The sequence below is a fragment of the Equus asinus genome, chromosome 30, assembly GCF_041296235.1.
Source record: "Equus asinus isolate D_3611 breed Donkey chromosome 30, EquAss-T2T_v2, whole genome shotgun sequence".
Lineage (NCBI taxonomy): Eukaryota > Metazoa > Chordata > Mammalia > Perissodactyla > Equidae > Equus > Equus asinus.
Window position 1 is genome coordinate 8138693 of NC_091819.1, and position 72089 is coordinate 8210781.

At 40.5% G+C, this 72089-nt stretch overlaps 1 long non-coding RNA gene and 1 pseudogene across 1 annotated transcript; both read right to left on the reverse strand.

The window, feature by feature from the left end:
- Positions 1-21160: 21160 nt before the first annotated feature.
- Positions 21161-32938, reverse strand: LOC106848621 (small ribosomal subunit protein uS5 pseudogene; annotated as a pseudogene).
- A 2749-nt stretch (positions 32939-35687) lies between these two features.
- Positions 35688-41024, reverse strand: LOC106848625 (uncharacterized). The gene is made up of 3 exons (XR_001402490.3): positions 40493-41024; positions 39077-39205; positions 35688-38883 (listed from the first exon to the last, which is right to left on the reverse strand). It is a non-coding gene; the product is annotated as an uncharacterized lncRNA (long non-coding RNA).
- Positions 41025-72089: the final 31065 nt, after the last annotated feature.

The following is a 72089-nucleotide window of genomic DNA, read 5'->3' on the forward strand; positions in this document are numbered from 1 at the left end:
TCAAACCAGAGCTCTCAAATTTGCACAAAACCGTTAAGTTACACCTGGAATAAAGTGAAACCAGAAACACCACTAAATTTCACTTCGTTTGCTCGCAAAGTGGCTTAATAAACTTCAGCCTTACTTCCCAGAGACCCTTCCTCACCTGGACACATTGGCTCGAAGTTGTAGGAAGAAAATATGGCGAACTCCTGACTATCGTGTCATGTAATTGACACAACATCTTTAATCACATTCTCCAGATGTCAACCTGCTCACAATCTGCTTCTTGAATCACAAATTACTTAGGGTGAGGGGAAGCAGTGAAAAATTGGTATCATGTAAATTCAAAGAAAATTTCCTTTGACAACTTCCATCTGGCACATTGCATTTGACAGTGGCAATCCTCATTCTCTTCTGTGTGTATGATGTAAGTCATCATGACTGGCACGATCCAGATATATCACGTCAAAGGAGCACTCTGCCGAGAACACTCCATGGGAAGTAACTTTTTTCGTGGGTAATGAATATATTATAAATATATGTTATATTTCGTGTTCCTTGACATGACATAGCCTGGAGCTATGACATGCCAAGCATTTTTGTCAAATTATTTTATTTTTGTCATTTGGCTGGTGAGTAATTATGTATAAAGAAATATTCTAGGATCACAGTTTTTTCACCACATGTAAAGTAAGTAGATCATTGAAGCTCAGGCTGGGCGTGGAGTGGGAAGAGGAAGAATTATTAGAAAAATAATTTATGTTCAAAATATTGTATAATTCTTTTTAACTCTTCAGAGACATTTTATATAATATCTCAGATAATTGGAGTCAAATGAACAAAATTGTATGTCTCCACAAACCAAATTCATCAAGTAAATATTCAATCTACTCATTGTTTTAGTTATCTGCTGCTGTGTAACAAATTACCCCAGAGGGTTAGTGGTTTAAAACAACATTTATTATCTCCTGGTTTCTCTCGACCAGGAATCCAGGCACAGCAGAGCTGGATATTCCAGCTCGGAGCATCACTCAAGGCTCAGTCATCTCAACGTTCTCCTGGAAAGGATTCACTTTCAAGATGGTTTATGTGGTTGTCAGCAGGATTCAGATCCTAAGACGTTGTTGGACTCAGACCTCAGTTTCTCATGAGTTGTTCTCTGGAGGTCTCCCTGAGTTCCCGGCCACATGGGCCTCTCCACCGAGCATCCCACAACATGACAGTCAGCAAGAGAGCAAGAGGAAATGCAAGACAGAGAATGCTAGCAACCCAAAAACAGAAGGGATATCCCATGCCTTTTGCCTTTTCTGTTCATTAAAAGCAAGTCATTAGGTCCAGCTCATACTCAAGGGCAAGGGATTACACAAGAATGTGAACACCAAGAGAGGCGTTCATTGGGAGTTATGTCAGAGGCTGCCTACCATGTTCACTCACACCTTTGTCATGAAAATGAGTAGGCCAAATAACATTTTTTTATCCTTATACTTAATACATATGGAATCATGATCCCTTGCTAGAGAGTTAACCTCCAACCAAAAAAAATGATTTGTTTTACAATAAAGCCAACTGATGTAATCAGCAAAGGGTCTAAACTTATGCTAAAGGAGAAAGTGTAAGGTAGCAGTTGGTAATATAAAATGGATATCACTTTCCTAGGATCATTCTTTCTGGTTCTTCTACCTCAAATATTCATGTCACATTTCTTCCTTTCCCTGGCAAGATGGTGTCAAAATTAACATTTATGGGCTGGCCCGGTGGCTTAGCAGTTAGGTTCACACACTCCACTTAGGCGTCCCAGGGTTCACAGGTTCACATCCTGGGTGCAGACCTACACATTGCTCATCAAGCTACACTGTGGCAGCACCCCATATACAAAGTAGAGGAGGATTAGCTCAGGGACCATCTTCCTCAAGCAAAAAGAAGATTGGCAACAGATGTTAGCTCAAGGGACAATCTTCCTCACACACACACACACAAATTAACATTCAATGCTGAGAGAAGCATTGACCTTTTAGCATTTAATGGTTATCACCCACACACTGACTATTGAAATGGGTATTACCAGAGTCAAAAGTTCAGACTGACAAGCAACTACCTCCATTTATAACTAATACAGCAGGATTATCTCTGCTTACTTAATAAACATACCGTCAAATAATATAAAGATAGAACACTAATATGTCCAAATAATACTAACGAATTAACATTGAGTCCTTCACTGTGAGCCAAGCACTGTTCTAAAGCACTTCACCACCTAATACATGTATTCACATATATACTTATTCATGTATGGAAGTCTATGCACAAACTCAGGAAACTCCTATTAATTGATGGCTATTAACACTATTGGTGTATTTATAGTCTATTTATAGTGCAACTAGATGAATGGTACTCAACTGTTTCAAAGCCTACAATTTCTGCTTTTCCTCTTCCGTCAGCAATGAGACCCCCCCCCCCAAGTAATAAAAGATGTCAAGATAATTACAGAGTCAGTATAAAGTGACGCTGCCTACTTCATACTCAACTAGACTGGTTTACACACGTTTTGAATTTGATTCCTTGAAAAGAATAAAATACTATGCTTGGAGAGTCAGTTATTTTATTTCCGCTCAAGGAAATTATTTTCAAATTCCCACAATTGCTTTTTTAATCCTGAGGTGATTTGCTTTGCCTTCCTATCAGTGCATACATATTATTAGAGAAGGAATGTATGCTTTTGCATTTGCTCTTTCTGGTGCAAAATTTATATTGATATATAAAATAGACACTGAAGTGTATCATAATTTTTTTAAGTAAAATAAATGCTATATCATCAGCTCTAAATGTTGGTGGGATGTCTACTGCATTTAAAGTGCTCTACTAAAGCTGCTTGAAATTTTTCCATTTTTTAAAATTCCACACTTTATCAAAAACTTCAATACTAATAAATTCATGTGTTGATTTTTAAAAAATAGCAGCTAAATAAGAAAAACAGAAGTTCACCTCTTGTAGATTACTGTGATTTCTAAAAGGCAAGCTCAAAACCACACATCTTTCCCCTTGCCTTCAAGACTGGCTAGCTGGTGAGTTGCTTGGCAATCGATCACAGCCCCACCTTTTCCCTGCCATTCATAACCCGCTGTATTATGCATACATTCTTCTCTTCTCAAAAGGAGCCATTTTACTCTGAACACCATCTATGTTTATAAAGAAGACAATTTCTACCCCTACTTTCTTTTGCAAAAATAAAAAATATATATATTACTGTCTTCGACATTTCCAGTCATTTTCAGATTACTGACATAATGAATTCCTGTTTAGTAAAGGGATAATCCTGTTTTTTTCCTGCTCCCCTCCATGAAACCCTTGGAGATACACTCTAACAGATGTGACTGCTCATGTGACGTTGAAGAAGTACTTCCACATTAAAGGACAAAAGCAGAAAAGAACATTTCAGAGAATGAAAAGAAATGATTCTCTAGAGAAGTCAAAGTTGTTAGCAGAGAATGTAGAATTAGGAAGATAAAAGAAACAGCTTTCCAAGATCTTCTGGTGAATTTTATTGCAGAAATATTTCACTTAAACATAGTATCTGCTAAAATGAGTTACAGGGGCAGCCTGGTGGCACACTGGCTAAGTTCACAGGTTCTGCTTCAGCAGCCCCAGGTTCGCTGGTTGGGATCCCAGGCGCGGACCTATGCACCACTTATCAAGCCATGCTGTGGCAGTGTCTGACATACAAAGTAGAGGAAGATGGGCATGGATGTTAGCTCAAGGCCAGTCTTCCTCAGCAAAAAGAGGAGGAATGGCAGCAGATGTTAGCTCAGGGCTAATCTTCCTCAAAAAAATAAAGTGAGTTAGAGATCAAAGAAGTTAGCCTCTCTGGGTTCTGATTTAGTAGTGATGAAAAAATGTCATCGATTAAAAAATTGAACTAAAAGTATAAATTGACTATTGTGTTTGTTCACAAACTAACAGCACTAGAAATCAGAATCACTTAACTATTTACAAACTAGGTGATTTTAAAATAGCATAATTTTAATGAAAAACTCAGCCATTTAAAATCGCATCTTTATTCTTATTAACCATCCATTTCATATGCATTCATATCTTTTCCAAGGTATTTTTCTGTTCCCTTTTGCTGAATTTATGGTTTCCATGACTAGGTAAGGCACCATCACTCCTGTTTAGAGTTATATACAAAATTCTCCTGGGATTGATCCAAATTCTTACTCCCTTGATCCTTAATTGCTGAGATTTCTGGATCAAAGTGTGACCACATACTTACTTCCTTTAACTAATTTTCAGCAGTCCTAAAGCCCTTCTCTAAAAAATTAAGATTCAGAGAAAAAGAAAACTTTAACCCTGAATCTTGGATCAGACATAAACACAAACAATGTCCTCATAAACAAGCACCCAACAAATGTTGATGGTATCTTGAGGACACTTTATCACTTTTTTGAAAGGCAGCAAACAAACAAAATTGGCCAGACGAGAAATTCCTCTATTTTTTTTTCGAGGCATGCTTTTTGGTGAGGAAGATTGGCCCTGAGCTAACATCTGTTGCCAACCTTCTCTCACTTTTTTTTTCTCCCCAAAGCCCCTATACACAGTTGTATATCTTAGTTGTAAGTCCTTCTAGCTCTTCCATGTGGAATGCCGCCACAGCATGGCTTGATGAGCGGTGTGTAGGTCCACACCCAGGATCCGAACCTGCAAATTCTGGGCCACCACAGCGGAGAACATGAACTTAACCACTACGCCACTGGGCCAGCCCCCAATATTCCTCAATTTTATAGAGTGGGTGTCACATCTCTACCTGTATCTACCTACATCCGGTAATCAAAGGGTAGCAGCAATACCTGATATTCATTTGGCAGTTTGTAGTTTGACATACAATATTTCATTTGATCCTATAAATTCATTATTAAATAAACAAATTACACACATTTGCATACTAATAGTTCCTCTCCCTCCATGAAAGCCTATAAAACAAAATACCACCATACATAGTATATTTTATACATAGTATAATATATACAGTGTATATATTTTCTTTTTAACAAAGTATGCATCCCCTACTTACTAGTCTTTTGATATTGGCAGTAAAAGTTTGAAAATGGCCACTTTAAACCTAAAGCAATCTTTTTCTGTGCTGGTATATGGGGTCTTCCTGCTTCCAGCAGAGATGTGAATTGCTCTAAGCATCTTAAAAATATTCCCATTGGTAGAACCATCCATCTAACTAACACACAGAAGAACTTGTTCCAGAAATTGCTTACTCTGATTTTTAATGATCAATTCCAAATTTTCCACATTTAGTCTCTTTTTTATTTTCCTCACTTGCATTTTCTAATTGACTTCCCATCTGATTTACTGTTCAGAAAATATCCCATGAACTTTCAGCAGCTCCTAACTCAACTTCAGTGTTATTTATTTATTGTCAATTCACATGTTTGTGGGCGATAAGAAGAAATTCTCTATGTTCCTTAGTTTGATGGATGTGACAATTTCGGCACTGACTCTGACCTCTTCTTTTTTTAACCTTGCCCTAGCAATGAGCCTGTGGGTTCGAATGAGGTCCTTTTTCTTATAAAAATTCTCTTTTTGGGCCAGCCCCGTCGCCTAGTGGTTAAGTTCGGTGCACTCCACTTAGGCAGCCTGGGTTCATTTCCTGGGCACGGACCTGCACCACTTGTCTGTCAGTGGCCATGCTGTGGCAGCAGCCCACATACAAAAAGAGGAAGATTGACACAGATGTTAGCTCAGAGTGAATCTTCCTCAAGCAAAAAAATAAAATAAAAAAAGAGGAAGATTGGCAACAGATGTTAGTTTAGGGTGAATCTTCCTTAGAAAAAAATTTTAAAAAATAAATAAACCTAGACCTTGACGTTACACCGTACACAAAAATCAACCCACATGATCATAGACTTAAGTGGAAGAGGTAAAACTGTAAAACTTCCAGAAAAAAACATAAGAGAAAATCTTTGTGGCCTTGAGTGAGCAAAGATTTCTTACAAATGATACCAAAAGCATAACCCATAAAAGTTGATAAATTCAGCTTCATGAAAATTAAAAACTCTTATGGTTCAAAAGATATAATTAAGAAAATGAAATATAAACACAGACTGGGAGAACACTTCCAATGGGTGAATTATATGGTATGTAAATTGTAATTCAATAAAATTGTAAAAAAAAAAAAAGATCCTGTGATCCTTAAGTCAGTGCTTTTCAAACCGAGGCTTGTGAACACCCAGGGTACAGGATTAAACACAATACCACTCTAAAACATTCATTTTACTCACTGGTGATTTCACACATTAATGGTAAACAGTATTGTTTCATGAAAACAAACATACATGCTATAGGATGTGGTCATAAATGAAAACAACCCAAAAGAGAACAGAGGCAATTTATTCAGAGCTTGCTATAGCAAGGGAGTCACCCCATCTCTTGTGTTTGGCAGACTCAGAAGCAGGCAGGGGAGTGGGGAAGCGTTGCCATGAGAAAAATGGAACGCTTCAGGCGTGCTCTGATTGGTGGCTGTTGCCATGGGGACACGGGAGGCGGGCTAAATGGAAGCAGGGCAGCTTATGTGATACTTGGCTTTCTCTGGTTGGTCCTGAGTTGGAAGTTGGAGCAAAAAGCAGGGAAGCTGGAGGTCACCGGCCAAGTCCTCACCGTTCTGGCCTTTTGTTGCATGGGTTGTGGTTTGGCTTCAGGGAAAAGTTGCTAAAGAAATTGTGGTTTGGCACCCAGGCTTCTTGTGTAGGTCAGAGTTCTATTGTCAGGTGTGCTTTGGCCACTGTCTGTTTCTATATTCTGTCTCTCAAGAGTAACATGCAAAACCTGACCAGCAAAAAACAAACAAACGTTGCTGTCAGGACCATACTTTGCTCCTTTGTTCCTCCTTCTCTCTCAGATGCCCCTCACACCCCAAGCAAACAGACCGCCAACGGTCAGCTACGCTAGTTTTCTAGACGATCTGAAATTGTCTTAGGTTCAAGCCGATGTTATCATTTCTCCCAAATCTGCCACATATTTTTGATGAGGGGGACAACAGGTTACCTTTAGAGAAAGCCCTCCTTGTGCCCCTGGTCTCTTACATTCCCTCCCTTTACCCCACCGGCCAGATAGAATGAGGGGGTCCCACCTGTGTTTTGTGACTTCTCACATTTCAGTAGCTTTCTGTGATCCTGCATATCATTTTGGTCATTATCCATAATAACAAGAACAAAATGTGTTACCAGCAACATTGAAAGTACTAGTTTATTTAATCCTCATCTTACGAAAAATACATCATTATGCCATTTTAGACATAAGGGAAGTGAGACTTGGCAAGGCTAAATAATTTATCCAAGGTCACAAGGTGAGTGACGAGCTAGGAATTCAGCCCCAGGTCTGTGTGACCACAGAGCCAGATCTTTGGCCATAATATTGGTTTCCTAAAGGAGAAAGCAATGACATAACTAATAGAAGGGACGTTTTCTTCATTCAAATATAGGAAATATGCTCTCACCTCACTCCTTTGGCATGGTCCGTGAATGCTTCAAAGTTCAGTAGTTAGCTATTCTCTACCCTTCGAGGCACACCCTGACGTGGTAAAACAAGTCCTGGGCAATTTTTTCTCAGACTTTGAAGCAAAATTCATGCAAAGGTCTGGGATCCCTGTAAGTAATGCTAGTGGCTTGCAGTTTCTCAACATTTAGTCATTCCTTGAGAACAAGTGTTGATTTATAGATACAGATAAGAGTGTCACTACGCCTAATTTTATTGGATTGGTGATATGGATTTCTGCGTGTGCAACTGAATAATCGCACAAGCATGCTGGAAAAGTAGAAGGCAGCGGGACAAGAAGACCAAACCTGAGATGGGTTGACTCCATGAAGGAAGCCATAGGAATGAGTCCACAGAAGCTGAGTAGGGCTGTGAGAACAGGACATTGTGGACATCCCTCATTCACAGGGTCACCAGGAGTCGGGGCTGACTTGATGGCACATAACAACAGTTGAAAGTAGCAACTAAGAAGTTTCCAGAAATACTGGTTGTGAAGAAAGGAGGCCTAGAAGCATCTTCTCTCTTGAAGTTTTTCACCTCTTAACTGTTTACTTTAGAGGGCTTCTCCACACCCTCCCCCTGCCCAGCCCATTCACACCAATCCCCTGTTAAAATAAAGGGAGGTGGGTCAGATTATTGAAGGTCTCCTCCCCATGTCACTGTCCCTCTACATGTCATACCCCCAGGCCCAGCCCACACTCACTGCTGCCATAGCTAACTGGTACAGTTCATCTGTGACAGTTTTAGTTTAAGGAAGTTCCTCATGAACGTGAGCTATTCCTGAAGAGAAAATACACAGCACTACAGGCTCTTATCCTCTTGATCAGATTTCTGTCACAAATGCCACTTTTCTGCAGACCTGAATCTCTCACAAACCTCTACCTTCAGGATTATGTTCCTACACACTAGCCATTTGGTTTCGTTTCAGTCAATTTATTAATCACCTTCTTACCATGGAAAATCCTCAACCAGTGTGATGTCATTAATAATGAGGGGTAGTGAAATAATTTTAACAGCAATAATTAGAATGTCAATCATACAAATGGTTTACTTTCTCTCATAAATTAGAATAGAATCAAGGTTATCCCCAGAATAGCTCCACTGTCTCACTTACTTGTTTTCCTATCTGTTTTCTAAAATTGGAAGAAATTGTTGAAGCCGCAGGTAGAGAGAATTAGACGTAACCTGCAATTTATTTTTCCTCTGCCACATCCCTTAGCAAGCCATCGTTAACGATATGCTGTTAATAACTATAGCAATTATGAATCATCGTAGTGTTTTTGGTGCTGATATTGTATTTGCTTCCATTTTCATTTTAGTTTTACCCGTGGATGAATTTTTATTAAGAAAGAAGAGATAAAGAAAGCATGGCAGTGCATCTGTATCATGGGTTTTCAAATATCTTCTACGTAAAGGAAGAAGGAAAACTTTTTTCAAAGGAAGATTTTTGTAGAACCCCAACATATAAAACAGATACATGTGGAATTGCTCGAATTCAAAACTGGGAAGGGCACCAAGCTGCCCACTTAGCCTCTAGCTGCTCCCCTTTGGTGACACCTAAGGCCCAACCACAGAACCCCAGGATTCCACTGATGGTCATTTGAAAACCAGTGATCTCCATTGACCTGATACATGAGCCACAATGATGCTGTCGATGTTGAGTGACAGTCCAAATGGCTAAACAAAATGAAGACCAAGTGACGATGCTGGTGGTATTAGCCATGATGTTCTTCATGTGATGTGTAAACATTTTTAATTAGCAAGAGGGTTTATTTAATAATAGCACTTTCTTGAAGAGATATCGGCACTCCTCTGTTCTCCACAGTACCATTCACAAGAGCCAAGATATGGAAACCATCTAAATGTCCACCAACAGATAAATGAATAAAGACGTGAAAGACATATAATATACACACACACACACACATACACACACAACGGAATATTATTCAGTCTATTATTCAGCCTTAAATAAGAAGGAAATCCTACCATATGCAACAACGTGGATGAATCTGGAGGAGATTATGCTAAGTGAAATAAAACAGACACAGATAGACAAATAACGTCTGATCTGACTTATGTACACAATCTAAAAAAGTCAAACTCATTAAAGCAGAGAGTAGAAGGGTGACTGAAGGGCAAGAGGGAGGAGGAAATGGGGAGACGTTGGTCAAAGGTACAGTGGTATAATTGTCTGTAGTACTTGTTGCTCTATTTCTCCATAACATTTTCAGAGGGTCAACATCAGAATATGTCCGTTTGAGTGTGTTGTGGCAGGAACAGCACGTGTTGAAATAATTCATTTTCTCTGTTTGGAGTACTTATTCTTACCCTACCTCATCTTTATTACCCTTTTATTCAAGGTCTTGGTTCCATTGTTACGAAATTGATTCAATGAGTTACCAAAATAGAAACATGTTATATTTTAAGCAATTCATAAAATGAACCACATACCAAAATGTATCAGGAAAGAATATTTGTCAGAGAAGGATTTGTTCTAATATTAGAATCTTTTGCACTTAGAAGTCAGCAGATTAGAAAAAACAGTATTGGGTTTAGTATTCGTCATTATTTTTCTAAGATCATTTTTTCCTCCAAACTATAAGGTCAAAATCTTGGCAACAATATCAACAAGCTTCTCAGTGTGTTTTTTTCTTCCACAGCACATCCTCTCTATAGCTTCCTTCACTCCACTCTCTGGGATGCATAAGTAATCCCCAGAAAAAACAAAGATCCAGCTATGCTTTCGTACTTTTCAATTTTCTAATACAACTGTTTCAATATGCATAAGATAACAGAAAAGAGGAAGAAAAATATTTTCCTCTTAGTTTAAACCTTGCTTGGAAAGTGGGCAAGGTTAGCAATTATAAATTACAGATAAAATTTAAAATGCAGATGGTAATTCTGTCAAAGTACATCCAAATCTTCCTAAAGGTTATCTCACTCAAACTAGGGCTTGCTATCCTTTTTCCACATTCACTTTGTGAACAGCCAAAGCAAGAATTATTCATAGCGTGAAGGAAAATCTTTGAGATGTGCCTTATATTTTAATTTCAATCCAGCCTTGTTGGGGTTTATCTTCTTGACCCCAAAGAAAAATTCCATTTCAGAAGAAATAGACTATGTCTAGTTAGCAAGCACCTAAAAAGCGGATCCTGAATTTTGCTAGCAAAGTGATCATTGAATAGTAAGGGCTCAATGTATGCATTTGTTCAATCAACTAATTAATATATTGGACTCTCAAGGATTTCCCTCTCTCACTGGCTTCGTAATAATACATTAGATGGGAAAGAAGACACAAAACACATAAGCCTAAGCTTTTTCCCTCTTCCTTCTGAGAAGAAGGTAAAACTTCTCCCTCAAGCTTAGAGTTACTGGAGAGAATCATTTTTCCATTTTATTCATCTCTCACTCTCTTTGTGGGTCACTGCCCCCCCCCCCCCGCCCCACACTCCCCACAGGGAAAGATTCACCCTGAACTAACATCTATTGCCAATCTTCTTCTTTTTTTTCTTTTTCTCCCCAAAGCCCCAGTACATGGTTGTATATGTTAGTTGTAAGTCCTTCTACTTCTTCTCTGTGAGCCACCACCACAGCATGGCAACTGACAGATGGGTGGTGTGGTTCCACAACTGGGAAACAAACCCAAGCCACCGAAGCCGTGAGAGCACCAAACTTTAACCACTAGGCCATCAGGGCTGGCTCTCTTTGTGTATTCTTGCTGGTCCACATACACATTACTAAACTCTTCACAGGTACAGAGATAAATTTTAAATTAAGATGCAGAAGATTTGTCTTGCTGTAATATTGGACTGTTGGCCTTTTAAATATTGTTGTTTGTAATCATATATTTATTTATATCCCAATTCATCCAAAGAGAGTTTGAAATGTCTCACTTTCCTATGTCCTTTGTGCACCTGATTTAATTAATTGTATCCAATACTTACCCCAGCACTGTGGGGGTTTAAAAACATGAAGAACAGGATGTCCCCGCCTTCCAGGAACGACAGATCCAGTAGAATAAAGAGATATGAAGAGAAATTACTCTGAAGAGACTGACTCTGATAAGTGATATAATAGGGCTACAGACAAACTAACTACAAGAGTGCTAGGAAGAAAGGGTCACTCCCTCGGGAAGTCAGCTCCAATGCATGCCCATTCTACTTCTATAATCCTGAGGGCATTTGCTAGTACTGATTCATCTCGATGTCCCACATCTTCTGCATCAGAATATAAACATTCCTAAGGACAATTTTGAATCATCAGGAATATGGTTAAATTATTTAATTCCTTCTTTATACTAAAGTTAGAAGGTATATATTACATTTTCTAGGATTTCAATATAAGTAGGTTGAAATCAAATCATTTTTAGCTCAATTTTTGCTTTTCAGATATCCAGAAATGTCATTTATCCAGAATACTTAATTCCCCTAGAACTCTGGATGAGTTGAATGTGGCTGTATATTCCTATTCTTTCACTTTATGCTTTAATTCTTTTGAATGTTGTATCTTTAAATAAGCATTCTCAATAGGATTATACACATTGCCTAATACAATTCTGGCTGTATAATAGGCATTCAGTTTTGCTGATATGTATACAATTTTAAGTTTCTCAAAAAGTATTGATTGTGCAAAATTCAGTGCAATTCTGACAAAATTGAGAAAGATGTGCATTACATCTCAGTTCTAGAGAAAAAAACAATAACCTAAAAACCCTTCAATAAGAGAATAGTTAAACAAATTATGGCACATAAACACAAAATATAGTGCTTCCTTTAATAAAAATTGAGATATATTAATATATACTTAGATGAAGAAGTATCTCCAAGTTTTAGCTTCTGGTCAAGATGGGGTAACAGAAACCAGATTTACACTGCCCTTCCCCACCAAAAGAAAAAAACTCAAAAAACAGTCAAAATATACAAAACAATGGCTTTCAAGACATTGAACATCAGGCACGAAGGGCAATAATCCCTGAGGGACAAGTAATAATCCTATGACCTTACTGTAGAGCATTTCCAGGCCATGGTACAGAGTGGGGGAACCCAGATGGAGCCCATTAGCTCCCCCAGATACGAAGACAGATCTGGGAGTCTGGGAGGCCAAGGAAGCTAGAGTTTGTAGGGTAGAGTACCATAAAGTAGAATGATGCACAGAAAGAGGGCGCTGAAGACTGAAGAGAGTCCCCCTCAAGTCTTCAGCTGCATACTCATCAATACTGACATGATTGTCTACATGGAAAACCCAAGGATTCTACCAGAAGTCACTAGAACTAACAGATCAGTTTAGCAAGGCTACAGGATCAACATACAAGATCAGCATACAAGAATCAAATGTATTTCTATACACTAGCAACAAACAATTAGAAACTAAAAATGATCATTGAAAATAACATCATACCTCACTACTAAGTGGGATTTATGCCAGGCATGCAAGACTAGTTCAACATTCAAAAATCAATGAATGTATACAACACCAAAAGTACACTCAACAAAAGCGTAAAGTCAAGAAGCAGGACTACATCAAGCTAAAGAACTTCTGCACAGCGAAGAAAACAATCAGCAAAATATAAAAGCAACCTACATGATGGAAGAAAATATTTTCAAGCCAGATATCTGATAAGGGGTTAATATCCAAAATATATAAGGAACTCATACAACTCAACAGCAAAAACAAAAAACTAATATTCTGATTCAAAAAGAAGCAAATGACCTGACTAGACATTTTCCAAAGAAGACAAACAAATGGTCAGAGGGCATATGAAAAGGTGCTCAACATCACTAATCATCAGGGAAATGCAAATGAAAACCACAATGAGATATCAGTTTACACCTGTTAGATGGCTATTATCCAAAAGACAAGAGATAACAAGTGTGGGCCAGGGTGTGAGGAAGAGAGAATCCTAGTATACTGTTGGTGGGAATGTAAATTGGTACAGGCATTATGGAAACAGAATGGAGATTCCTCAAAAAATTAAAAATAGAACTACCATATGATAGAGCAATCCCATTTCTGGGAACATATCCAAAGGAAATGAAATCAGTATCTCAAAGAGATATCTGTACTCCATATTCACTGCAGCATTATTCACAATAGCCAAGATAAGGAAACAACCTAAGTGTTCATCCACAGATAAATGGATTTTTAAAATGCCATACACACACACACACACACACACACACACAGTGGAATATTATTATTCAGCCATAAAAAAGGAAGGAAATTCTGCAATTTTCAACAACCTGGATGAACCTGGAGGACATTATGCTAAGTGAAATAAGCCAGATACAGAAAGACAAATACTATATGAACTGACTTATATGCAGAATCTAAAAAAAAAAAAAAATCCAAACTCATAGACCACAGAGTAGAATGTGGTTCCCAGGGGTTGCAGGGTGAGGGAAATGGGGAGGTGTTGGTCAAAAGGTACAAAATTTCAGTTATGCAAACTAAATAAGTGCTGGAGATCTAATGTACAGTATGGTGACTATAGCTAATGATACTGTATTATATACTTGAAATTTGCCAAGAGAGTAGATCTTAAGTGTTCTCACCACAAAAAAAAAAGGTAACCGTGTGAGGTGATGGATCTGTTAATTAACTTGATCATAGTAATCATTTCAAAATGCATATATATATTAAATCATCACATTGAACATCTTTAAAAAATATGTACAATGTAAATTAAATATGTACATTTTTTTTTTGGTGAGGAAGATTGGCCCTGAGCTAACATCTGTTGCCAATCTTCCTCTTTTTGCTTGGGGAAGATTGTTGCTGAGCTAACATCTGTGCCAATTTTCCTCTATTTTATGTGGGATGCCACCACAGCGTGGCGTGGCTTGATGAGTGGTGCTAGGTCCACACCTGGGATCCAAACCTGTGAACCCCAGGCCACCAAAGCAGAGCATGCAAACTTAACCACTGCACCACAGGGTGAGCCCCAAATATGTACAATTTTTATTTGTCAGTCACACCTCAATAAAGCTGGGGAGAAAAAAAGAAAAGAAAATCAGTTAATGTAATCCATCACGTCAACAGGCTAAAGAAGACAGACGACATGATCATATCAAGAGACGCAAAAAAAGCATGTGACAAATCCAACAGCCATTTATGGTAAAAAAAAAAAAAAAAAAAAAAAAAAAAAAAAAACCTCACATCAAACTATGAATAGAGGGGAACTTCCTCAACTTGTTAAAGAACATCTACAGAGAACCTACAGCTAATATCAGATTTAATGGTAAGAAACTAGAAGCTTTCCCACTAAAATCAGGAACAAAACAAAGATTTCCCCCCTCACTGCTCCTTTTCAACATCATACTGGAAATGCTGGCTAATGCAATAAGACAAGAAAAGGAAAGAAAATGTATACAGATTAGGAAGGAAGAAATAAAACGGTCTTTGTTTAAAGATGACATGATTATCTATGTTGAAAAGCCAAAAGAACTGACCAAAAAATTCCTGTAACTAATAAGCAATTATAGCAAGGTTGCAGGATACAAGGTTAATTTACAAAAGTTAATTACTTTCCTATATACCAGCAATAAACAAATGGACCCAGAACAGTCAACACATTATTGAAGAAGAACAAAGTCAGGGCACTGATACTAGCCCGTTTCAAGACTTACTATAGAAAGCTACAGTAATCAAGACAGTGTGGTACTGGCAAAAGAACAGACAAATAGATCAATGGAACAAAACAGAGATGTCAGAAACAGATCCACACAAATATAGTCAACTGATTTTTGACAAAGGAGCAAAGGCAATACAGCAGAGAAAAGGGAGTGTTTTCAACAAATGATAACAGCTGGATATCCATATGCACAACATAATATTGACACAGACTTTACACCCTTCACAACAATTAATTCAAAATGGATCACAGATCTAAATGTAAAGTGCAAAACTCTAAAACTCCTAGAAGAAAACATAGGAGGAAATCTAAATGACCTTGGGTTTGACAATGACTCTTTTTAGATACAATACTAAGAGCATAACTCATGAAAGAAGGAGTTAATAAGCTTCTCATTCAAGAGAATGAGAAGACAAGCCATAGACTCAGAGAAAATATTTGCAAGACATATATCGGATAAAGAACTCTTACAAAATATACAAAGAACTCTTAAAACTCAAGAAAATTAACAACTCAATTAAAAACTGGGCAAAAGATCTGAACAGACACCTCACCAAAGAAGATATACAGGTGTAAATTAGCATACGAAAACACAGTCCACATCTTATGCTATTAGGGCATTGCAAAATAAAACAACAATGAGATAAAACTACACACCTATCAGAATGGCAAAAATCCAGAACATTGACAACAATAAATGCTGACAAGGATGTGGAGCAACAGGAACTCTCATTCATTGCTCGTAGGAATTCAAAATGGTACCACCACTTTGGAAGACAGTCTGGTGGTTTCTTACAAAACTAAACATACTCTGACAGTATTATCCAGCAATCGTGCTCCTTGGTATTTACCCAAAGGAGTTGAAAACTTATGTCTACGCAAAAACCTGCACAAGGATGTTGATAATTGTTAAAACTTGGAAGCAACCAAAATCTCCTTTGGTAAGTGAATGGATAAATAAACTGTGGTACATCCACACAATGGAATGTTATTCAACATTAAAAAGAAATGAGCTATCAAGCCATGAAAAGATACGGAGAAATCTTAAATGCATATTACTAAGTGCAAGAAGTCAATCTGAAAAGGCTACATACCATGTGATTCCAACTATATGGCATTTTGGAAAAGGCCAAACTATGGAGACAGTAAAAAGATTAACATTTGCCAGGGACTGGAGGGATAAATAGGAAAAGCACAGGGGATTTTTAGGGCAATGAAACTTTCTCCATGAAACTATAATGGTGAATAAACGTCATTATACATTTGCCACAATCCATAGGATGTACAACACCAAGAGTGAACCCTAATGTGAACTATGGACTGCGGGTGATAATGAGGTGTCAGTTAGGTTCATCAACTGTAACACACGTACTCCTCTGGTGGGGATGTCGACAGTGGGATAGGCTCTGCGAATGTGGGAGCAAAGGGCATATGGGAACTGCTTGCACTTTCAGCTTAATTTTGCTTTGAACTTCAAATAGTCTTTAAAAAATTCTATTTTTTAAAAAATATGGAATCAAGAAACATGAAATGCTGAAGGATAAACCAAGCTGCCAAAACATGAGAAAGACCTGTACACTTAAAACTACAAAACACTGCTAGCGGAATTAAAGAAGACTGAAGTAAACGGAGAGACGCACCATGTAATGAGGTGGAACGCTCAGGGTTGGGAAGATTTCAGTTCTCCCAAATTGATTTCTAGCCCATCACAATCACACCAAAATCTCAGCAGACTTTTTTGTAGATATTGACAAACTGCTTCAGAATTCATATGAAAATGCAAAGGACCTGGAATAGCCAAAAAAACTTCTAAAAAGAACAAAGTTGGAAAGTTAATGTTATCTGATTTCAAGACTTATTTTAAAGCTACAGTAATCAAGATACTATGATATTGGCTTAAACATAGACAAATAAATCGATGCAACATGTTATAATATCCAGAAATAAATCCACGCATATATGGACAACTGAGTCTTAGCAAATGCGCAAAGGCAATTTAAGTGGAGAAAGGATAGCTTTTTCAATAAATAGTGCTGGAACAATTGAATATCTAATGAAAAAAATTCAATCCATGCCTCACCAAACATAAAAATTAACTCAAAATGGATCACAAATCTGAATTCAAAACCTGAAACTTTAAAACTCCTAGAAGAAAACACAGGAGAAAGTTTCTGTAATCCTGGCTTAGGCAAAGCTTTTGTATATACACAAAGAGCACCATCCAGAAAAGAACAAACTTGAAGCAGATACGGAAAACAATATGGAAATTCCTCAAAAAATTAAAAATTGAACTTCCATATGATCCAGCAATTCCATGTCTTGATATACACCCAAAAGAATTGAAATCAGGATCTCAAAGAGATATCAGCATTCCCATGTTCACTATAACACTATTCACAATAGCCAAGACATGGAAACAACCCAAGTGTCCATTGACAAATGAATGGATACAGAAATGTGGTATATACATACAATGGTATATTATCCAGCCTTAAAAAAGAAGGGGATCCTGCCATTTGTGACAACATGGATAAAACTGAAGGACATTATGCTAAGTGAAATAAGCGAGTTGCAGAAGGACAAATACTGCACGATTCCATTTATATAAGGCATCTAAGATAGTCAAACCCATAGAAGCAGAGAATGCAATGGTTTGCCAGAGGCTGGAAGGAGGGGGAAAGAGGGAGTTGTTAATGGGTATAAAGTTTCAGTTATGCTCGAGGAATAAGTTGCAGAGATCTGCTATACGGCACGATGCCTATACTTTACAATACAGTGCTGTGTGCTTCAAAATGTGTTAAAAGGGTAAATCTCACATTAAGTGTTGTTACTAAAAAAAGAAAAAAAGACACAAGGAAACTCTGGGAGGTGGTGGAAATGTCTATTACCTTGATTGTGGTGATGGTATCAAAGAAGTTTGCATAATGTCCAAATTCATCAAATTGTATTTATTAAGTATGTGCAACTCCTTGTATATCAATTATACTTCAATAAAGCTGTTTTAAAAAAGAACAAATTGATAAATTAAAATGATCAAAATTACAACCTTCTGTTCTTTGAAAGACACAGCTAAGACTGAAAAGTCACAAATAAGGAAAAACTATTTGCGAATCATATGTCTGATAAAAGACATACCCAGAATATATAAAGATCTCTTAAAACTCGATGCTAAGAAACAATCTAATTTTTTTAACAGGCAAAACTTTGAATAGACACTTCGCCAAAGAAGATATACAAATGGCTCTTAGCACATGAAAAGATGTTCAACACCATTAGACATCAAGGAAATGCAAGATAGAATCACATGAGATACCAATATGCATCTGTCAGAATGGTTATAGTTTTTAAAAAGACTAACCATAACAAGTGTTGGCAAGGATATGGAGGAACTGAAACTTCTCATACAATGCTAGTGGGAACGTAAAATGTACAACCACTTCAGGAAACAACTTGGTGGTTTCTTTAAAAATTAAGCCTTTAGGGGCCAGCCCAGTGGCATAGTGGTTAAGTACGCATGTTCCGCTTTTGCGGCCTGGGGTCCGCCTGTTCGAATCCCAGGTGCGGACGTAGCACCACTCATCAAGCCATGCTGTGGCAGGCGTCCCACATATAAAAAGTAGAGGAAGATGGGCACGGATGTTAGCTCAGGGCCAGTCTTCCTCAGCAAAAAGAGGAGGATTGGCAGATGTTAGCTCAGGGCTGATCTGCCTCAAAAAAAAAAAAAATTAAGCCTTCAATCCACTTCTTTCTACCCAAGAGAAATGAAAATGTATGCCCTTATAAAAGCTTGCACAGGAATATTCACAACTTTAGGTTCAATAGCCCAAAACTGGAAACAACCTAAATGTCCATCAACAGGTAAATGGATAAACAAAGTGTGGCATATTCATACAATGCAACACTACTAAGCAAAAAAAAGAAACAAGAAGGGCTGGCCCAGTGGCATAACAGTTAAGTTCACACCCTCCGCTTCAATGGCCCAGGGTTCACTGGTTCGGATCCCAGGCACGGACCTACCTACTGCTCATGAAGCCATGCTGTGGCAGGCATGCCAAATATAAATAGAGGAAGATGGGCACAGATGTTAGCCCAGGGTCGATCTTCCTCGACAAAAACAGGATTAGCAGTAGATGTTAGCTCAGAGCTAATCTTCCTCAGAAACAAAAAAGAAAAAAAGAAATGAAATATTGATACACATGGTGACATGGATGAATATGAAAATAATTTTGGTGTGTGAAAGAAGCCAGATGAAAACTGAGTGCAGACTGTATGATTCCACTTACCTGAAATTCTAGAAAACGCAAACTAATCTAAAGTGCCAGAAAGCAGATCTGTGGTTACTTCAGAGAGGGAGAAAAAAGGGACAAAAGGACAGATTACCAAAGGACACAGGAAATGTTTTGGGTGGTGGGTATGTTCATTATCTTGCTTGTGGTGATGATTTGACAGGTACAGAAATAGGTCAAAATATATCTAGATATGTGCCGTTGATTATATGTCAATTTTACCCCAATCAAGCTGTAGAAAAAAAATTAAAGATTAAAGCCAAAAACAAAATTTAAAAGTCCTCCTGGTCACACTGTCCTTCTGGGCCCCCCACTTACCCAACTTATTAAAAGTCCTCCATCCCGCAAGCCATGTGTGAGACCTGAGATTCTGCTGTTTAATCCTCTCAACTCACCACTGGCCATGTCTGCTCCCCTACACGGTTTCCATGGCTCTCCTTTATACCATCTCTAGATTTTACACACATCTTTGCCATAGCATTTATCATTCTGAACTGGAATTATTCTCCTATATGCCAAAGTTCATTGGGAACAACATAACGTCTTGTTCATTTTTTTTTCCTTCTTCTCCCCAAAGCACCCCCAGTACATAGTTGTAGGTCCTTCTGGCTCTGCTACGTGGGACGCCGCCTCAGCATGGCTAGATGAGCGGTGCCATGTCCGTGCCCAGGATTCTAACTGACAAAACCCTGGGCCGCGAAAGTGGAGCATGCGAACCCAACCACTCACTCGGACATTGGGGCCGGCCCCTGTCTTGTTCATCTCTGTCTCCCCAGGTCTAGCATGCTGCCTGGTTGAGGAATGAATCCAAGAGTTTACAATTCTTTGAAAATATCTTTTTTTTTTCCCCTTGGCCCCGCATAATATACACAGTGCCAAAAATAAATTCAAAAGCTGAAGTGTAAACTAAATCAGAATTTAAGGGCTTATATTTAACGTCCTCAGGCTCCAGAAGAGCTTTCACAGTCCCTCTGCTTAAAATAAAAAATTTAACTTTTGACACTGTTGATACTACAGTGTTCAAAACACAACATGGTTTGAAAAAGCCACATTTGACTCTAGATTTCTCAACAGTGTTTTTTTCCTCCTTGTGTAAATGGGCCTTAAGAGGGGATCATTTTACTGCAGTGGAAACAAAGAGCAGGCAGCTTTTTCAGTCAGAGAATTGCTGAAAGGTATGGTTCAACGGTGTGAGATGAAGAACACCGAAGTGACAGGCTGCACAGGAGTTGGTAGGTAATGAAAACAAGAACCAAGTTAGCATGTCCGAAGAGAGCTGAGAAGGGTCCTGAGCTTGCAAACAGGAGCGGGTGACGCGCCTTGTAATCTAAAAGTGCATTTGCCATGTTAGTGCTGGATCAATTCAACTCGGATCAATAATCACTTCCCCAAAGTCAGGCTTGCCCTTCATAAACAGTCCAAGAAAATTTTCATAGCCTCGGCCATCAAGGTAGGTGTCTGGGATATGGCAAAACCATCCTCTGAAAAGATGGCTTTATACTTATTTTGTATGATAACATACGCTATCCTTTTCAAGGTGTTTTATAGGCTTTATTTCAAACGATCTTCGCCCCAAAGTCATGAAGACGAGGCAGAGATTAGCAGCTCCATTTCACCAGGACTCGGAGAGGCTGAAGATGATGCCCAAGGTTACACTGGAAATTAGTGACTAAGCCTGAACTTGAAACAGATCTGATTTCATACCTGTACCTGTACTCTCTCCACTGTCTTCCTCTTTATTCTTGTTGACCTTCAAGAAATTTAAGGATATTGTCTTCTCCCAATCTGGAAAAACAAAATCCCTTGCTTAGTACCCTTCAGTCTTCTGCCCTGTCTCTCCTCTCCTTCTCCTCCCAGCTTCTTAAAGGAATTCCTTGTTGATACTCACATCCTGCAATCTGGCCTCTACCCTCACCACTCATGAAGTCGCTCTCTTCAAAATCACCAATAATCGCTAAATCCGGTTCCTTCTCAGACCTCATCCTCCCACCATCCTTCAGTGTTTGGCCCTGTTAACCACAGTTCACATTTTTAAAAACTCAAAACCTGCTGGATCATCAACAGATAAAGGCTTAGGAAAATTAAATGATTCAGGCACTTTCTAGATTTTGAATAACAACAGTAAATTTTTTTTTACTGGATTTTCAGGGGTTTTTTTTTTTTTTTGGTGAGAAGGATTGGCCTTGAGCTAACATCTGTTACCAATCTTCCTCTTTTTTTTCTCCTTCCAAAGCCCCAGTACATAGCTGCACATCCCAGTTGCAAGTCTTTCTAGTTCTTCTGTGTGGGATGTCACCACAGCATGGCTTGATGAGCAGTGAGTAGGTCTGTGCCCGAGATCCGAATCGGTGAACCCTGGGCTGCCAAAGCAGAAGATGTGAACTTAACCACTACCCCACTGGGCTGACCCCAATAGCCAATAATTTTTTAAAGAATCTTTATTATAGTCTTGTGTTTTCCAAGTGAGTGCTAGATGATTTCATATATTTGGTCTCATTTTATTTGCACAATAATCCCGGGAAGCAGACATTGCCATCTCTATTTTATATCTGAAAAAAGTTAGGTTCCAAGAAACTGAAAGTTGTATCCAAAGTGACAAAGCTGATGAGTGGCTCCGGTTTCTTGATCATAGTTCTTTCTCCTCCCCATCACAGCTGCATCTCCCCTTCATAACCTGGCACTGTTAGTAATAAAGTAATTTTCCAGATAACTGAAGTTTACCAGCAAAACAAAAATGTTAAACAGAGGATTTTTTAAACCATTTTACAGATACCTTTCCAAAAATGAGTTCTTATACAAAGATCATAAACATAACCTAACTTTTCCTTAATGCCACAGTCATACCATGAACATCTATTGTTATATTCTTTGCAAAAATAAAGTTCTATGTCCGTTTTTTGTATTTCTGCTTCCTCGTTCGGCATTAGACTCTTGTTAAGTCTTGCTGATGTTTTGGCTTTTGATAATTATTTCACACTACATCTATCCTACCTCGATCTTTCAAAAAATATTAACTAGGAAATGAAATAGCCAAAGTATTAAGAACTGCTCGGGAAACATAAGTCAAATCGTTTGTGTGTGAAAACGTCCAGAATGCTGTGTGTGTCTTTGGTTAGGGGCTACTTTGAGACGTGCGTTTTGAGTTTGGGGGGTTTTATTTGTTTCTTTGTTTGTTTGTTGGAAATTTTTTGCCCTGTTTGGTGTTCCCGAGGGCATTAGTGGATATTCCACTGTGAAAGAATTGCATGGGCACATACATTTGTAAAATGCCGCATGCTATTTATTCCTTAGCCTTGGATATTCACAAGACAATTTAGTGTGTTTTTAACTGTGAAAAATACCCCGGTACTTCCCAAACATACTTGACTGCAGGACCCTGTGTCATCTCACAAGAATCATGTAGGAAGTGCTCTTCTGCAAGTAGGAGGTTGTTGCAAGACCAATGTCTGAGTAGGAAGAATATAAGAAATTTAAGTAATAAAGAATATTTTTAGGGTTATGTTCTTTCTGAGGAAAAAATAAAAACAAACTTCACTACCGATACCATTAAAAACTTTTATGGGGTCCTAAAAATGTCTTCCAAACCCAAGTAACATTTTTTTAATTATTGTAATCAATGAGTGTTATAAGATTTTTCACATTTTATTCATTCTACTCGTCTTTATGTACAGTAGTTTATAACTATCTAGCTAGCTATCTATAGCTAAATAGATGACAGATACAGATATTGTCATAGATTTTCTGGTTTTCATCTTACTTTATCTTGAAAATAGAGTGTTACATGTATCTTACAGTCAATATATGCTAGTACGAATTTATACTAAATCACCATTGAATAACAAATGTTTACACAAACCATTTTTTAAAAACAGTGAAAGCAGAATAAAAACATTTCTAGCCATCAGATTTTACCAGCTCACAGGATCTTCACCACCTCTTTCAACGTTCGCCATCATAATGACGCTGTCATCACTTTACTGCAGCCCACCGTGACCTGAATCACCATCGTGACCATAAAAGTAGGGGTGACAACACCAATGAATCAGCATATTGATGTTCCCACAAGACGACTCTTTAGATCTGATCTGAATGAATTTCATGATTTAAAATAATTAAAATTGAAAAAATACAGTAGACAGGAGGCAGGAGGGGGAAGGGGAAATGAGATAGGGAAGAAATATATCCTTTATCCAAGAAAGATTCTAGCGCCAAATGATCCCTAAGCAGATAGACCAGTGTCTTTAGGATTTATAGGGAGCCCTACTGGTTTATGCTCATGAAGTCACTCACAGGGGACCCCTAGATAGTTTATAGTAAGGAAATGACTCAGCATCGGGCCTCGACACACCAAAGACCAACCATGTAATTAGAGGGTTGGGACTTTGGGTGAGGTGATATCAGCCCAGCCTCCAGGAAGCAGAGAGGGGCTGGGGCTTAAGCTCAACCAATCACGCCTCTGTAATAAAACCCTAGTTAAAGCTCACTGAATCTGCGTCCTCTCCTCTCCCATCTACCACACCCCTCCAAGATCGCTTGGCTGCTGGCCACTGCGGATCTCAACCATTTCAGTGATGTCGTCACTAGCTATCTGGAATCCACAGGCCTCTAACCTTTCACCCAACTGGGCTTATCCAACCCGGGAAATCTCCTGGGTTCAAAAGGGCAAGGACGGATGATCCTCACTAGTCGCCTAGTTGATAAACCAACTGCCAGGGTTCAGCTATAGAACACTGCTGGAGAAAGGTTCAACACGCCCAAGCTGCCTGAATCATTCCCAGATTTCTCCAACTGAGAGAAACTCCTCTTCTGCGGAGTTATCGTAAAGGTTTGTAATTATCTTTTAGCACTTACAGGTCCTTTTGTACATATCTTATTTGCCTTTTCAGGCAACAGTCTCCTTGAAGCTACTGTCTTATCCATTTATTCAACCAATATTTACCTCATGCAGCTCCTCGTCTATGAGTAACTGTGACCTTGATTAAATTACCCGCAGGGACAGATGCGAGAGCTCCTGCTTGCCACTCTTCTACTTTATCGATGTGTTCTAAGAGTCACTCAGGTAACATTTTCTAGAATCGTACAACTACCCTACTCACAAAACGGGCAGTAAATTCTTCAAAGAGGGAGTTGGTTTCCCATTAGAATTTGAGGCATATTTGCATTATTTTATCAATAAAGGGATAAAAACAGGTGTGAATTTCTGTGTAATAATCTGAAGTTAAAGCGAATGTAGCTGCACCTCTACATTCCAGAATCAACACAAGCAGGGGTCCTGGAGTGTTCGTGATTTAGTCAATGCTGCTTCGCCCCCTAGATCACCCATTTTAAATGCCCCTTTCTCCTTGATTTATTCTTCAGTGGTAAAATCAAACTGTTCTCAAATACAACTAGCACTTAACTCACTTGAAAGAACAAAAAACTACCATAAGACCATAACCAAGATTGCTTTCTAAATTTCAGAAGAGTGCTCCTTAATCTTCACTAACATACAGGCTAGCAAGGACCTCAGAAGACATCTCTCCCCACACACTGTCCTGTTAATTAACTTCTTCCTCCAGATACAAAAGGATGGAATCCACCATGTTTGAAAGATCTCCATCCATGCCCATGAGAGCTCCTGGAAGTGACTGTCATGCTTACAGAATGGAGTGACTCCCTGTCATGTGGCCCAAGACAGCTGCCGGAAGTAGCTGCTAGAGAGAGGTTACAGAATGAGGTCTAACCCTGCCCTCGAGACCATCTTCTATTTTGAGTCCTTCTTTGTACTTTACGTCTTTATTAACCACTAATGGGACATTTAAAGAGCATCTTGCTAAGTTCACAACCTATATTAATCCTAAGTTTACAATTTGGCACAAGCTGTCTTAGAATTTAACCATATTTGAATAAGAAATGTTGAATAAAGAGCGGCATTTTTGGAAGCTCAAAAAGGAAGGGAAACACGGAAGACTTTTCAAAGGGTTATGGAATTTCTTGTACGGGAATACTTTTCATAGACTAGCCTTTTATAGATCGTATGGATTAGAGAGAGATGGAGTAATTATTTTTCATGAAACAAAGGCTTAATCCTCATGGGGAGAAATTGTTGACTAAAAGCAACTGAGACCTTGCCAAATTCAATCTACTGAAAATATATCCATTAACTATTCTGCTGAACCCTAACTTTGCTTGGTCCTACCATGCATTAAAGCTGACTCACAAGGAGAAAGGTTCCCAATTTAGAGGTCACTGGCTATGTTAAAAGTGGAAGTCAAAATTCATAGGTACTGCTTCTCTTCACGGCTAAAGCAATGTTATTGACATCAGATTTATCCCATGACCTAACTATCTCAATCTTAATTAGTGATTATGCAGACTTTTGACATTTCTCTAAAGCAGTATGCATGGGTGGCAGATGTTAACTAAACTTAGTATAGTAATCATTTTTCATTATATATATACATCAAATCATTATATTGTATACTTAAAATTATACAGTGTTATATGTCAATTATGTCTCAGCAAAACTGGAAAAATATAAGGCAGCATGCTTGGTGGTGGCAGTAGCGCTGATGATAGTTTTAATGGAATTTATAATCTCAGTACTCCAGGGGAACATTTATTTCAAAAGATAGTTTCCAGGGCCTCCCTGGTGGCCTAGCAGCTAAGTGCGCATGTTCCACTTCGGCGGCCAGGGGCTCGCGAGTTTGCATCCCAGGTGCAGACCTACACACCATTCATCAAGCCATGCTGTGGCAGGCATCCTAGATATAAAGTAGAGGAAGATGGGCACGGATGTTAGCTCAGGGCCAGTCTTCCCCAGCAAAAAGAGGAGGATTGGCAGTATATGTTAGCTCAGGGCTAACCTTCCTCAAATAAATAAATAAAAATAAAATAATAATAAAAGATAGCCTTCATTATTGGGGTAGCCAGCTTCCATGAGGGCCCTCAACAATCTCTGCCATCTGGTAGTCACAACCTTGTATGGTCTCTCACATTGCAAAGAATAGACATTTGGAACCAAGAGGATGTTGCAGAAATGACAGAGTATGACTTCCAGGCCGAGTCACCAAAGACATCAAGGCTTCCATCTTGCTTTTCTGGATCACTCAATCTGGAGGAAGCTAGGTGCTGTGTCATGAGGACACTCAAGCATCTTACAGGGGCGTTCATGTGACGAGGAACTAAGGCTTCCTGCCAACAGCCATGTTAATGAGCCATCTTGGGAATCAGATCCTCAGGCCCAGCGAAGTCTTCAGATGACTGTAGCCCCAACCTTCATCTCCACTGCAACCTCCCAAGAGGCCCCAAGCCAGAATCACCCAGCTGAGCCACCCTCAAAATCCTGAGCCACAGAAACCATGGGATAACTGCTTGTTTTACACCACTAGGTTTGGGGCTCATTTGTTATACAGCAATAGAAAACTAACGCAGTTACCAACACAAAGATGATCGACTAGGGTAGAAACACAATATTTGGCCAATGAGTAAACAGTCCGGTCAGAAAATTATTGATGACAGAGAGTCCTATGCCTTCTCTTTCCTGGTTACTGGTATCATCTATTTTTAGCACTCACTAACAAAGTTCCTGAGTTTCTCCCCTAAACCTATAAAGACAAGTAGCAAATTGAGTTGTGACGACAAAGTTAAAGTGTTGTTAGTGTTAAAAACAACAAAAACAAGATAGATACAGGATCAGGCTTCAGTTATTCTGAGCCCACCTGGTGTGAAAAGCTTCCAAAACATAATGTATTTGCAAGAACATGAATCAAAAATGAATATTCTATTTGTACTTCAAAGGACATTTGATCCTTTATCCTAATTTTACCAGGTGAAGCCAAGGCTGGTCTCTGCTTTCATCTTACTCCACACAGCCTAATGAATAAAAAGCAATTACATGTTCTGTGGACAAGAATTCTTTATACTAAAGGGATTACATTTATTAATTTTCTCTACTGAGGATGTAATTGGAAATTTTTAGGTTTCGGAAAATTCTAAGAATAGTCTCTCCAAAAATCCCCAGGCTTGAAGTTCAACTAAATGCTCATTAGTCCTCTCACTCCTAATTTGTTATTTCTACCCCCAAACCTCAGCAGTGTTTGTGGCCCAGTGTTCCAGACATCAGGCCTTATTGTCAGTGTCTCAGTTTCCCTCCTGATCTGTCTTCACCCTCCACCTTCATGGTTCTTAAGCTCGTCAGAGCAAAAGGCCCCTTTGAGAATTTCACAAAACCTCAGAATCGTCGTCCCCAGAAAAATGCACATAAAAGTTAAATTTATCAAACAAACTGTGAAGGTTCAGGACTCACTGAAGCCCACGCATGTGCTCTCCAGCTAAAAAGCCTCAGCAATAGATATTTCCCCTAGATAAGCTTAACTAGTGTCATGGCTTCAATCATCATCCAAGTCTTTATTTCCAGCCCACGCACCTCTCCTCAGTCCTACACCTCTATCTGCAATGACCCACCGGACCTCTTAACTTAGAGGCGCCATTCTGACTTCAAACCCAAAATCTCTTCCTCTTGTGTTCAATGAACAGGATCACCATCCATTCAACTGCCCACACGAGAAAAGCGGGAGTCATCCTAGGCTTTTCTCTTTTCTTCATTCCCTACATGCAATCTATCACTAGCTGATTCTCCTTTTCAAATCCACTCCCTTCTTTCAACCTCGACTTTCCCAGTTTATAGCGACAGCCTTCTAACCGTTCTACCTGCTTCCAGCCTTATTCTCTGCAAATCAGTCTCAATTCTAAACTATCATTTTAAAATCAAATGTAATCATGTTTCCACTCCCCCAAAATAGCCTCTAATGTATCCCCATTTGTTTTAGAATAAAGTTAAAAGTCCCAGGGCCAGCCCAGAGGCATAGTGGTTAAGTTCTGCACTCTACTTCAGTGGGCTGGGGTTCACAGGGTTGGATCCTGGGTGCGGACCTATGCACGGCTCATCAAGCCACGCTGTGGCAGCATCCCACATATAAAATAGAGGAAGATGGGCACGGATGTTAGCTCAGGGACAATCTTCCTCACCAAAACAATAAAGTAAAAATAAAAGTCCCAGAGTGAGAGTCTCCCCCACATACTCATAGTAACACTTAATATTGCCTTAACATGTTATGTGTTAATTGTTTCTCTTCCCGACTACAATATACGCTCCTCTTAACTTTTTTATTTTAATGAGAAAAAATATATATACTTATTGCAACTTTTGACACAATGCAAACAAGAATAAAAAAATAATATCTTTCCCTCTTTCCTCGCCACTCTCACATACAGAGGTGCATATCTAGAATACACAGCAATTATACTTTTTCACATATATATCTTCTGGAACGTGCACAGTGTCTATATGTTGCAGGCACTCCATAATTATTTTCTAATAAGTCAGCCAAGTCATATGGCCTTATGAGATCAAGGCAGGTTCTAAATCAGACGGATGGTCTGCATTCCCTCCAGAGCCCTTGCTGTGCAAAGTGCGGTCTATGGATCATCAGCCAGGAGCATCTACATTGACAAATGCAGAATGTCAGCCCCAGCTCAGACCTGGAGATTCATAAGCTCCTCAGGGCACCACAAAGTACATTAATGCTGGAGGAGCACTGCCCCAAAGCACGCTTCAGAGCCGCTGCCCTGACCCACCCACAGCCGTCCTACCCAAAAGACGCCTGTAGAAGCCATCTCTTAATGACATAGGCAGATGCAGCAAAAAGACACCTAAATATCAAAAGACATGTTGATCGGATTCGTTTATCCTTGTGGGTAATAAATGTAACGTTTTTGGTTTGTATGCTGAATCAAAACACTGCATTCTCTGCTAACTGTATTTCCGTTTGGGGATTTTCCATGAAAGCTGGCCTTGAACATCACATAGACTGTGATGCTCTCTTAGGGAGCAGAGCCACAAAAATCAGAGAGTATCAACTTTTACTTTTATCAAGGAAATAGGTTTCTCTTCATTAAAACAACTGAGATTTAATTCTTAAATCATGAACCATTTAAGTAGGACATGCTGGAGCAACTATGAATACACATATTTTCGAGTGCACAAGCAGCAAGGCAAAATGGAAGACAAAGCAATCAAGAGTTCGCCTTTTGCTTCAGCAACTGCGCTCATCTAGATAATTCTTCAAACCCTCTGACCTGGAGCATCCTCATCTGTAAAATGGGGTAAGAATCTCTACTTCATAAGGTTATTGTGAGGATTAACATAATATGTAGACGGAGCCTGGCACGTAAGAGGCACCTGGTAAAGGGTATCTGTTCGTGAATATGATTATGTTAGTTAATATTCTCAGACGCTTAAAACACGTGCTTAACCTCAGAGAACAGCTTTCTCTAAGCTAATAAATCACTGAAGTTTAATCTGGGTACCAGCATGGTAAAGACTCTGATACCCACTTTCTCTTCCCTCCCTTCCACGCCCATCTCCTTTGCATGCTCTCTCCACCCTATAAACACTTGAATGGTGACAGCTCTTCGACCTTATTCTACTTCTTTTTCATCATGTCCTTCTCCTCTCTCTCTGCGGTCCACTCTCTAAAGTCAGCGACTAACGCTTTTTCCCTGGAGAAACCCCACATCTAACCCAATTCCTGACACAGACTGAGTAGCTTATAAATGATGGAGGAATAAGTTAATGAATAAATATCAAGCCCTCCAGAAACTTCTTCTGGCACTGATCAGTGACTCCCTATTGCTCTGTCTTTGGTAGAAAATTGTTCCCAAATTCTCTGCTTTTCTTCTGTGACGCTTCTTTGGAAAATCTCTACTTTCTTTACCTACGCTACCTTCCCATGTCCCCCCCAGTACACACACACAGGCCTCCCTCCTTTTTCTTTTTTAATAGGCTTAATTACTTTATTTTTCTTGTATAGAAACTATGTGGTGGCCATGGCTGGGGCCTGAGTTCTCTGCACACAGACTGGTGTGGTCTTTACAAGAAGATCAGTGCATTCCTAGTATGAAGACCTGGTGAACACGCTCTCTTTCCAGAGGTCAGGGGTGAGAAGCTGTAGGTCTTGGAGATGGCATCAAAGGTGGCCTTGGCAGAGTGGTCCAGGGGGTATAGCCCCTGGCTGAGGTCAGCAGTTGTCAATGCCGGCCATCAGTAGCACCTTCTTGGGATAGGGGCCTAGAGGCCGCCAGTGCTCCTTGGGTGGGGATAGGCGCACCAGCACAGAGCCACAGCACCTGTCCCCCTGCATGGATGACATGGGGCTTACCCATTTCGTTCCCATCAGCCTTGCCACTGGGGGATGACAGACAGCTCGCAGGATAATGGCGCCATGGATGACATGGATGCCTCCTGGAGCACTTAACATCCATATCCACATGTCCCTGGTAATCCACGATGGGGACAAATGCCTTGAGCCTAGTCTGCTGGCCAGCTCGGGTCTGCTTTCGCACCCACATAATCTTCAAAACCTCGTCCAGAAGGGACACCTCAGTAGCAAGTCACTGACCTCAGATTCCTTGATGGGCAGGAGAAGGAATGGATCTCCTCTAGGGACTGGATCTTCATGTCCCTGACCAGGCGGCCCACTTTAGTGACAGGGATCCACTCCTTGTCCTCGAGCTTGCCTTTACGAGCTCTGTGGCCTCAGCCCCCACCTGGAACGCTGCTGCCAGAAGCCTGCGTGCAAGCCGCCACTGCCTCCCATTCCAGGGACCCCGGAGCATCCTGGACCTCTGGGAGTGTCCTGGCCCCCGGGAGCATCTGGGGCTCCTAGGAACATCTGGGAACATCCCAGCCTCCAGGAACATCTGGGAACATCCGTGGGCCCCCCAGGAGCATCTTGGAGCGTGCTGGACCTCTGGGAGCATCCTGGCCTCCAGGAACATCACGGGCCTCTAGGAGCATTGGGGCCGGGGCGGGGGGGCCGGGGGGGGTGGGAGGGTGCAGATCATCTGGGGCCTCCAGGAGCATCTGGGGACTCCGGGGGCTTCCAGGACATTACAAGGAATGGTGGGTTTAAAGGCTTGAGGTCAGGAAGGGATCAGCGTCCTCTAGAAAAAATTGGAAGCCATAGTGGCCGGAACATAATGACCAGGCGAAAGTGTGGTATGAGAATGGGGCATCATTCATTGCTGGGTCTTATGGCTCATGGTGAGGAGTTTAGACTTTATTCTGTGGAAATAAGAAGACATTAAAGGGCTTAAAAAGAAGAGTGATGAGATTTGGTTTATACATTTAAAATTCAGTGACTTAGGTAAGGAATGGCTTAGTGATCGGCCGTTTATTGTTTGTTCAAAGTGGACTTCCCTCTTCTTATAAAGTCTAATTTCTTCAGTTGCAACTGGGGAGGTGAGGTTGTCCTTGCTCCGGTTTCTCATTTGGTACACTGGAGTCCGAAATAAACCTAATAGAGGAAAATCTCTGCACATGAGTTTCATTTGACCTGGTTTGCCCACCACGGCCCCTGATTCTTATTTGTAAGAGATACGTGGAATACACCCAATTCACTTAGTCTTTCATTAAATACACTACGGTTTGGGGTAAGTCTCTTACTCTATTTTCATTCTTTCTCTCTCTCCCCTCACTGCAGCCCTCATCCCATTTGCTTGATCAGTTGATGTTGAAATGGGTTGAATTACTTATTTAACAGCCTACACGATATTTGTGCTTAAAAACTCACAAGGTAAAAAAAAAAAAGAAGGTAATTATGAACGTTAAGAATACAAGATTTAAACAGAAGAAATTTAGAGAGAGGAATTTTACCTCCTGGGTGATATTAGTTATTCCTGAGGCGTGAGAAGGACAAAGGGGCCTGTTGAGGCTTCTTGCTCATGGCTGGAAACACCTGCAGGCCGCTAGGAAAGAACCTATTTTAACGGGCTTCATCCAAACCTGTTTTCAGTCTAATTTTTTTTTAATTCCTGTGTTTTAATTTACCCATTTTCAAGCTGCATCTAATAAACTGTGGGTAGTAGAAATAAGAGGCAGTGCCTAATTCAATGCTAATTCCCGAGAGATTTAAAAAAAAAAAATTGTCAAGAATAGGTGGAATTTTGTTATTTTTTACAGTTACAAGAAACAAATGATCCACTTCCAAGATACTTTTAGATCAGATTTAAAACATTAAAATCTTTTCTATTTCCAAGCATTTTGCTTAGTTACTTTTCTGGGCAAAATTTCAGGATTTTGTAGCATATTTAAAACTCCCATGACCCCAATTTCACTTTCTTTAGTTACTTAATTGACTTTTTAAAAGATTTGGTGCCAGTTCTTACTTGGCAGAATCTATATATCATTCCTAACCAATTCTTTATTTTCCAATATTCTCTGGATTAGAGTAGGATTGCCAGATTTAGCAAATCAAAATGCAGAATGCCCAGTTAAATTAGAATTTCAGATAAACAACAAGTATTTTTTCAGTCTAATACGTTCCATGGTATATTCGGGACAGATTTATACACTCTACGGGAGAAGTCTGCCTTTGCCTGTTCCAGCTTCTTGTAGGGCCAGGCGTTCCTTGGCTTGTGGCTGCATAACTCCAATCTCTGCCTCTGTCTTCACTAACATTTTCCTCTATTTCTCAAATCTCCCCTCGTCTTTACAAGGACAGGGGTCATTGGATTTAGAGCCCACCAACTTAATCCAAGATGATCTCATCTCAAGATCCTTTACCTAATTAACTCTGCAAAGACTCTTTTTCAAATAAGGTCACATTCACAGGGTCCAGGTATTAGGACATAAACATAACTTTTTGGGAGGCCGCCATTCAAGCTACTACAGAGAATGGCCATAACTTCAAACACAAACTGAGGCTGATAAATTCACGGCTCGGGTGTAACGTGTACACCCAAGTCAGATGTGAAGCTAAAGGAGGCAAATCCAAGGTTCTTTTTACCGGATTTTTCCACCATAGGTACCAGATTCTTATTTGTAAGAGACATATGAAATCCACCGAATTCATTTAGTCACTCATTCAACAGACATTTATTGAGTTCTTATGTGCCAGAGTGTGAAAATCAGGGGTAAATCAGACTGCTTCCTAACGATTACTTACTGCTGAGAGGAGCCAATCAATCAATCAATCAATAAGTAAGGAAAGAGGATTGTTATATAATTTCATAGGTGCCATGAAGGAAATAAACAAGGGCATGGGATAAAGAGTAACAGGGAACAAGAGATGCTGCTTAGAAAGGGCAGGCAGGAAACGTTCTCAGAATAGACGACATTTGCGCCTAGTGCCAAGAGATGAGGGTGAGCCAGCCATGTAGAGATCCCAGCGTAAAGTCTTTCCAGGACAAGGAATGGTGGGTTTAAAGGCTTGAGGTCAGGAAGGGATCAGCGTCCTCTAGAAAAAATTGGAAGCCATAGTGGCCGGAACATAATGACCAGGCGAAAGTGTGGTATGAGAATGGGGCATCATTCATTGCTGGGTCTTATGGCTCATGGTGAGGAGTTTAGACTTTATTCTGTGGAAATAAGATGACATTAAAGGGCTTAAAAAGAAGAGTGATGAGATTTGGTTTATACATCTAAAATTCAGTGACTTAGGTAAGGAATGGCTTAGTGAAGCAAGAGTGGAAGCAGGGCCAGCCCACTTCAGCAGCCCGGGGTCCACCAGTTCAGATACTGGGTGCCGACATGGCAACAGTTGTCAAGCCATGCTATGGTAGGCACCCCACATATAAAGTAGAGGAAGATGGGCACAGATGTTAGCTCAGGGCCAGTCTTCTTCAGCAAAAAGAGGAGGATTGGCAGCAGATGTTAGCTCAGGGCTAATCTTCCTCAAAAACAAAAAAAAGAGCAGAAGCAAGCAGACCAGTTTGGTGATCGTAGTAGGCCAGGCAAGGGATGTAGAGTGTTGTTAGGAATATGGAGAATAATGGAAAGTGTTTGGAAGTCAAACTATCAGAACTCACGTATAGATTACACACTGATGGTGGGAGAGAGAAGAGGAAAGGACGACACCACCAATTTTAGGGCACAAATCTTCCCAGCTAGACACTACATTACCCAACGTTTCTTGCAGTAAAGCGTGACTGTGTAAGCTCACAAGGGGATGTGAATGGAAGTGATATGAGCACCCTCTGGGTCACATCCACAAAAAAAAGAGGCTTGCCTTTCATTCCCTCTTTCACGCCTCTTGATGGCTGGGAGATGGGACACTTAAAGGAGCTGCCTTAGATCTAGAGAAAGAAGCTACATGTTGATGATGCCAAAGCCGTCCCATGATCCAGGATCCTTGGATGGCCTCACTGATGGGGGCCTGCTACCTGCCCTGGACTGCCCGCCTGCTTTACTCTCTGTTATGTGAGAGAGAAATAAGATTCTGTCTCATTTAAACCCCTATATTTTGGGGGTTTTCTGTAGGAACAGCTCAGCTTATATCCTAAATAATGCTCTCAAGAATGGCTGCAAGAACCCCAAACTGACGTTTTCTCTAACCCAAATGTTTTGTGCATTATATTCTCTTTCTTGCTTCCTGTCAAGACGTGGGTCCTGCTGCTCTCTGTGATAGCGAGGGCCAGAGTATGGGGAGTCATTTAAAGCCATGTGGGAGGAAACAGTTCCTTCCTCCGTAGAGTGCAAAGTAAGGACTCCCTGTCGCTCCGTGTCTTGCACAATGCGCTAAATATCACCTGAGGTTCAGATAATGATGGGCGTTAACTGTTCAAACATTCTATACTAAATGTTGTGTGGATTACACAGGGGCCTAATGCTCAAGTTAAGATTTGTAAATTAGGGATAGATATTGAACATCTGCCTAGGAATTCTATTAGGAGCATGGATCTCAGAACTCACAACATTAACTGTAAGAAATACATTAACATTTAGTGAAAAAAATTATGTAAATTGTGTAATTGCATACTTACTTTTTTCTTGGTTCTTGGCTTAAATTCTAATATGAAATGAATCCTTTGAGTTAACTTTAGCTGCATTCAGAGGGCATACAATTTATAATTACTTTTCTATGCCTAGGATTTTTTTTTTATTGAACGTAAGTTAAACACACACACACAAATCTACGCCATGCCTGCTCTTGGGGGTGGGAATACCAAGAATGATAAGAATTATCACTTTCACTGTGGGAGAGAGTATGGCAGTTCCTCAAAAAATTAAAAATAGAACTACCATACGATCCAGCAACACCACTTCTGGGTATTATCTGAAAAAACTGAAAACACTAATTCAGAAAGATATATGCACCCCTATATTCATTGCAGCATTATTTACAATAGCCTAAACATGGAATCAACCTAAGTGTCCATTGGTAAATGAATGGATAAAGACGTGGAATATATATAAAATAGAATCTTACTCAGCCAGAGAAAAGAATGAAACCCTCCCATTTGCAACAACATGGGCGGATCTAGACGGTATTATGCTAAGTGAAATGAGACAGACAGAGGAAAAAGAATACTGTAAGATTTCACTTATATGTGGAATCTAAAATAACAGCAACCACAACAACAAATGAGCAAACCAAACAAAACAGAAACAGACTCATGGATACAGAGAACAAATTGGTGGTTGCCAGAGGGGGAAAGGGCAAAACAGGGGAAGAGGACCAAGAGGTACAAACTTCCAGTCATAAAATAAATAAATCATGGGGATGTAATGGACAGCATAAGGAATATAGTCAACAATATTGTCATTACTTTGTATGATGACAGGTGGTTTCTATTCTCAGCAGGGTGATCATTTTGTAACGTACATAAATGTTGAATAACTATGTTGTACACTCGAAACTAATATAATATTGTATGTCAACTATACTTCAATAAAAAAAGAATTGTCCCTTTGAAAACAAGGAAAATCACAACACTTAAGGTACACTAAGGCACATTTTAAGTCTGTATTTTGGCTTACATTGTATTAAACAATACATAATGTCCTGTTGAATATTTGAAATTATTAAATATAATAAAATTAATGAACATAAGATGTTTTAATCTAATTATGCCAGGGTCTAACTAAAAATTAACCCTTAAATATCTTTTTCAAGTAGAATGTTCCTCAAAGGATAGTACCATGTCTAATTAATATTTTAAAATATTGCCTAATATTTAAACTTTACAGTTGAAAAGAGGCCTTGTCTATTTCATCTGATCTTTACAATAATCCTAAAGGTATCATTATCATTCACCTTTTGGAAGATAAAACATTCATGAGGGTCTATGAATTGCCCAAATTCACTCATCTGGCAAATAGTAAAGTCTGGGCTTATAACATCTTTTAATTCTAAGTTCAGTGCTCTAAATACTCAACTCCATGCTTGATGTCTAGAAGGACCCAGCACCTAATGAAGTATCTTGCCACTATGGATAATTTTTTGTAATTAAAGTAGGAAATGCAGTTACTGACTATATTTTCTATTCGTTAAAACCTTCTTAAATTATACACATGCTAAGGAATTAAATACGTATAAATAGAAAAAATAAAAGTATACTCTTTTAATGGTCCTAATCTTTATCTCACCCCTACTTTGGCCACTCCAAACTAGTCTTCCACCATAACTTTGAGAACTATGAAATTCACAGACAAATACTTCCCTTCTTCCCATCTCTCTACTTCTCCCATTAAACATCCTCCCTGTCTTCACTAAGTCGTTTAATCCCTTGGCTCCTTCCAGTTCTCTTAGACCAATAATCCCAACTTGGCTCCTTTCACTTCTCTACCCAGCCTGGGCCTCGCCATCAGTCACTTTCACACAGCATTGTTCACTCAGTACCATACTGGTTGCTCTCCATCTCTTGACTCTCAGTAGTTCTCATTGTGCTGATTCCCACGGTTCACTTTTTCTAATCCAACTTCCAGAGAACCAGTGTTATTGCAAAAAGTTGCAAAGCTGTGACAATTTATTCACCATGAATTCATAGCATCTAGTCTTAGCTTTTGGTTCAGCTTATTTGACAGACAACAAACATTTGTGGAGCACTTTCATGATGCCAACTATTGTGCTATGATTTTAGGATACAAAAGGAATAACATAGGCTCCCTGTTCTGGAAGAATTTATAGTCTCCTGTACCCACCTAAAAATTCTTTGGAAACTCTTCCACTTTCAAGCCTACTCCTCACTTCCATCATAAATCTTAGTCTCCCATTTTACCAAAAAATATTGACATCGCTAACATGAGCATCTTCAAAACCCTTCCACTCCATCCTGAATCTATGTATCAGTCAGGGTTCTCCAGAGAAACAGAACCAGTAGGATGTGTATATATTGTTGGAGGAGGTCATTGAGAGGATGTGACTGCCAGGTGACCCTCAAGCTAGGCTCGAGCCATCAGAGGCGCCTTACCCTGCCCCCATCCTTGGAATGTATGGTGTACCCACTATTCTTACACTAGGAGCCACTTCAAGAATGCAGCCTTGAGAGACCAATGAGTAATTGAGACCATCTGGTCTGTGACTGAACTCTGTTAAGGCCTCTGCATAAACTTTAAGATTCTGGCAGGCGGGTGCAGAGATCTACTCTTCTTGAGCCCACCCAAGACAAGCCTCATAAGTAGGTTTCTTTGCATATTAAACCTGCCACCTACCAAGCTGGAGTGGTCTGCCTCTTTCTTCGGTCTTTCCTTGCCCTCTGTATATGAGGACCAGCTACAGATTTCACCCAGGGAAACGCCCAAGGTTGCAAACCAACAGATAGAGAGAGAATGAGATTTATTCTGAGGAATTAGTTTACATATTTGGGGGACTGGCAAGTCCAAATTTTGCAGAGCAGGCCAACAGGCTGAAGACCCAGGGAAGAGTTGATGTTGCAGGTCAAGTCCAAAAGCAGTCTGGAAGCAGAATTCCTTCTTTCTTGGGGAACCTCAGTCTTTGCTCTTAAGGCCTGCAACTGATTGGATGAGGCCCACCCACCTTATGAAAAGCAATCTGTTTTACTTAGAGTTTGCAGATTTAAATGTTAATCGCAACTAAAAGAATACCTTCACAGCAAAATCTAGAATGGTGTTTGACCAAACAATTGGGTACCATAGCCTGGCCAAGTTGACACATAAAATTAGCCATCACAATTCCTAATTATGAATTATCTTCTTAAGTCTTTCTTACCTCACTTTAGTCTCTCAAGAGGCGTTCTGCTTCCTTGCTAATGCTAACCCCTCCACAGGAGCTCTTGACCTCCCCTCTTCTGTCTCCTCCAAGAATTTTTCACAATCATTCCTTCTCTCTTATCTCATCAATCTCTCCATTCTCACTGGCTTCTTCCTCTGGTAGACATGCTCAAGTCTGCTCTCGCTTCTAATCCACTCTCTAGCTACTATGCTTTGCTCTCCTTAACTTCACTATCAAGTTTCCTGCAAAATTAGTCGATCTGCATTTGCTGCGCTTACTCACCACCCATTCACTCTTACTTTGCTCTCTGGCTTCAGTTCCCATGACTTTTTGAACCCGCTCCCTCTTCCTATTGGGCTACTGTAGAGCCATTCTTACCTACCTCCCACCTGTCTCCGAGCCTCACTTACCACAAGGTCAATCGAGGGAAGAACTACCATCAAGAGATGTTCTGCAGGAATGAGGAGGACAGGGAAAGGGATAAATGACATAGAACTTCAAACTCGACAAAGCTTGATGATATTGCACTAATTAGCACCATTTGTACTAAATATTGCTTGCTATCAGGAAGAGAAGCAATCTTTCAGTCCCTGAGTTAATCTTTCAAAGAGATTACAGAATATAAATTTTGTAGAGTTACTTACAAATTATAGCTGTGACAAGTTGAACATCTTTGCATATGAGGTTTTTCCAAAGCGTAATTATAGCTGATTGACGACCAGCTGAGCATCTGTGTCCAATAATAGACAGAGCTGGTCCAGACTGAGGAAAATCTACCCAGAAAATACCAAGGTTGGAAATATTCCTAATTAATGTATAGTCATCTCAACTGTAACAAAAATGCATGAATAGGAGTATCTCTGAATATAAGCATATTATTATAGTAACTATTTAAGTAGAAAGATACATTAAAAACAAAATAACTATTGCTTCTCCCAAAAGACATGAGATCACAAACATTAAGGAGAAGCCTGGCTTGCATAGGAAGATTCAAGAGTTGCTGAAATCCCCAGAGATGCAGTTAATTTTTTCTTTCCACTTTGAAGTTAGTGGGACAATCAGAATGAAACAAAGCTCACTCCCAAGTTGTTCTAGAAAGGGGAACCATTAGACGAGATAACCTGATAGCAGGAAATGTGCCTTAAGCTAACAGACATCCAAATTCATTGCGGAAGTACGGCAAAGAGATATTTATGAATGCCTCGGCAAAATGAAACCATTTTACTCAACCCATTCTGTTTCGGGGGATGTGGCTTGAAACAGCTAGGTCTTTGCAAATGAATAATTTATGAAAGCTCCTGTACCCTTTGAATAACATAATTTAAACTGAAGTCATTACTGAATAAAAGGAAAAAGAAGCACTCACTTCAAATTCTTCTAATTTCGACAAGAATTATCACATAGTTTTGATTGAAGGTAATCTAATAACAATTTTAGTTCCTTGCACCAGGCCCAGATAAATCTCTGCTTAAGCAGTTGAAGTCCAGCACAGAAGTTAGAATTCAAAGGAGCTTAGCTTGAACAAACTAATCGAACCCGACTCCTGGTGTAAGCCCATTTCTAAAGTGAATTTTATCGTACATTGGTGCATTTCTTTTCTAAAACATTCTGATTCTAGATCAAAAGAGAAGGCTTAAATACAAACAAAAATTAAAGCTCACAAACTATGCAAAAAAACAGTGGACTATCATTTTAATCTCTTGTGTCAAAAAGAACCTCTTTTATGTCACTGACATTCTTATTTAAAAGTTTGTGTTCTAATTAATATATTGGAGTTACGTAAATACGACGTTATCATTGATTTCAAATTTTCTCTGACAGGCTGAGGTCTCAGAAATGAATAGAATAGAATAGAACAGAGCTGGACTAAAGTAATCTTCATGCTTTCTGATAAAGAAAGAAAATCATGCCAAAAATAATCATCTCAGCCCTAACACATCACCTACCTCATATAGGTTCAAGCATTTTTTTCATCAATGCTATCTCTACCCCTTGAACATACTTATATTATACTTAAATACTGTATACTAGGGAATTTGTTTACATGTATATTTACCTACCTTGATTATTGAAATTCCTTGAGGTACAGATGATTTTATTCATCTCTGTATCCCCAGAACACAGCAAATGGTACAAGTGAAAATCATTTGTGAATTGAGGAGCTATTCCTGTATTTGGAGGATCCTAGGGAAGGAGTGGGGAAGGAAATGAGCTCTGGAATAAAGTTCCTGAGGTAGAGGTGGCCAAAGTATATGTAAATAGTATGAATCATGTATAGACCATCTACTAGTTGTTTATTAGTGGGCTGTTGTAGGGTTTTTTTCTGTTTTTTGAGGAAGATTAGCCTGAGCTAACAGCGACTGCCAATCCTTCTCTTTTTGCTGAGGAAGATTGGCCCTGAGCTAACATCTGGGCCCATCTTCCTCTATTTTGTATGTGGGATGCCACCACAGCGTGGCTTGATGAGTGGTTTGTAGGTCCCCACCTGGGATCCAAACCAGTGAACCCTGGGTTGCCGAAGTGGAGCGCAAACTTAACTACTATGCCCCTGGGCTGGCCCAAGCTGTTGTTTCTTTTGGTGCTGTTTTTATCTTTTTGCTTTGTGTCCCTCCCACATTAAGCTTTTTTTCTGGGTTTCCTTTTTTTTTTTTTTTTACTTTTTTTCAGGTTTTTTGAGGTATAACTGACAAACAAAAATTGTATATATTTAAGGTGTACAACTTGATGTTTTGATATATGATATGTTGTGAAATGATCACCACAACCAAGCTAGTTAACACATCCATCACCTCACATAGTTACCATTTGTGTGTGTGTGTGTGTGTGTGTGATGAAAACACTTAAGATCTACCCTCTTAGGAAATTTCCAGTATAGAATACGGTATTGCTAACTATAGTCACCCCGCTGCCCAGTAGATCTCCAGAACTTACTCATCTTGCACAACTAGAACTTTGTGCCCTTTGATCAACATCTCCTTATTCCCCCAACACTCACTTCCTGGCAACCACCATTCCATTCTGTGCTTCCACAAGTTTAACTCTTTCAGATTCCACATATAATTGAGATCACACAATATTTGTCTTTCTGTGTCTGGCTTATTTCACCTAGCATAACATCCCCCAGGTTCATCCATATTGTCACAAATGGCAGGATTTCCTTCTTTTCTAAGGCTGAATAATATTCCACTGTGTGTATATATGTGTGTGTGTGTGTGTGTGTGTACACCACATTTTCTTTATCTATTCATCTGTTGAGAAACATTTAGATTGTTTCAATATCTTCGCTATTATGAATAAGGCTTCAGTGAACATGAAAGTGTAGATTTCTCTTGGAGATCCTAACTTAATTTCTGTTGAATATATATTCAAAAGTGGAATCAAGACATTACAGTACTGGCATAAAAACAGACATAGAGACCAATGGAACAGAACAGAGAGCCCAGAAATAGATTCACTCATTTACAGTCAACTGATGTTCGATAAGAGTGCCAAAAACAGACAATGAGGAGAGGACAATATCTTCAATAAAGGTGTTGGGAAAACTGGACAGCCACACGCAGAAGAATAAAATTGGACCCTTATCCCACACCATATACAAAATCACCTCAAAATGGATTAAAGACTTAAATGTAAGACCCCAAACCATAAAACTACTGGAAGAAAATAGGGAAAAAGCTTCTCAACATTGGTCTTGGCAATGATTTTTTTGATATGACACCAAAAGCACAGGCAACAAAAGCAAAAATAGACAAGTGGGATTACATCATCTAAAACACTTCCGCTCAGCAGAGGAAACAATCAGCAGAGTGAAAAGGCAAACTATGGAATGGGGGAAAATATTTTCAAACCATATATCTGATAAGGAGTTAATATCCGACATATACAAGAAACAAACAATAGCAAAAAAAAAAAAAAAAATAACCTGATTTAAAAATGGGCAAAATATCTGCATAGACATTTCTCAAAAGAAGCCATACAAATGTCCAACAGGCTCATGAAAAGATGCTCAACATCACTAATCATCAGGGAAATGCAAATCAAAACCACAAGAAGATATCACCTCACACCTGTCAGAGTAGCTTTTATCAAAAAGACAAGAGACACCAAATGCTGGTGAGGACGTGGAGAAAAGGGAACCCTTGTACACCGTGGGTGAGAAAGTAAATTTGTACAGCTATTATGGAAAACAGTACGGAGGTTCCTCAAAAAATTAAAAATAGAACCACCATATGTTGGTGCTGGGTTTCTTATGACTAGAGACCCATTTATCCCTCAGACTTCTAAATTCAGTTTCGATCTCTCCATCACTGCTGGGAACGTAGCCAGGCTCTGCCCTAGTCCCATTCCATCTGATTCAGCCACTTCCCTATGCACACCTATGTGTCAACGTTCATTTACGATGAACAATTCTTATCTCGTAACCAGGTCCTTTTAGCAGAAGTTCCCCACAGAGACCCCAAAGAACTATAAACAGTGGTTTCCATGACCCTCCGTGAGACATTCTTCTCTTCATCGCTCTGATTTTTTAACAACAAGCCAACTTGACAAAATAGGAAACAAATACCGGCAAAGAAGGAGAAAGAAGCCTCTTGTAAAGTCAGACTTCTTGTCCAGGGCTTTGCTACAAACCTCTATTGAGACCTCTTGCTACCTTGGGACTCTCCCCTTTTACAGTTGTAGCCACGAACACAAAGGCGAGACCCTTATAATGGAGGGGCCTCCATTCCACTAGAATTCAGACACAGAAGCTCGTAAGTGAAAGAATCTGGGAATTAAAACCTTGGCCTGTTATACACCCTAAGAATGTAATCTCACCAACCCACATTGCCTCTCTAAGGGCTGGATTCAGTCGGCTTCCCACTTCCACACCTTCTAATTGTGGAATTTCCTTTCATTTTAATTCTCCTCGGGGCCAAACTCTGATTAAACTAACACATATGGTTTCTAGGATTTTGAAACCAAGCTCCCTCGGCAAGAAACTACTTACAGAGTAAACCAGCCAGCCCTCTCCAGTTTTCCCTGCCCGAAATAGATGGGGCAGTACCCCGGCAGGCAATTAATTGACCCAGACTCCCTTGCATTTTCTCTTCTGTGCGAAGACAAGACAAAAATTCTCCTCTGGCAACTGCAGGCTGGCTATCAATTTACCACCAGCTCAGCACATTCCAAATTAATGTACTTAGCGTTTTAGAGTGGAGCACCATGTTAATATATTCTATACATCTCAAAGACAGCCTTACTTTCTAAAACTTAATTGAAATGTTCGCTTTTTTAAAGAAAAGGCACTGATTCCTACTTAAGTAAGATTTACAGAAAGTAGCCTTTTCAAGTGGACACCCTCACAGCCCAGAGAAATGGCAGCTGGCAGGAAGGCACAGCAATACGCAGACTTGCACCTTCCTACTAATAACAAAACCACTCACACCAGTGCGTGGCTTCTTTTCCACTCACTTGAACGCACAGCTTTTTCCCCACCTCTGCTTTTCTTCCAGTAAGCTTAGAGCTCAAAAAACTATTTGTCTTTTGCTCCCTTTCTTATCTCTCTGTCAGTTGGTAGTTTTTGCAAGTCTGAAACTTTTCCACATCCAAGGAAAGAGAAGTAAGGATATTTTAGCTATCTTTTTTTTCCAACCTAAAAATAGATTATGTTTTCCACTTGTAGGGAGCTATCATTGGCATTTAACATTGTATTAGGTTCGGGTGTACAACACAATGTTTGATGCATGTATATATTGCCAAATGAGTACCACAATAAGTTTAGTTAATAGCCATCATCTCACATAGTTGCAAATTTTTTTGTGTGATGAGAAATTTTAAGATCTACTCACTTAGCAAGTTTCAGATATACAACACGGTATTATTGTTAACGATGGTCATTGGCTGTCTTTTTAACCTTTGTGAATATATGTCACTACATATCCACTCATTGTAGCTGCTGCTATATGCCAGGCACACTTCTAGGCCCTGGGGATATAATAAGGAATAAGAAACATAAAGTCTTAGTTCTCAACTTTCATGGGCTTTCTGTTCCAGAATATGAGTTCATACAATTATTTTATATAGTCTAAGTTCTATAAAGAAAGTAAATTAGGGAATGTGATGGAGCATGATTGGGGTCACTTTTGTAGATTGGAGCTGATATCTGGATGACAAAATGAGCTAGCAATGACAAGATTGGAAGCAGAACGTTCTAGACAGAGAGTATGGCAAGTTCAACAGGCCCTGGGCTCAGGAGTGAGCATGGCCTGGTTGATGAACATGAAGAAGGTCACTGTGGCTGGAGGTTAATGAGAAAGGTAGAAAGAGATGAGGTGGAAGAGGAGGCAGAAATCAGAATAGGGAAGTCCTTAAAGCCATAACAGAGTTTGGATTTTATTCTACTGGTAGAGGGAAGGCATTTTAGAGTGGTCTATGATTTTTAAACAACACTTTTGCTGCCGTGTGTGTCACTGACTAATTGCCCCCAAGGAACACAAGGGAGGTTTCAGAAGCATTTAACTGTTTCTCCAAACTGTTTTTTTTCCTTTTGTTATGTTAGATGCAATCACCAACCACCCTGATCCAGACTGAGCCCCACCAGAGAGCAGCCCCCCGCGCAGATGTGGAAGCATGTTTTCCAACTGAGCCTGCGTGAGTGAATACCCACTCCCCCCTTTTGAATATTCATTCCCCATCCAAGATTAAAGGCCCCTGCTGTCTCGTGCTCAGGAAGAGCCACAACTCGGAAATGATTCTGCAGGGTCTCCTATTTGCTGCCAACAAACTCTGCTTTGTGTGACAACTACTTGTGGTGGAGAGTGTGATCATAACTTGCCAGGAAGTGAACCCACTTTGGTTCAGTAACGAGTGGAGAATGGATGATAGAGAGCAACAATGGAAACAGAGAAACCACTGAGAGGCTATTGCAGATGTCCACGTGACGGCAGGGGTGGCTTGTTCAGGTAGAAAATGGAAAGGTGAAGAAAAGCAGACAGATTTAAGGATTTTTTTGGATGTAGAGCTATCGGAACTTACTGATGGATTATACACCATAAGTGAAGCAAAAAAGAAATGAAGTAACGATTTACTTGAGATGACAAGACACGGATTTGACTAAGAATGGATCTGGTTTGAGAAATTAGGAGGAAAAGTCAAGCAGGCATTTGGACATACGGGCGTGGATCTCCCTATGGGGGTGGTCAGAAATTTCTGCAAAATCAAGACAGGGCACGATTTCACCGTGGAAGATATCTGCCTAGGGTGACGCATTTATCCATTGATTCAAAATCTAACACCTACTGTGTGCCTGATGCAGCTCCAGGTGACAGGAATATAGGTTTATAAAATGGCCATTCTCTCTCATAAAATTTACCATCAAATGGGAGGGCACAAACAATAAACAAAGAAATAAACAAGAACATACCAAAGAGTGATAAATGTCATGATAAAAATAAATCATGGTGGTAACACACAGATGACGTCTTTATACGCATGCTCCTTTTATGGGACTATCCCTTAATTGGGGCATACATATTTGGGGAGATGTGGAAGAAGGACTAATGTTTTAGCAATAAAAGCATCAGCATCTGTTCAGTTGTCTGGTTTGGGCTTTCAGGTGAAACACAGATGCTCAAAATTCAGCAAGAACCTAGAAACGTATTTACAAGCAGACGAGGTAAAAAGAAAAAAAGAGCTTCTGCAACAATCTAAATTCAGCCTAACAAGATTATCAGAGCTCTTTTTCAAGGAAGATTTTATGGCTCTCCATCTCTTCAGCTTTTTTTATGCTTCCAGACAAAGAAACTAAAACAATAAAACATTTTTATCCACTTTTATAACCTGATTCTGTGTGGAAAGACCCAGGGGGAATTTCCATTCTTTTTTCCCTTAAAATTCACAGATATTGCTTCTCTCTCGTTTACTTCCTTCATTCCTTGATGTTCGGTTTTCTTCCCTGTGACTAGTAGTATCAAGTTATCTCTATCCCTCAGAGACAGACAAAGGTCAACACTAAAATAGTTGAATCCGTGAGAGAGACGTCATAAAAGGTCTCAAACCAGCCTTGGCAGCTGTTTTTCCAAAGTCGAAGTAGAAAGTGAGAGGAAAACCAATAATATGGAAGCTGATACAAATCTGATCTTAACATTTCATCTACCCCAGGAAGAACTATATAGTCAGGTATTGGAACATTGGGACTCTGAAATCACATTTTTACTCTAAGCTTAAAATAGAAGAGTGATATGCTGAAGAAGAGAACATACAAAGCTTTACGGGGAGACTCCTGTTTGATTTGTGACAATGTTGTTATAATAAGTAAAAATTTCTCATATCAAAAAAAAAGCCTAATAAATGACCATCCTCCCCCAAAATTCAGTTGCAAACCACCTTTTCTCTCAGTGCTACGTACTCTATGCAATGACATCAAAAATCAAACTCCTCTGACCTCAGTGTTCCTCTACAAATCTCCCTTCTGTAAAAACACCAGCAATAAATCACCGCGGTACCGAAAATATGAAGCACAGTTGAACTCTCAAACCAAAGTCAGTGAAAATGATCTTTCTGGTCAAAAATTAACTTAGAGTTTATTGAAACAGCTCCTATTTGATTCCCAGCATTAAATCTTGCCTTGTAAAACTATAATGCAACACATGCCCTCTTGGGGACAGGTTTCCCATAGATAATCCAAGCGAGAGACAAGGATAAAAAAATCAGAATCAGATTTGGATCCTTTTAATAGAAACTGTTCTCATAACTCGATGGAAAATGGAGTGATAACAAGAATATATAAAACTCTAATGTCCCACGTAACTAAGATCACATAAGTTTGTAAAGTAAAATTTACACTTAAGGGTGTGTATTAGTATTTTGATTTTAAAGTTTATGTTTACTTTAAAAGTCCACAAGATACACTCTCCACAAGACCTTTTGCAAATTTCCTCCATTTTCCTAAAACTCCCAGACACAGCCAGAAAATAAGAAATTTTCTTTCTGCTAAATATTTGTCCTTTGGCAAACATCTCTCTATTTCCCACTTTTTCAGTGGCATCTACTAAAATGCTGATGCTCTTTTATTTACTTCTGGGCTAAGTATACCAGCCTTAAAATAACACCGAAGCATTGCTCAGAAGACATCTTATTAGTCAAACGTGGCTCTAAGAATATGAAACAGAATACATACCTAACTGATAACGAAGTAAAGAGAAGTGACAATAATTTTGAAGGACCATTAATCTGTCACCTCATAATATTAATATACTTAAAAACTGAGACGTTCAATAATCAACCAGTGCAAATAGATTAGAAAATCATCATATTTCTGCATCAACTTTCCTTTCATTGAAAAGGCACGAAGTCCCACAAAGTGAAGACAGACTTTTAAATATACCTATGAGGACTTTGAACAGAATTATCTGCCTATTGATATCATTTCTGAGTTGTCTTTTTTTATCCTAGTCCATTTTATTTCAAATTATGATCTTCAAAATTGAACCTAATTTTTCCTGAAAAGACTAATAAGATCAATGAGACAACTAGAAGAAACATCTTCTAGAGTCCTACAGTTTGTAGTTATGACTTACAGACAATAAACAATTTGGCCATGTGGGAAGAGGATTCTGGGACTAGGAAGAGTGAGCCCAAAGTCCCTTGATGTGAGCATATCTTAGCATATGTGGTCCCAGCAGAAGCTTTGAGGCAAAAAATAAGCATTTCTAACTTTTAGCAGGATCATTCTGCTAGTTTAGTAGAGGAGCAGGAATCGTCATGAAAATCATCCTAATTTCTAGGAATACTTGCCGTATATGGTCAGACCATAACAAAATCTAAATAATCTTAGGTGACCATTGTGAAAAAAACTTTCATTATGTTTCAAAATATATTAATATATGCAAAAATAATGTATACTTAATGCAGACCTTCCCGGACTTATGATAGGATTACACCCCTATAAACCCATCCTAAATTGAAGATACTGTAAGTTGAAAATGCATTTAATACATCTAATCTACAGAACATCGTAGCCTAGCCTAGTCTACCTTAAACATGCTCAAAACAGTTACATTAGCCTACAGTTGGGCAAAATCATGTAACACAAAGCCTATTTTAAAATGAAGCGTTGAATTTCTCACGCAATTCATCAAACGCTGCAGTGAAAGTGAAGAAGAGAATGCTTGGATGGGTACAGAATGGTGGTGAGGTATGGGTTGTTCACCCTCATGATCACGTGGCTGACTGGGAGCTGTGGCTGCTACCACTGCCCAGCATCATGAGAGAAGATTGACTCACATGTGGCTAGCCTGTGAAAAGGTCAAAATTCAAAATTTAATGTGCAATTTCTACTAAACGTGTATGGCTTTCGCACCATCGTAAAGTGGAGGAACCATTTAAGTTGAACCATCATAAGTTGGGGACTGTCTGTAGTATAAACTTAGTTATACGTCATTTTCAATTTATAATTATCTCAAAGTTATCTTGCTAACTGCTTTCACCAATAGTATGAAGGGCCAATGTTTATTGGAGAGAAAAGTCGATATGTTTACATTTTAACTCAACAAATATTTATTGAATACACCACTACGTGGCATGTGGAGTATTAGGTGTGGGAGATACAAAAGTGAGCAGAAAGAACATTGTCCATCCTTTCACGAAATGTCTCCTGGTAGTGGTTACAATAGAGCACCTTGGAGAGAGAGGAGGTTTTGCTCTTTTTTTTGTTTGTTTGTTTGAGGAAGATTAGCCCTGAGCTAACATCTGCTGCCAATCCTCCTCTTTTTGCTGAGGAAGATTGGCCCTGAGCTAACATCATGCCCATCTTCCTCTACTTTATATGTGGGACGGCTGCCACAGCATGGCTTGACAAGCAGCGTATAGGTCCACACCCGGGATCTGAACCAGTGATCCCCAGGCCACCAAAGTGGAACATGCGAACTCAACCACTGCGCCACTGGGTTGGCTCAGGTTTTGCTCATTTTTATGAGAGAGTTTAAAATTAAAACCTTCTGGTTGGAAAACAATTTGTCAGAGGCATTTCAGGCACCATGAGTATCAGGCTGGTATTCACACGACCGTTCCTTCTCTAGCTGTGTAGACGAGCAAAGGAAGATCTGAAGCAGCCAGCTTGAGTTAGATTAAAAGAAAAACTTACTTATCATCACACCCAATTTTATTTCCTCCTGCAAAATTATAATACCTAGCATGATCAGCCACTTTATTTACCAGAGCTCACACCACATAACTCTCAGCTATTTCCAAAAATCAAACCCACTCAGAAACGATAAAAAGTTGCCACTATTGAAAATATGCAAAAGCATTTGCCGAAAGCTCTGAAGGCAATTTCTACAAAGAAGTCTCTAAAACATTTTAAGTAAAGGCGGCAACATCAGAATCTTTTTTTTTTCACTGAATACAATATTTATTTGAATGTAAAAGTCATGTTATATTTACTGAAAAATAACTCTTATCAGAAACAGACTTTTATCTAGTTTATTTGCCACATTATTTATAATGGGACACCTGGCAGGCAGGACACTAACAGCTACTGTTCATCAATTTTTAGTGTAACAATTTATTGAGCTATTAATTCTCCCTGCGTTCACACAAGGGCGCGCACACACATACATATCATTAACTCATCAATGGTTGGGAGCCAACAGCAGCCCTTGCAGAAACATTAGAGTACAGCGTCAGCAATGGTTTAGGTGGAATACCTTGATGGTTATTTCACGTCACCAATCTAGACCTTTGTGCCAGCACGGGGCCGCCATTGCATTGGCTTACCAAGCTTGCTCAACTGGCCTACAGTAATGACAACACAACACAGGCAAACTGTGCTACATGCTGCTATTTTTCCTGACTGTGGCCAAAAGCTGAGCCTTCTATTATTCTCATGAATGCTTGCTCTATCGTATGATTAGAAACTACAGTAAGCCCGAAACGAGTCAAGTCCTACCCCAATTTATCTTATGAACGAATCTTAGAAAGCGCCAAAAGTAGGTGTGGCCAATCACCTAAGCTCAAAAGGCTCCATCATTGATGGATGGAAATGTCAATTGTCAGGGCTGCAAATTCACTGCAAAAAGAAGACTGTCTCTTGTTTGCCAAAATAGAGTGAATGATCCCAACACTGGCAGGACATAGACTTAACAATTTAAAAGAAAAAGTCTTTCACAATAGTCTAGATCCCAATGAGACGGGTCACTAGAGAAGTCCCTGGGAGCCAGTGTGACAAAGCCATAGATCCTCAGAGGGCACTCTAATGGGGCAGAGACTGGAGCATCCAGTCGGGGTGTAGACAAAAAGGGAAGCCAGGAGGATTGCAGGAGCCCTTGGAGGCAGCACTGTAGTTATGTGAGAATCAGAAACTAAGCCAAAAAATTTTAAACAAGTCTGTGCTGTTAAATTTTTTAGGGACCAGCCTGGTGTCATGGTGGTTAAGTTCACATGGTCTGCTGTGGTGGCCCAGGGTTCATGGGTTCAGATCCCGGATACAGACCTACACACTGCTGTTGAGCCATGCTGTGGCGGTGACCCATGTACAAAATAGAGGAAGATTGGCACAGATGTTAGCTCAGGGACAATCTTCCTCAAGCAAAAACAGAGGAAGATTGGCAATCGGTGTTAGCCCAGGGCCTGTGTTCCTCACAAAAAAAACCCAATAGGGCTGGTCCAGTGGCATAGCAGTCAAGTTTGCACGTTCCACTTCAGTAGCCCGGGTTCGCTGGTTCAGACCTACGCACCACTTGTCAAGTCATGCTGTGGCAGGCATCCCACATATAAAGTAGAGGAGGATGGGCATGGATGTTAGCTCAGGGCCAGTCTTCCTCAGCAAAAAGAGGAGGATTGGTAGAAGATGTTAGTTCAAGGCTAACCTGCCTCAAAAAAAAAACCAGTTTTATATATTTATATATATATCTCTCTTAATATGTAAGAGAATTACCTGTTAATATTTCTCTATGTCTCAGGTGAGCTGAAGGAGAAAACACAAAGGATTTCCACCCAAATAGGGGCAAAAGTTTTCCAGGGAGAAAAGCACAGCCCTGGGGGGCTGAGCTAGGTCATCAATGCAGGAGACAAAGCGACAGAAATTAAGAGGATGGTACAATTCCAGGAGAAAACACTGAGGACCACACCTCTGGAGATTCTGTTCCAAGATCTCCCTTACTCAAATCCTACAGGGTGTTTTGTTCTGCTTCTGTCAAGGAAAACAGTTCCCTTGAAATAACTATGTTGTGTTATTGTTGTTTTATTATCGCTGTTTTCCTTCCTACAAGCATGATACTGTGCAACACAATTTCTTTGCCAACTTTAGTAACTGCATTCCCAAGGTCACTGCAGAGGCAGGTGTCCCAGCCAATTTCTAGGCCCTTGTAATTTAAACCCTTCTTGCTAGATAATTTGAACTAATGCCCAATAATCCATCCATCGAAACCAAAAGGACTTTATTATACTGTCCAAAGAAACAGAATTTTCCCAGACTCAAATATAATCACGCTAACCAGGACAACTTCTGAAATCCACTTGAATCCAATTATTTATTCATACTATGTCTTATCTTGGAAATGTTTTTCAAACGATCATAAAATCAGCTTCTAAGTTAAGGATGGCACACCAGGATACCTTGAGGGGTCAGCAAGAAAACGTACGTGCATGAAGCACCACAGAGAGCACTAAAGAGATGTGGAAGTGGTTGCAAACTGGGAAATACATTCAAATGAAAAAATTTTAAATGTGCCGGCCAAATAAAACACATCCATGGGCCGAATCCTTTAAATTTGCTCTTCTTGCCCCAAGCATAGCTGCATAGTGTAGCGTGGTTGATGCTAATGATTAAACCATTGGTAATAAGGAAGAGATAAGCAGCTGTACCATCAACTGATGCTCGATGGCCCAAAGCCATTCATCGCGCTGAATGAATTGACAATCTAATAATCCCCAAGGGACTTGAATTTCACATTTCGCCACGTTGATTTATAATTACTTTAGCCTTATCACCATTTTATCTTCTAAGATATTAGCTCCACGCTTTTCCTTCTCCTGATCTCTGAGTGGAAGGCCTTTCTTTCCTCCTCATTCCATTTCTTCTTTACAGCTTCAATTTTTTTTTACAGCATCAATTTTATGAGGTTTAAAAATTCTTTTCTGAATCTTTGACCTTGTTTTTAAGTTCTAATTCATGAGTCTCTTCCTCCCACGTACACACCCTGCCTCTTTTCAAGCAAACTTAAACATTCCTTCCTTGGATTCTTGTGGCACTCTGTTTATAGGTCAATATTTAATTATTTCAAAGTATATTATAGTTTTCTGTGAGGATTTTGTGAAGAGTGACTATGTCTTATTCATCTACATATATCCGAGTCCTAGCCCCATGCTTGGTATGTAGTACATGTATAAAAAATTATTGTGCATGAGGGAATAAATAAATGAAAGAATAAACAGGTTTATCAGTTAATGTTACAGTAAAATTTAAGAACGCAAAATAATTAAATTCAATCCCTTTTGGTTATGAACGAGCAGATAGGTCCAGAGCTTCTCCTAACCTTTCTTTTCACTTTTCTCAGCCACCTTTATTTCAAAAAGAAAGAGCAAACCATTTATTAGCGTTAACCTTTTATGTCATCATACTGGAATTTTCTATCTAAGCTGGTTCAGGTTATCTTACCTGACAAAGGAGATTTCATCATAGATTAAAATGTAAACTGTGTGACATAAAGGGGCATAAAACCACTGCCACTCACTCTTCTGGAATGCATTAGTGTGTTAATATTTTTCCAGGGTCCTGTTCTGCGTTATAGTTTAAGAGAAATTAGAGCGGATGAGTTCAGGATTGACACTGCCCCTCCCTGTTGACCTGCCTCTGACCTTCCACCTGCCTGAAGCAGCAAACTTGGGCCTTGCTCTGCCTTTCCAAGTGCATCAAATTATATAATTTTTCAATGCAAACATTTAATGAATGTTGAAATGATTGAACCCCAAATAGTGATATCTTACGTCAAAATACAGTAGAGGAAAATCACGATTTAAAGACCTCCCCCAAAATGGATGTTTCACAAAAATCTCAGTTTCACATTTCCATTTCAGATTTTCCCTTTCGTTTAATTCTTCCATTCACGTACTCACTTATCAATATATGTAGGTGTTAAGTGCCTACCACGTGCTAAATAATGAGTTCGATATAAGACAAGGGAAAGCCCTCATGCCCCCATGTAGTCAAAGGGGCATAAAAACAAGTCAATTGATTATCACAATGTAGTGTGAAGAACACCTCGGCCAGGAAAAGTGCCAAGCAAAGGTTGGGAATGCAGGATGGAAAAAATGCTTCCAGCTCAAAAGGCTGAGACTGGCCTGAAAACAAGTACTAAACACCAATCTTCTGGGAAGGGGAAATAAGATGAGGCCAGAGAGAAAGGAAAACACATGTGTAAATTTTTACCTTATCATTTCCCAAATTTCATACTTCATTATGTGCACAATACAAAATATTCATGGTGAAACTCATTTTGAAGTTTTAGTAGTGGTGAAGTATTTTGACGAAGCCTCTGAAAGATAACGATTATATCTCGCTGCAAAATAAATTTGTTTAAAAACCTATTGAAGGCCCCAGAGAGCAATCATAAGCAGATGGGAACCATAGAAGATGAGATAGTTAAAAGGAACAAAACTAGTCATTGTGTGAGGTCCTCATTTCCATGACTTTTCCCCTGGGGGCACTTTCCAGTCCACATCTGATGCTGGCAGAGAGGACTCAAGCAGAAAGGCACAGCATTATCAGATTGAGAAGTCAGTGGGTAGAGTTCAGGGCTCCAAGAATGGCCGGAATTTGACGGGGGAAATCCAAAAAAGAAGAGAAAGTCCCTAAAACCTCCATATAAATTCTCTGAAAATTCTTGGCTAACCCTTGAACTATGCATAATCAAGAGGAATTCCACTGAGCTCAGAAGAAAGAGTCAGCTGGAAGTCTGAAAGAGCTGAGCACAAAATTTATTTACTGCACACCACTTGGGGAGACAAAGTTGGAGTTTGAGTCCTACAAAATTAGACGGCTAAGACCCATTAAGAGCTTTCCAGAGACGTGTTATAACAAAGCATAAGACCAATCATACCTAAGATGGAGGTGACAAACCACTAACTGAACTGTCTACTAAACCAAAAACTCCACACTCATGAGACGAAGGTAATAGAAGCTAGAGTCTCGATACTGCATTATATAGAGTGTTCTGTATATAACCAAAAATTACTACCCATTAGAAAATGGCTAGAGGTGACCCATAATCAAGAATTTAAAAAAAACAGTCAATATAAACAGCCCCTGAGATAGCCTGCATGTTGGAATTAGCAAACTAAGACTTTAAAAGAGCTATGATAAATATGTTTAAGGACTTAAAGTAAAAAATAAGTCATAATAATTTCAACAGAGAAATAGAAACTATGAAAAAAGCCACAGAACATTCTAGAACTGAAAATGATAATCTCTGAAATAAAAATTTCACTGGATGAATGTAATAACAGATGAGAGAAAAGAGTCAGTGAACTTGAAGAAATATCAATAGAAATCCATTTTGAGGAAAAGTGAAAAAAAGAATTGGAAAAATGAGCGTTAGCACCACGTAAATAGCTAAGATAAATATAGCCAATGGTTAACATGGGTTAGCATAAGGGAAGCCATCTTATAGAGGGGAACTATGTTGGGACTATAACAAGACACCCCCTTTTCCTTGTTAGCAATGCTCTAGTTTGCACGTAGCTTAGAGAAGTACACATCTGCTTGCTCTGCTATTTTTGTAGCCGTGGCTTATACATAGACCTCCCTATTCCGATAAGGCAATAACTTTGTTTTCCAGCTTTTCCAGGGATGTAACGACCTACAGGAAAAAAAAAATTCTGCTATCTGTCGCCAATGAAGAGAGAAAGGGACACTCTGTAATCTCAAGGACTACAGCTCCATCCCCCTTTTTGGACCATTTGCCCTCTAGAACTGCTTCAAAATTTTGTAGTTTTAAGATGGTTCTTTAGGACATGAGTCCACCATCTTCCCCCATGCTGGCAAGCTGTAATAAAAAGACCCTTTCTCTCTTACCACCTTGCCTCCTGCCTGTTGGCTTGTCTTGTGATGAGTGGAAGACCCTGTTGGGCGGTTACATGAGCAGAGCTTCAGTGACATGAAGGACAATATCGAGCAGTCTATCCACATGTAATTGCAGTCCCAAAAAGAGAGGAGAGAGAGAATGGGATGGAAAAAAATATTCAAAGAAATAATGGCTGAAATTTCCCAGATTTGGTGAAAAAAATTAACTTACAGATCCACAAGCTCAGAAAACTGCTGATCCATGCAATGATAAGGATGACCCTCAAAAACATTACATCAGGCAAAAAAAAAAGCCAGACATAGAAGGGTCCATGGTATGTGAGTTTATTTATATGAAGTTCTAGAACAGGCAAGTTAACCTACGGTTACAAAAAGAACAATGTTTGCCTGTAGGGAGCAGGGAGAATAGAAGTAGGAATGAGGAAACTTTCTGGGGTGATGGAAATGTTCTAAATCCTCATTGCAATAATGGTTACACAGGAAGATACATTTATCAGAACTCATCAAACTTTGCATATATTTAAGATCTGTACATTTCACTCTATGAAAACTTCACCTCAATAAAAAGTGTTGTATAAAAAAAGAAACTCATTTTTATCATAATTCAGTTCTATGCTAAAAGTGTGAATATACACCATTCTGAGTGTTAAAACTAGCATCTGAGATAACAGGGAGAAAATGTTGCTTTTTCTATAAGTTATCCCTTGATGACAGGTTTATCCACTTTGGACCTAGTCTCTTTCATGAGGATATACAATGGCTTCTACCAAGTAAGTTCCTAGAATAATGAAGAACATCATTTCAAAAATCTCTGAAATAACTCACAATACTTCCAGAATTCATTAGTAATATATTTTTTATAAAGGTTTTTTTTTAGGAAGATTAGTCCTGAGCTAACATCTGCCACCAATCCTCCTCTTTTTGCTGAGGAAGACTGGCCCTGAGCTAACATCCATGTCCATCTTCCTCTACTTTATATGTGGGATGCCCGGCACAGCATGGCTTCACGAGTGGTGCGTATGTCTGAACCAGTGAACCCCGGACTGCCGAAGTGGAACATGTGAACTTAACCACTGCGCCACCCAGCCATCCCCTCCTTAGTAATATATTAAAAAAACAAAAAAAACAGAACTATGGGATGGCAGTTGCTGTCTGGTATAACATGGCGGCATCTCAAGTTGAAACTAAGTTGCCTCTCTTTGAAAGGACTGCATTCATAATGTTTTAGAATCACTACATCTCTCTCTCCCAACTGAGCCTGCCCTGTAAGTAACCTCTGATGAATTGAGTGTCTCTCGGTAATGCTGACCAACTGGAAACTGAATAAAATGCCTTCTCAAAATAGAGAACTAAAGCCATATTCTAAAAATGACATACAGCTGGCATAGCACATGCAGGATTCTTAATAACTGCTTCTTCCAAATGGTCAAACTTGATTCATGGGACATTGCAGCAGAATGAAACACAGTCAAGGTTAAGAAGTTCACGAGGCTTCAAGGCAGTGGCTGCACTTACAGCTTTCCATCTGGATCCATGGAATTCTTCACGTCTATTGCTTGTCTCCTCATTTTCCACAGTCAAGAACATCCCCAATCTGAAGTTGTGGAAGAGAGCATGTCTGTGTTATTAGAAGCTTCTAAGGTCCAGATGGGACCTTGGCCACCTCCCTAAATTGATAAAGACTGAAAGTCAGTTAAACATCTGTGAGGACCCAAGTTAGCTATGCTAGGACTCTATCTGTTCCATTTGAATTACTACAGAATTACCTTAATTTCAGACCAAGTGTCCTCTCTTGGAACCAAATTTGCAGGAACAAGAGTGCTAAGGTGTAAAGAAGGAGGAGACACATCCATGTATACTGTCATAGTAGTACCCTGCCCCACTTTCAACATCTGGAGCTGAGCTTCACTTACAGGAGTTGGTACCCTATTCTGCCCCCAATTTTCAGCCTGAGATCTTAGACCAATTACATACTGAATGCAGGCAGATACGGGAGGGAGAAAAATACACAAATCAGAACCAGAAGCATGCATTTTTGGAGAGATCTTCCTTATTCTTCTCACTTCCAAAGGAAGATATGAAATCTTTATCTAAAAGGACAAGGTGATGGGAGAAATCAAATTTCTGTGTCTTTCTATTTTCTCATAACTTCTATTACAGCATTTCCCATTTTATACTTTATTATATCAGCACAAACTCATGTAAGAGAATGTCAAGTGAGATTATCTTATTCTGGAATTGAGGTTAATGTCCAAAGCAGAGAATAAAAAATACTAAGTACCTCATGTTCTAAATAGACCCTAGCCCCAGGAGATGGGCTTCTCCTGCCCCCCGCCCCCAGGAATTATGGAAAGCATCCAGGTCAGAATGGCCCCAATCAAGAAACAAACATGCTGTCTCCCAACAATGTAAAAGGAAACTTGGGGAGAGATAAGTCATCAGCCTTGTAGGGCATGCAGTGCCTGTCGAGAAGGTTATTATTTCCTCCCTTTCCTACTGGAGAGGGAAGGGAGACACATTCTCTCACTCCAAGCCAAGTAAAGAGAGGGCCAAGAGAACACATTTGGGGAATCTGTAAGAAAGGAAAGCTGGCGTCTCTCTTTTCAACTAGAAGCCTCCTGCATGGCAAACCTCCCCACCCCCCACCCCGTCCCATCCTTCTGGTGTTTCACATTTAAATATTTTCTTATTTAAGTGGTAAAATATACATAGTATAGAATCTGCCATTCAAACCATTTTTAAGCACAGTTCTGTGGCATTAAGTACATTTGATACCGGCTCAACACAAGGTTGACATAAGGGAAGCCATATTGTAGAAAAGAAACCGTATTATAACTTTAAATGATCTCTGAGTAACTAACCCAAACATGCTCTATAGATTTTATGGCCCCTCCCAGCTGTGATAAGATGATAACTTTGCTCTTTTGAGTTCTCCAGGAATGTGATGACTCCCTGGCAGAGAGCCTATGCTGATAGCCATCATCAACGACAACTGAAAGATCAAGGTATAGGGCGTTGCTCCATTCTCTGACACATATCCAGTAAAACAAAGGAGTATCAGGAACTGGGACAAGAGAACTAGCCACCTCCCCCATCTGGAAACCAACACCGTATATAACTGGCCTGTAGTCTTTATTCTGTAAAATGGTTCTTTCAGACATTAGTCAGCCATCTTCCCCCTTGCTGGCAAGCTGTAATAAAGAAAGCCTTTGTCTCCTACCCCCTTGCCTCCTGACTATTGGCATGTCTGGCAGTGAGCAGAGGACCCCCCCTTGGATGGTAACACATTCACATTGTTCTGCAATCATGACTGCCATGAACCTCCAGTCATATTTAAATGTATTCATTGATTTCTGGATCACTAAGGTAACAACACTCATGTTGTGAAACAGATCTTGGGAGAGGGTTTCTGTGAGCCTAGATGTTAGATGTCCTTTCCAGCCCTGTGCCCCACTGAAAGGAAGAAGGTGGTGCTTGCCACAAGTACCCTCAAATTTGGCAGAGTACTTGAACAACGAAACAAAAGCTGAATCCTGGCTTAGAGTTTTCTGGAGGCAGTAGGTCTGTTGGAATAGCCTGTGTTGGGAGGACCCGAAAAGACTAAGGTATAGCATGTCTGGGAGGATTTAGGGGGCAAAAGTTCTCCACAAAATTGGGAGAGTATGAAAGAGGACCTTGGGAGTTCGGTAGTTCCATATGAAGGAATGTGGAGATTAACAGAGGGACAGAAGTCATGAAGCCACTCAGGCAGCCATAAGACCAAGCAATGGTATTCTCAACCCAAAGAAAGTTTTGGAGAAAATAATGTTGGAGGTGCCAGAATAAGACATGGCTGCTCCTCTAGGGAAGTTCCTCAGAGACAGAGGGGCCAGGTGAAACCTACATGGAAACCACATCAGCAATGACCACTAGCATCAAACTAAATCAGATCAACCCCTGCTTCTTCCATCCTTCTTCCCTCTTCCAAACACTAAAGCAGCTAGTGCTTAGAACAGATACAAGAGGAGATATCCCAGAGCCAGATCACAACACCTTTCTCCAGCTGACTTGCAGTGAGGGTTTGAAGCAAACTTTGAACTTATTTTGAGGCAAAAAAATTTTAAATAGACCAGACTGATTCTTAGGTACTGAAATTGGGCTGTTCTAATAAAGATGGCCAGAAAGTTGTGGAATCTTGATAAAAGTTTTTAAGAATGATTATCCAATGGAAAAAGGAAACTTGACAGGGTGTGTCATAAGGAAATATTCAAGAATTCATATTTGCACTCCAATAAGATGTAATTCTTCAATAAATCTGTTACCTACACAAGGGAGAATGTGCTGGATAAGTGAGAAATAAGACTGGGGGAAGATGGCAGCAACTAAGAACTGAATAAAGACTGTGTACGAACCAAGGCAACAGAAAGCCTCTGAAGGGTTTGAAATAAGTCGTGGTGTTAGAATGATAGTAATGTAGAGAATTGCAAGAGAGGAGTGATAAAAAAGGAAAACCAGTCAGGAGGTGCTATTTTCATCCTAGGAAGAAATGATAAGGACCTGAGCCACAGCAATGACCCAGCAAATAGGAGGGGAAAAAATTAAGAGGAGGTAGAAATGGACTTGAGAACAAATTAGAAGTAGGAGTTTAGAGAGAATGTGTGGTCTAAGGAAAAGTCTAGGCATTTGGATTCATTGAGTGGAAGGATAATAGTGATTCATCTCTCTGACATAAGAAATACAGAACAAAAAGAAAGTTTCCTTTTGTAGTAAGAAAGGAGGATAACCATAAACTCTATAAATATTAGAATACGTATATCTTGGGGGCACAGTAGATACTCACTATTTACTGGGAAAATATGTTTAGTTTGGGGCAAGTTTGGAATGAGATGCTAACAGGACAGCCAAGTGGATATGGTTGGGAGAGCTGAATATGGTGGTCTTAGACATTAGGAAAGAGAGATGGTATAGTGAAATAGATTTAGGATCATCAGCATATAGGCATTTGTGGGTAAACGGCACCAAGGTCAGAAGCCTCGAGAACAACAATATTTCGAGAGCTGGCCAAAAAAGAGAAGTTGTCAAATAGAAGAGGTCAGAGAGAATCCAGGAAAACCAGTGGAAAGTGGCATCTCAAAATCCAAGAGAAGACCAACCTTCCAGGAAGGAGTGGTCAGCAATGGTAAATGCTACAGAAAGGTCAAGTGAGACAAGAACTGGAAATTTCTGACTGGTGGAGAAACTGGAAAGCCATTGGTAACATTAGTGAAGCCACTTAGGAGCAGATGCCAAATTGCCGTGAGCTGAGAAGCGAATGGGAGGTAGAGATGTGGAGCTTCTCAGTGTTGATTGTTTTAAGAAGTTTAAGTTCAAAGGAGAACGTGAGGACAGGGCGATAGCATAGTGGTTATAGGGGAAGGGGTACAGAAGGGTGGGAAGAGAATGTGGCATAGAAAGACTAGTCAAGGGAGATGTGTTGCTTGGTTTTCTGGTTATTGGGAGCCATTGAGAATGTTCCTAAACTGAGGGGAGGGAGCCACTAGTAGAGGAGAGACTGAAGACATTGAAGAGAAAGGATAACTAATAGAAAAAAGTAGAGAAGAGACTCTAGAGTATGGGATCAAGAACATAGGTAACCAAGTTAGTCTTCAAAAAGAAGAATTAAGAGTAGATACCAGAGAAAGCCACCCTCTCAATAGGAAGGGTAGCATAAGGGTAACTAAACCTCGGGGCGGTCACACCATTTTGAGACATGACTAGGACATGGCTCAAATGATGCCATTTTACAAAAACAAAAACCTGCACTTCAGTCCAGAAGTAAAAAGGCTAATAAGAGAGATTAGCAAGCTTGCAAGACACAAGATCAATACAGGAAAAATCAACTGTATAAGAAAACAATTCCCCTTATAAGAGCATAATCAAAAATAAATTACTCATGATTAGATTTTTAAAAAGAAGTGCAAAACCTATACTCTGAACACGGCAAAACATTGTTGAAAGAAAGAAAAAAAAAGCCTAAATAAAAAGAAAGACATCCCATGTTCATGGATAGAAAGAGTTAATACCATTAAAGTGGCAATACTCTCAAAATTGACCTACATATTCAACACAATTCCTCTCAGAATCCCAGCTGGCTTCTTTGTGGAAATTGATAAACTGACCCTAAAATTCATATGGAAACTCAGGGGACTCAGAATAGGCAAAACAATCTTGAAAAGGAAGAACAAAAAAGGGGACTCACCCTTTCTGACTTCAGACCTTACTACAAAGCAACAGTAATCTGTCGTGCGGTACTGAAATAAGGATAGACGTACAGATGAGTGGAATAGAATTGACAGTCCAGAAATTAACCCATGCACCTATGGCCAGCTGATTTGTGACAAGGGTGCCAAGACCACCCAATGTGGAAAGATCAGTCTTTTCAAAAAATGCAGCTAGAATAACTGGATTCCATAGGCAAAAGAATGACGTTGACCCTCAACTCAAATCATATACAAAAAGTAACTCAAAATGGATCGTAGACCTAAATATAAGGGCCAAACCTATAGAACTCTTTGAAAAAAAAATCTGTTTCCTTTTGCTATTGTAACAAATTACCACAAATCTAGCTGCATAAACAACACAAGTTGGAAGCCTGATGTGCGTCTCACTGGGCTAGAATCAAGACATCAGCAGGGCTGTTCCTCCTGGATGTTCTGGGGGAGAATCTGTTCTTGCCCTTTCCAGCTTCCAGAGGCCACCCACATTCCTTGCTCGTGGCCCACTCCTCCATCTCCAAAGCCAGCAACAAAGGATGAATCTTTGTCATGTGCCTTCTCTCTTGTTTTCTCTCTTCTGCCTCCCTCTTCCACTTATAAAGACACATATGATTATATTGAACCTATCCAGATAATCCAGGATAATCTCCCCATCTCATGGTCATCTGATTAGCAACCTTAACTCTCCTTTCCTGTGTAACCTAACACATTCAGGGGGTCCAGGGATGAGGATGTGGACATCTTGGGGAGAGTGGGAAGGAAGGCAGGGTTGGCGATTATTCTGCCCATCACTGTACCTGGAAAAGCCTACAGCAAATGTCAGAAGCTTTTGTTTTAAGATCAGGACTAAGAAAAGAAGGCCCAAGATAGGCATAAGCAAAAGAATGAAACTGAACCATTATCTTACACCACACAGCAAAATTAACTGAAATTGGATTAAAGACTTGAATGGAAAACCTAAATCCATAAAACTACTAGAAGAAAATACAGCTCCTTGTCATCAGTCTTGGTGATTTTTTTTTGGATTTGACACCAAAAGCAAAGGCAACAAAAGAAAAATAAGCAAGTAGGACTATATCACACTAAAAAGCTTCTGCACAGCAAAGGAAACCATCAACACAATGAAAAGGCAACCTGTTGAATGGAAGAAAATATTTGTAAATCATATATCTGATAGGGGTTAATATCTGAAATATATAAAGAACTCATAGAACTCAATAGCAAAAAACAAACAATCCAATTAAAAAACGGGCAGAGGACCTAATACACATTTTCCCAAGAAGACACATAGATGGCCAACAGGCACATGAAAAGATGCTCAACATCACTAATTATCAGGGAAATGCAAATCAAAAGAACAATGAGATATCACCTCGCACCTGTCAGAATGGCTATTATCAAAAAGATAAGAAATAACAAGTGTTGGAGAGGATGTGGAGAGAAGGGAATCCTGTGCACTGCTGGTGGGAGTGCAAACTGGTGCAGCCACTATGGAAAGCAGTACGGAGGTTCCTCAAAAAATGAAAAATAGAAAGACCATATGATCCAGCTATTCCACTGCTGAGTATTTATCCAAAGGAAATGAAATCACCAACTTGAAAAGGTATTCCCACCCCCACATTCACTGCAGCATTATTCACAATAGCCAAGACATGGAAACAGCCTAAGAGTCCACCAGTGGATAAATGGAGAAAGAAAATGTGGCATATATATGGAATATTTTTCAGCCATAAAAAAGAAAGAAATCTTGCCATTTACAACAACATGGACGGACCTTGAGGGCATTATGCTAAATGAAATGACAGACGGAAAAAGATAAATACCATGTAATCTCACTTATATGCGAAACCTAACAAAAAAAAAAAATGAGCTCATAGATACAGAGAACAAATTGGTGGTTGCCAAAGGCAGGGTGTGGGGGGTGGACGAAATGGATGAAGGGAGACAAAAGGTACAGACTTCCAGCTATAAAATAAATAAGTCATGGGATGTAATGTACAGCCTGGTGCTATGTCAATAACACTGTATTGCATATTTGAAAGTAGCTAAGAGAACAGATCTTAAAAGTTCTTACCCCAAGAAAAAAAATTTTGTAACTATGTGTGGTGATGGATGTTAACTAGACATTGCGGCGATCATTTTGCAGTATTTATAAATATCAAATCACCATGTTGTACACCTGAGATTAACATAATGTTATATGTCAATTATACCTCAATAAAAAATGCAGCTTCAATTTTAATGTTATTAATAGAGGATCTTGTTACCAGAATACATTATATAGAAAAATTGGAAGTTGTTAATATTCACCCTGATTTTAAGCACAATGAGACCTATGTTGGACTTCTGAACTACAGAAGTATATAAAAATAAATGTGTTGTTTAAGCTGTTAAAAAGAATGCCCACTATCGTTGCATTAGTTGACACTGGAATACAGGTCTTCTAATTGTCACTGTGGTACTTACACTACACTGCCATTACTAGTTTCTAAAATGCAAGCAGTGGTCCTAGGAACAGACAATCTACTCACAGGTCACTCACAACCTGACAACACACAGGTCTGACAGGTCCAAGTCAGGGCCAGCAAACAGCCAGCACCATGCCCCGCTGACTCCTCGGCCCGAGAGGATGTCGTTCACACGGCACTGTCCTCTCGCCCAGGGACCAGGAACAGAGCTGCGGAATCCTCCCCGTATGTCATCTGCAGCAATCACAACAGAGGAGAAGCGCTGGCACACCAAATGAAATCTACTTGCCGATCCTGATCCAGACGATTAAAACCTGGTATATAAAAAGATGAGAACAGCGGCTCCTTTTGTACTAAACCACACATCGCAAAGTGGAAGTGGGAAGTTTTACCACCAGATTTAATTTCCTAAATATGCCACAGACCTTTAAATGACTATTTAATAAACCTCTGAGGGCAGTGGGATAATTTTCCCTAGACTCGTTTTATTCCTGATACAAAAAGAGCAACCCCAAATTAGCGGCACAGCCTGCTGAAGCCAGCCTCTTTTTTATATACATTAACCCTTTTACTTAATGCCTAAGGAGTAGACACCACAGTAAAGACCTTACAGGATTAATTCATTAAGGTAACTAGCTAACAGCTCAATTACAAATAGCTGTTTTCATTCATAAAGAAAATAAATTGAGGGGCCAGCCCCGTGGCATAGCCGTTAAATTCACACACTCCACTTCGGTGGCCCAGGGTTCACCAGTTCGGATCCTGGGTGCAGACCTATGCACTGCTCAGCAAGCCATGCTGTGGCAGACATCCCACATATACAGTAGAGGAAGATGGGCACGGATGTTAGCTCAGGGCCAATCTTCCTCAGCAAAAAGAAAGAAAAAAATTGAAAAATTCAGGCAAATGTAAGCTACTATTTTATTTCTCAAAATAATTGGAAAACTAAATGTTTCCTAATCACATCTGAAGGGTTCCAAAGCAGAGATAACAACAGAACCGTTCCTAGAATCCAGTTCTCCTTAAATCTGTGTACCAATGTTCCGAGGAGCCTGAACCTCACTAACGAATCTACGAAAATGAAGGCTCTTTTATGATTCAACTTTGTGGTATAGTTTTTAAATAACTGCCCCCAAACAGATCTGCTATTCCATTGTAAGACGAAATTGTTATTTACTGAGCCTTAATCTCTATTCTTGTCAAGGGGGGAAAAAACCCTATAGAGCATCCTAGGAGGGACTTTTATACCCACTGACCCTCACAAACCACTCAGAGAAAAGAAGCTTCCATTTCTGAAATTACTCAGGCAAAGCCTAGCTTTCACCACAAACCACCTTACCCCAGTGTAAGAAAAGCCCTAAATAGGGTTGATGAAATTTTTAAATTTCCCATCGTTTAATAGACAGAGGTTTCAAAGCATGGCGGAGAGTTCCTTTGGTTCCTGCCTTCCCGACTGTTGGTTTGCAACCTCTGCAGATCAAAACTGGCCCCCAGACAAGAAGGGCAAGGCGACAACAAAGCCAGAGGCAGCCCGCTCCAGACTGGTAGGTGGCAGGTTGAATAAACGGGAACGAACTTACAAGGCTGGTCTTGGGCGGCTCCAAGAAGAGCAGGGAGGGTCGCCAACTGACAACGCCATGACTGACAATTTCTCAACTTTACGATGGTGCGAAAGCAATACGTATTCAGCAGAAACCACAGTCTGAATTTTGCTCTTTTCCAGGGCTGGCGATGTGCAGCACGATCCTCTCTGGTGATGCTGGGCAGTGGCAGCTCCCTGTCCCCCCGCGATCACAAGGGCAAACACCGGATACACTTACAGCCATTCTGCCCATGCAGTCGTTCTGTTCGGTCACTTTCGGTACAGTGTTCAATCAATTACATGAGCTGTCCAACACTTTGTTATAAAACGGGCTTTGCGTTCGATGATTTTGCCCAACTGTGGGCTAATGTAAGTGTTCTGAGCACGTTTAAGGTGGGCGAGGCTAAGCTATGCTGTTCAGCAGGATAGGTGTATTAAATGCATTTTTGACTTAAGATATTTCCAATTTACGATGGGTTTATTGGGACGGAACCCTATCGTAAGTCAAGGAAGATCTGCAGATCTCTGTACCCGCCCACCAGAATCTTGGAAGTTGATATAGAGGCCTTAATGGGGTTCAGTCACGTCTACGGTCCAGATGGTCTCAATGACACACTCAAGGTTGCATCCTTGAAGCAGCTCCTAGTACGAGAACAGTGGGCAGAACGTACATTCCAAGGACAGGGGAGAAGGTGAGGCACCTCCGATGGCCCGGCTCTAGCTCACCAGTCAACTGGCGGTCACGTCCTCTCAATGACCTCCTCCAACATCTATCACAAATCTAGGAAGTGTTTGCAAGTTAGAGGAAAAACAAGACAATAATCATGGCAGTCAGGCTGACCTTTTTTTTAGGTGTGAGTCACATTGTCACTCCCTTGCATAAAGCTGTCCCAGTGCTACCCATCACATTTAGGGGAAAAAAATCAAACTCCTGAGCAAGACCGAGCAGGCCGTGCATGAACTGGCCCTGCCTGCTTCTCTCTCACCTCCTACCATTCCACCCTTGCTCACTGGTCCTTCTCCCACCAGCCTTTCTGCTGCCTTTCAGCTAAGCCAAGCTCGTTCCTGCCCCAGGACCTTTGCACTTGCAATATCCCATCTTTCTAAAACTGTCTTCCCTGAGATCCTCACATGATTCATTCTTTCCTATCATTTGGGTCACTACTCAAATGTCACCCACAAATGGAGGTTCTTCCTGACTCCCCAAGCTAAGAGATCCTCTCCCTCTGTCTTCTTCATAGTGCTTATTACTATGTACTTGCTAATTCTGTCTGTCCTGCTGAAATCCAATTACAGGAGGCCAGGGAAGGACCAGACACCAGAACAGCCCCTGGTACTCAGTGCATGCTTAATCAACGTGTGTCAAGTGCCATTTCAATAGGAAAAAAAAATAAGTTCAACGATTTCTGCAAAGGCATACCCCTTTCAGGTCAGTTCCCTATTCTGTAGATTAGGTCTTGACCCCCTAAAATCACATCGACCCCTCCATTTCACTCCCCTCCCCTACTGGTATGGGTCACCCCACAAGTCATTTGAGAAATGTCCCATGCCCCTTTACTGTGGTGTATCTGAATTCTGACATCATAAGTACTATCTGTCTCAAGAAGTGATGGTGAATAAGGAGGGCAAGACAAAGCCAGATGTGCTAAAACACAAATGTGGGGTTTGAGTTCTTTGAGGTCAGGGTCCTTGTGTGATTCATAACTGAGGTCCCAGAACCCTAAGAATAATGCTGCGCATTCATGTTTGTCGAGTGACTATGTAACCTCTGCCTCCCAATGCTAAAGCACAAATCCCTACATGGGCCCTGTGAGGGGTTCCAGGGAATGTCGCTTATGCACTTGCTGGTCTGGTTACAGCGGGACATGAATAAATGAATCCTAGCTGTCTAGGCCACCCTTCCTCCCTCCAACCCCCCACCAAAGCCCCTATTCAGTGCTGGTAACCAAGCATCGTGCCCAGAGAGGAGCACAGTACAGAGACAGAGCTCAGGCTCTGGAACCGGATGGGCTGGGGTGGAAATGCTCTGCACCTTCCTCGCTGTGCAATCCTCTTAACTGTCAAATGCACTGAGAAATGTTAAGTAACAGGACTTCCCACACAGGGTTGCTTTGTAAGGATTAAATGAGCACCATAGAAAGCTCTTGGCACGGATTAGCTCTCCATCACTGTTATTAGGGTGACTGTGTCCTCTCTCGATGAGTGCCACCACCCCCGAGGCAGCTGTCGTGGTGCCCTGCAGCCCTCAGCGCCCCACACCTGGGTGTGGTTCTCGGGTGCAGGCAGTGAAGCCATCCTTCTCTGACTTCGACGGCTGCATCCTTTTCTGAGTGACCCAGGCAGCCGGCATTGCTCCCTAACACCTTTCAGAGTGTAAAATGTGTCTGCCCACAGATCTCTCTCTCTTCCTGGGGACCAGGGCGGAGTTCACAGGAACCAGGGCAAGCACGGTGTGTGACAACACTCTGCTGTGCCCTCTCACTGCCCCTCAGAGGGTTTGCTCCTGGATCACCTGCCTGATGCCCCTCCGTAAGGGGGCAGTCTCACCCAGGAGGCTGCTCCGCTCCTCATAGAAACAGACCTTGCCGCTCCAGTTTACCAGGCACACCCAGACAGACGGACACCCCACCTGGCCTCCCCATGAAAGACCCCCCCCCCGGGCCCCCTGCTCATGTATCCTGTATCCCCACGTGCCTTTGAACCATAATGAAGATTAAGTAGCACTTGGATTACTATGTGAACTGAACTGCAATACACAGAATGGGTCACGGGTATAGCCAAAAAGCAAGATGTCAGCCAAGGTCACTTTGCTTTTGCGTTCAAATGAACAAACAGAAAAACCCATTTCCCTTACTGCAGGAAAGCGGGTGGCCCTACAGTCTCTCTGGAGAAATGGCACTTTTCTCGTAGTCACATCTGGCTCCAACTTTCTGGGCTCCCTCAGTTCATTCTCATTTGGGAACATCTTGCCACAAGGCACGTGGCATCCTTTTTGCACACTACATCACCTCGTGTTGGCCACTACCCCTAATCTCTTTGCTCCCCAAAATGCCACTAACACAAAGTTGCCTATAAGGCAGATTTTGACTAAAAATTTCCAGCAATGGAAGGAGTTTATATTACTTCACTGTCAATAATTTAAAGTCAAATAGTAAATCCTGCTCTGGAAGGGTCTGGACCACTTTTCCACCCAGCTTTCTCTCAGACTCCTTTCTTTTTTTTTATTTTTTTCCTTTTCCTCCCCAAACTCCCCCGGTACATAGTTGTATATTCTTCGTTGTGGGTTCTTCTAGTTGTGGCATGTGGGATGCCGCCTCAGCGTGGCTTGATGAGCGGCGCCATGTCCGCGCCCAGGATCCGAACCAACAAAACACTGGGCCGCCTGCAGCGGAGCACGTGAACTCAACCACTCGGCCACGGGGCCAGCCCCATCTCAGGCTCCTTTCTGAGAGAAGAAATCCATCACGCTGTGGCCTCTCTCCTCCTCTCCTCTGACCTCCTCCCCTTTTTCAGGCTGTTTACCCCCTTCCACAAGGTCCTCTTACCTCTTTTGGCAGAGCCGTTCCCCACTCACTGTGACACATTTTCCAGATCATAACCCTGTGACTTTACCTTCCACCCCCATGGCAGCCTACTTGGCCTTATCCATAAGTACAACAGGCATCTCCTGAAAAGCGACTCTGAGCTGACTATTGAAGGAACGTTTTGTTATCCTGCCATAGCTGGAAGAGAAAAGAATGCTGGGAAAATCCATGAACCTGAGGTTGCATTCTTTGGAAGAAAAAAAAGTGTCTTTATTCCCCTCCCACCCTGGCCCCTCCTGCACAACGGCCCTTAATCCGCCACAGCCATGGGGAACCCGGCCCCGGGACGGGAGGATGCGGGGAGGCACATCTCTCTTCGTGACGCCGCGTGCAAGGAAGTGCAGAAAAATGGGAGGGAAAGCACACCTGGACACAACAGAACATAGGAACGCAAAGCTCCTCAAAACAGCACGAAAGCCATTCTTGCTCAAATAAAACCCCATCTGGCCCACACCATCATTTCTCCCTTATTAAATAAGATGCCAAGATGCTTTCATCGGATTGGCATGTGGCCTATCCCAGAACAAGCACGGGACTCTCCCTGAGTTTGTTCCTGGGTGTGAACATTGGCGATGACTGTTCCGTGCGGAGCCTCCTGTCCCAGCGGCTGAGTGACTGGCAGGAGACGGGCCCGAGAGTGGCGGAGCCGAGGACGCCCGTATCTATCGCAGACGCTTCCCGGGATAACGTGGGCTTGTCAATTCTGTTGTCAAGCAGCAACTTATGTGGAATTTGAAAACAGTAAATGTCATACAAAAGCTTAAGTGATTTATATATGGGACTACAGGAGCACTGAAGATCTGCTGTGTAACGAAATGAGATACCAACAGATTGCGTGCTTTGTGGTTATTGCCACAGAGGCAAAACAAAACGGGGGGGAAAAAAGGAACTTGAGAAGAGCAATAACTGTTGGAGAGCAATCGGCCCCAAAGCACAAACCACTTCCCGCCTCACCCCCTCTCCCAGCGCCTGGAATATTCGGTCCATCTATCAATCTGATGAATAACGAACGCCTTAGTACTTTAAGTAACAAAAACCATAGCACGCAAATCAAAAGCCAGTCTGTTCTCGGCCACACTTTGCAGCCTGACAATGCACCATCTGACAACAGATGCAAAAGGCCTCACTAAAAGGAAAAAGCAAAACAGAAAATTCAAGATAGGTTATAAGCTATATCGCGAAAGGGACCATACAGGGTGACCTATTTTGAAACAGCCAATCTTTCATTTGTTTTCCGAGCCTTGCTCTTGGAAGCCATATTTTTAAATAGAAGCATTGAAAGGTTGTGCTTCTGCTGATAGTAGATCTATTACCAAGAACCCAAAGAGTTCAGAGACGAGAAATCAGGAATTGGTCACACAGCTCGTCGCTCTCTTCTTCTCCCTCCCTGCTCTGTTCCATCGCGGAGGCCGCCCTGACCCGGGGCTGCCATGACTTCCTGTCTGTTGACTTGACTGCAATCTATCTCCAGCTGCCCTCTGATTCTCTTAGCTTTGTTCTCAGGCTTCCTGTGTGGATTTTAACCGGTTTCCAGAGCTTTCTGACCCTCTGGATTGGCTTCTTGCACTTGGCTTACATATTTATCCTTCCCGTCCCCTCTACGCTTCCACGCTGCCTGACCTATTTCCTATTTTGTCCTTTTTACATTTTTACGACTGCTGCTCCTACAGCCCTTTCACTGGGGTTCCTTTAGTTATGTGTTCTTACAACACAGTCCACAAGCTGCCACAAATTCCAATGCAGGTTCATGTCATCCCTGCAGAGCCAATTTTTATGGTCAAAATTTCCACCCTCCCTCTCCACCGTCCCCTGTGACATTTCTGCACACAGCCAGGCTCCCCCAGCTCAGGCGGAGACTGCCCATCCATCGTTAAACATACTACAGAACAAACTCTAAATTATTCCCACCCATCAGAAAGAGCCACTGTGTTCTTCCTTTAACAAAATGGAGACACGGGGGGGTTCATACCAGAGCAAAGTGCATGCTCCAGCTACGACGTCTCAATTGCTATATTAATTACCGTTATCAAAAGAGAGCCATCAATAGAGGATTTTCTTTAGAAACGGGAAACACGAGACACTCCAACCTAAAAATTCATCTTGCTTTTGAATTCTTCCCTAGCCAAGGCCCAATTGCAAACTCGGAAGTTTATGAGGCCAACGGTAGTCTTCATCACATTCTCTTACATTGGGATAACCTGAGGGACCACCATGTCTACAGATCTTACAGTTGAACCACCATATCTCAGTTTAGCATAGTCTATTCATTGCTTTTTTTTTTTCTTTGCTGAGGAAGATTTGCCCTGAGCTAACATCTGTTGCCAATCTTCCTCTATTGTGTATGTGGGTGGCCGCCACAACGTGGCCGCCAGTGAGTGGTGTAGATCCTCACTTGGAACTGAACCCGGGACCCCCGGAAGTGGAGCACACCGAACTTAACCACCAGGCCACAGGGCCAGCCCCTACACATTGCTTTTTTATTTTAAAAATGTAAATGGGCTCATTTTACCTAAGGAACACGGAAATCTCTTTAAAATGTAAGACTTCCGCTTTGTATGACATATACTGCTACACTCCTCGGCATCATCCACAAAAAAAACTAGACTATAAACCCGAGGATTGCATATAATGAGCCATTATCTCGTGAGTCCTAAATTGCTACCCTCTCCTAAGGGAGGTTCAGCTGAGAGGCACATTAACTCCCTTATTTATCACCGAAACGCAGTCCTGA